This window comes from Mirounga leonina, unplaced genomic scaffold (genome assembly GCF_011800145.1).
Source record: "Mirounga leonina isolate KUSES-001 unplaced genomic scaffold, KU_Mleo_1.0 Mir_418, whole genome shotgun sequence".
NCBI lineage: Eukaryota > Metazoa > Chordata > Mammalia > Carnivora > Phocidae > Mirounga > Mirounga leonina.
In genome coordinates, this window is record NW_023270739.1 from 15,650,611 (window position 1) to 15,722,699 (window position 72,089).

Genomic DNA, 72,089 nt, shown 5'->3' on the forward strand with positions numbered 1-72,089 from the left:
CTGGCATATAGTTGCTCATAATATGTTCTTATAGCTGTTTGTATTTTGTTGGTGTTGGTTGTGATCTCTCCTCTTTCATTCATGATTTTATTTATTTGGGTCATTTCTCTCTTCTTTTTGATAAGTCTGGCCAGGGGTTTATCAATCTTGTTAATTCTTTCAAAGAACCACCTCCTAGTTTCATTGATCTGTTCTACTGTTCTTTTGGTTTCTGTTTCATTGATTTCTGCTCTGATCTTTATTATTTCTCTTCTCCTGCTGGGTTTAGGCTTTATTTGCTGTTCTTTCTCCAGTCCCTTTAGGTGTAGGGTTAGGTTGTGTATTTGAGACCTTTCTTGTTTCTTGAGAAATGGTTGTATTGCTATGTACTTTCCTCTTAGGCCCACCTTTGCTGCATCCCAAAGATTTTGAACAGTTCTGTTTTCATTTTCATTTGTTTCCGTGAATTTTTTAAATTCTTTTTTAATTTCCTGGTTGGCCCATTCATTCTTTAGTAGGATGTTCTTTAGCCTCCATGTATTTGAGTTCTTTCCAACTTTCCTCTTGTGATGGAGTTCTAGCTTCAAAACACTGTGGTCCAAAAATATGCAGGCAATGATCCCAATCTTTTGGTACCAGTTGAGACCTGATTTGTGACCCAGGATGTGATCTATTCTGGAGAAGTTTCCATAGGCACTAGAGAAGAATGTGTATTCTGTTGCTTTTTGAACTTATTATCTCTTATCTCCTAAATTCTTCTTGATTTTTTGTAAACCTTAGGGGAAGATGAAGTCTTTCTTGGCTAGTTTATAATTCTCCTTTACTTAATTTAATGTCCTTAGTAGCGTCATATGATTTCTACATAGTAATCTCAGATAAAGAAATTATGGTTCAGAGGGGCCATTTATCTGAGATCACAGAGTAAATAAGTAGGAAGTTAGAGGCAACTGAGTTAGAGTTATCTTGGGCAACCCAATCTCCTAACCTCAAATCCAATGCTTTTCCACCCCTCTATCCCAAATTTTCCAATATTCTTATTTCACAGGTGGAGAAATGAGGTAATGGAGTAGATCCAATTCTGCAGGTCTTTATCAAGAACATGATACTATATTCAGGGTCAATTTGTAATAGCAAACAATTAGAAATCATCTGAAGAACGAGTCAAATACAGCTCAAATACAATCTGCTGAATTTTTTTTTGTGTGTGTGAATTATGACAGTGTAACTATGATTGTGATTCTGTAGCCCCCAGTGCAGTTTCTTCCAACCCCTCCCAAGGCACTTCTTACTCCACCTTTCTTCTCTCAACAGAACATCATGGAATTTGAATTTATCTAACATTAGAGTTTAGAATTAAAGGAAGGAGAAATCAAGAAAACAGTTTTCAGTGACAAAAGAATGCTGAAAAGGAGAACATCTTTCCTGTGTACCTTGTGATGGGCCAGTTGCACAGCTTTCCTGGTGAAATATCTGTTTTTGGAACATACCCTCCTACAACAATGACTGGCTTTCTCATCTTCTATTCAAAATTCATTTACTTATCATTTTTATATGACTATGGCCGCTTGGGAGGGGGGGCGGTCTAAGGCAGTTCTCTCTTTATCTTTGTACTCTCTCTGTGTTGTCCACATTGTGCTTTGAAAAATTAGATTCCTGTTGTAGTGAATGGCCATCAATTCCAGAGGAGTTTTCATAGTTTCCCAATCATAAAACATAATAACTTTACTATGCAAACATCTTTACAAAGACATAATGTCACGATGACCAGATCCACCCCCGCTACTTTCCCCATCTTTACATGGTTAAAGATAATAGTATCAGTTAAAAAAAAAAAAGTGAGTCATCCAGGAGACCACAGCAGTTCTGATGAAGGCTACAAGATAGAAGGGGGATTCCCACATCATAGTTAAGAGTTTGGGGTTTTTTGTCTCTCTCTAGGACCCACCCACCACTAGCCTAACTTACTCCTTCTGTCCCCCCCACGCACCAGATGCTGCAGCTGCACTGGGCAACTTAATGAATGATTCCCATGCTTTCTGCTTACTTTCTTGACTCCTTTGATCCTACTGAATCTTCCTCTGAAATACCTATTCACTGAGCAAAATCTTACCAGTTGTGATGCTCAATCTCAATTTCATCTCCTCTTCTAAGTCTTTCTTAAAACTTTCATAGAAAGAAGTAATCATTTCCTCCTTTATAATCTTGTTCTCATGGTTCACACAATTAGTAGAGACATTTGTGCACTATACTTGTTTTTTTCTTTTTTTTTTCCATCCCTCACCCTAGTCAGTAAACTCTGAGAACGGGCACAATGATGTGTATATTTTGGTAGCTTGAGCATCTAGCATAGCTAACATTTTCTGTAAAGGCCACATAGTAAATATTTTATGTTCTATGGCCATATGATCTCTCTTACAACTACTCAGCTCTGCTGTTACAGTGAAAAAGCTGCCAGTACATAAAAAAACAGGCATGATACACAATATCTTGTGGCAACCTGGAAAATCAACCCAACCCATATTCATCCTTCTTTAGAATTGTGAGTTGTAAATCAGATTATCTCATCCAAACTGGGGCTGATAAAAAAATTAATTTGAAAGGGGTATTCTGTTAGGGTAGCAATTCCAAGACAGATGATTTGACATTTGCAAGGATACTGTGAAGACCAGCATCCATTCCTGCTTGATTTGAAAGATGGTTGTGACCCCCTGACACTGGGTAATATGGGGCAAAATTCCCAAATACAGTGGGGTGGAAGCCATGGCTGGGAAACCAGCTCCCACATCATGGAATAACTAATGATAATGACAATGATGATAATAACAGTAGCAATAATGATTACAATGATAGCAAACTGTTCCTGAGGGCTTAGTATGAGCCAGCCACTATTCTAAGCACTTCACATGCATTATTCATTGAATCTTCACAAGAATCCTTTGTAAAAGGTATTACTTTTTATCTCCATTTTACAGATGAAACTGAGGCTCAGAGAGGTTAAGTCACTTATTCAGGGTAATACAGTTAGCAAGTGGTGACACTGGCGATCTAAAATTGAAGGGCCATGCATGCAACACACTGTGGTGCTTAAATGCAGGTCAATGGCCTAGATGTACAAGAATCATCTACGGAAATAGACTTCTAGATACCACCCTTTGAAATGCTGAGTCAGAATGACCAAGGAAATCTTTCTCCCTCCCTCCCTCTTTTTTTTTTAAATAGCTGCCCTTGTGATTCAGATGTAGCTGCAGTGAATGGAATGGTGGTTCCCAAAAAGATATGCCCATGTTCTAGTCCCCCAAAACTGTTGGTATTACCTATTTGGGAAAAGAGTTTTTTTAGATGTATGAAGTTAAGAATTTTGAGATAAGGAGGGCCCTATATTATCAAGTGGGCCCTAAATCCTACTTCAAGTGTCCTTAAAAGAGGCACATGGAAGAGACAGAGAAGAAGAGATAGCAGTGTGACCATGAGGCAGAGATTTGACTGATACAGCCATAAGTCAAGAAATACTGACAAGCACCAGAATCTGGAAGAGGCAAATAATGGATTTTTTCCCTAGAGCCTCCATGCGTGTGGCCTGCCAACATCTTGATTTTAGACTTAGATATTTCAGCACTATGAGAGAACAAATCTCTCTTATAAGCTACCCAGTTTGTGGCATATCATTATTGCAGCCTTAGGAAACTAATTCAGAGCCATTCCCACTTCCACTCCTTAATTCCTGAACCCATGTATGAGGACAGTGGGGAAGATAACACATGTAATGGTTTCCGATTTGAAGTGTATATCACATCGTGTAAAACAGAACCCCATCCTTTCAGGGGTTGTCTCTCAGCTGGGTGCTGTAACTGAGTCTTCAGTAAGCCAAAGACCTTTCAATTATACCAGCTGGTTCCAGATGATGGAAGTATGAAAGAAGACCAGTTAATTTCATGGGCCGAATCCATTGCTGCATAATTTCCTTGGTGTGAAATGAGCTTCTTCATCAGACACCATACTACACAGGATACCATGATGGTGGTAGATGAGACATTCTGTTAGTCCATGATTAGTGGTGGTGGTAGAAGGCATGGAAAGTAGAAGGGCATAGAAAGCAAATCCATACACAGAGTATATGTTTATTCCAGTGAAGGTGAATCTCTGCCTTTGCATGAGAGGAGAAGTTTAGTGGAAGAAATCCAGAAGAAGTAGCTGTGTCTAGTTCTGTCTTACAAAGCAGCTGGTCAGTGGTCTCAGCCAGTGTGGCTAAGGAGCTTATTCTCCAGGATTGGGCCCCCTTCTTTTATGTGGTATTGCTGTATTGTTTGCTTCTTGTCTTGGGGTCCTTATAATAGTTCCATATTGATACTGTAATAATTAACACAAATTTATTGGCTTAAAAACACAAATTTATTATTGTACAGGTTTGTAAGAAGTTGAGAATCAGTTTCACTGGGTAAAGGTAAGGTTTCAACCTCTCTCCACCTTATTTCTCCCTACTTTCTTTCACATACCCTTTGCCTCAATATGTAGTCCAGCCCCTTTACAATTTGTCACACTATGCTCTTTTATGAAGACCATCCCTTGTGCTCATATTCCATGTGTCCCAATCCTTCATCCACCTTAATGCCCAATTCAAATGCTACAACCCCCCAGCTGAAAAGAATCTTTCACTCCTTCCAGCTGCCATTTAAGTCCGCTCTAGGTCTTGGACTCTAAATCTCTTGAGGACAGGAATTATATTTTGTTCATATCTTTGTGTCCAAAGCAGGACTGACATGGATGGTTGTGCAGGTTGTACATTGTGGCCTTTTTACATGGGAAGCACTTGATCATAACTCCTAATGAATGAATGAGTTCTTTGATATTGGCATTATGCTCAATTTCTTTTCTTTTTTTTTTTAGGATTTTATTTATTTATTTGACACAGAGAGAGAGGGCACAAGCAAGGGGAGCAGCAGAGGGAGAGGGAGAAGCAGGCTCCCCACTGAGCAGAGAGCCTGACATGGGGCTTGAACCCAAGATCATGACCCGAGCCCAAGGCAGACACTTAAATGACTGAGCCACCCAGGCACCCCTATGCTCAGTTTCTAATATAATGAACTCATATCTTAAGATGCTGAAAAGTTTGAAGTCAGAACTTAAGGAGGAATATAAAAGAGAGACAGCGCTAAATAAGACTTAAATCCTTCATCAGATGGACTCTGGGGTCTGGACTCCCTTTTAAAAGAGAATCTGCCTGGGTGGCTCAGTCAGCTAAGCATCTGCCTTTGGCTCAGGTCATGATCCTTGGACCCTGGGATTAAGACCTTCATAGGCTCCCTGCTCAGCGGGGAGACTGCTTGATTCTCCCTCTTCTTCTGCCTGCTGCTCCCCCTGTTTGCGCTCTCTCTCAAATAAATAAATAAAATCTTAAATAAATGAATAAATAAATAAGAATCTGATGAGAGGAGCACACCTCCAACATTCACACACACACACACACACACATACACACACGACACACAGTTTCTCCTTAACCTTGCCTTCGAGGACTACTGTGTAGGATCATGATAGTCATGCATTGTTTATGTGTCTGTGACAGACCTGGGACTGGCCCCTTGGTTATGCCTTTCCCTACTCCATCCCATCCCATCCCCCTGCCAGGCAGGATCCCTTTACGTGAGTACATCTTATTATTCAGTTCCTGTAGCCAGCACCAGGGAAACTGCTACTAGAAATGACATCCAGTGCCAACAACACGATTTCTTTTCATGAGAACCTACCTGGCATTGTGAAGAAAGAATTAGAATATATTGTAATAACAATAACGCTTCATTGCCAAGAGATCAGATTCTCAATAGATGGACTGTTTAGCTGGATAGCTGCCTTGAAACATAGCTTGCTTATTCAACAGAACTTTGTCCCTGAATAGGTATCACACTCAGCAGACAGGGAAAACCTAGGTAGATAACAAGCTAATGCTTTCCAAATGAAACCAGGCCCCGGCCACTCTTGTTACCACTTACGTAGCCAACTGAGATGAGTAAACAAACCAAGAAGTCCTGATAGGTATAGGTGTCAATTCATATCCAGATGGCCTGAGCAGTTAGTTCCCCATCTCACTGTTCTCTTACTGACCTCAGTGCCAGAATTATGAACACATCTTCCCATGCAGACAAGTTACACAGAACCCAGGATGAGAGGCAATATTGCTTAGCATCATGGATTACCAGGGGTTGTAGGTTACAGACTTGGGTTTGAATTCTGATATGCTGCTCACAGAGAAAGTTCATTTCACTTATTCCCACTCTGCCATTTGGGAATGTGCAGTCATATGATGGGAGGGACTGAGCCAAATTTTCCTTTGTACACTGTAGAGAGTAATGGTTACAAGTAGTGATTCTGGAGCCAGACAGGCCCAAGCTCCAGCCCAAGCCCTGTCACTTTCTACTTAACTTCTTTAGGCTTCAGTTTTCCCATCTGTAAAATGGGACTGCTTATCATGGCACTGAATTCAGAGGGTCGAATATGATTTTGGTAAAATATTTAGTACAGAATAAGTCCTCAATAAGTAATAGCTACTATTAAGGAGGAAAGAAAAATGACATGCAATGTTGCCAAATTAGAGCCCATGTTGATTTTCTTTTACCCTTCCCGAGTAGCTTTTTTTTTAATATTAAAAGATAAATAGATCCTGTCTTTCTAAAAATTCCTATTCGGCTCACATGGTTTGAGTACCTACTATGGGTCTAATCAAGTAACACACTTAACACATGGAAGCTCTTTTATCCTTCCTATGGTTATATATTGGTGAGGCAGATATTATTATCCCCACTTTATAGTTGGATAAATTGAGGCTCAGGGGGTCTAGTTGACTTGCCAAATTCATTAAGTAGATATATCTGAACGTGGGAGTCTAATTCTGAAGTTTCCTTAGTCTAAGACAAATTTATGCCCTAATAGCCAAACGGGAACCAAAATATCAACTTTATCAATGACCTAATAAAGTAAAAATTGAGATTATCTAGTAAATGGCATCGGAGAACACAAAATGAGACTTCCTACTTTATTTCTTAATACAGACCTGGGAGGCCTGTAGCAAGAAGTGAGTCCTCAGATAGCCCTTAAGTCTACATAACAAGCCGGTCACTAGCCCACCTTGCCTCCCAGCTGACCACAGGAGACAGCAGCCAAAAGAGGCTGGTGAAATTCCCCAGCCATGCCTCCCCACCCCCCCAGAGATAGGAAATAAGGGTCAAAGGTTGAGAGTGCTTGATGCAACAAGAGTAGGATGAGGCATGATCAAGGACCTTTGACAGTGACTCTACCCATTAGTAAAAACAAGATGGCCTAGTTTCTCTTCAACAAGATTTGCCACTCCTCCCCAAAGGATGAGGGGGTGTAAGAATAAGCAAGTGCAGAAAACAATTGAAGAGTTCAGCCAAGACTCATCATTTTTGTGGAAACCTTTTGAAGAAGTAAGGGAAGGTAAATAAAGGCTCTTTCCTAATGATTCCACTTCCAAAGCTCATTTCATGCCATCACATCTGCCTATTATAGGAATGTATTCTTTTCAACAGATACGCCACTTCCTTATTGCAATTTATACAGTTGTCAGTGCAGCTGTCAAAGAAAATAAAGCCTTCTCTTGGTCAATCTGCCCCATGGGAATGCCATCAGAATCTTGAGGAAACCTCTAAAGAGAAGAAAGGGAAATGTTGATTTAGAAACACACTAAATAGTGTTTTTATACCCCTGCATTCACCAGATGGGAGCCCTTTTATCATTTTTTTTCCAATTTTTTATTTAAATTCAATTTAGTTAACATATAGTGTATTATTAGTTTCAAGGGTAGAATTTAGTGATTCATCAGTTGCATATAACACCCAGTGCTCATTACATCAAGTGCTTTCCTTAATGCCCATCACCCAATTAGCCCATCCCCCACCCACCTTCCCTCCAGCAACCCTCTGTTTGTTTCCTATGGTTAAGAGTTTCTTATGGTTTGCCTCCCTCTCTGTTTTTGTCTCATTTTATTTTTCCTCCCCTTCCCCTAGGTTCATTTGTTTTGTCTCTTAAATTCCATGTATGAGTGAAATCATATGGTATTTGTCTTTCTCTGACTGACTTATTTTGCTTAGCATAATACCATCTAGTTCCATCCACATCATTGCAAATGGCAAGATTTCATTCTTTTAATGGCTAAGTAATATTCCATTATAAATATATTAGGAGCTAGGTTATCTTAAAAATGGGAAGCTAGATTCCTCACTTCAAATTATGAGCCTTTCAGTATTGTGGCTAAAAGTATTGATGTCATTGTTAAAGAGATCTGAGTTTGAATTCTGATTCTAATGCTTAGATGTGCAGAATCATTCTTTTTGACTGGCTAGTATCTGAAATCCCTTCCGATGTTTGGAAAATGCCCTTCCATATATGAGTTTTCATGGGAGGTAAGGCCCACCTCCCAGTATGGAAGCCAGATCCCATCTCTCCAACCTTCCTTACAACTGCACTATGAGCAGAAGTTCTGGGATTTGTGTCATCTTCAATTTCTTTCAGCAATATCTTACAGTTTTCAGTATATAGATCTTTCACTTCCTTGGTTAAATTCATTCCTGTGTTGTATTGTTTATTGCTATTTTAAATTGGATTGTTTTCTTTATTTCTTTTTCAGATAATTCATTGTCAGTGTATAGAAATGTAACTGATTTTTTAAAGATTTATTTATTTTTTAGAGAGAGCAGGGAGGGGGCAGAGGGTGAGGGGGAGAGAATCTCAAGCAAACTCCACGCTGAGCACAGAGCCCAACACAGGGCTCAATCTCATGACCCAAGATCACGACCTGGGCCAAAACCAAGAGTTGGATGCTTAACCGACTGCACCATCCCAGCACCCCAAAATGCAACTGACTTTTGTCTGTTGATTTTGAATCCTGAAATTTTACTAAACTTTATTAATTCTATCAGTTTTATAGGGGAGTCTTTAGGATTTTCTACATTTAAGATCATGTCATCTGCAAAAACAATTTTATATCTTCCTTTCTCATTTGGATGCTTCTTATTTCTTTTTCTTGCCTTATTACTCTGGCTAAGACTTCCAGTACTATGTTGAATAGGAATGCTGAAAGTGGGCACCTTTGTCTTGTTCTTAACCTCAGAGGAAAAGCTTTCAGCTATTCACCATTGGGTATGATGTTTGCTATGGATTGTGATATGTGGTTTTATTATGTTGAGATAGGTTCCTTCTACACCCAAGTTGTTGAAAGCTTTTATCTTGAAAGTATGTTCAATATTGTCAAATGCTTTTTCTGTATCTATTGAGATCATCATATGATTTTTATCTTTCATTCTATTAATGCAATGTATCCCATTTATTGATTTGTGTATGTTGAACCATTCTTGCATCCCAGGGATGAATACCCCTTGATCATGGTATATGATCTTCTTAAAGTACTACTGAATTCTGTTTGCTAGTATTTGAGATTTTTTTGCATCTGTATTCATCAGGGATATTAGCCTGAAGTTTTCTTATGTTGTCCTTATTTGACTTTGGGAGAAAGGTAAGGTGGACCTTGTAAAATGAGTTTGGGAGCATTCTCTCCTATTCAGTTTTTGGAAGAGTTTGAGAAGGATTGACATTAATTCTTTAAATGTTTGGTAGACTTCACCAGTGAAACCATCCAGTCCTGGGCTTTTTTGGGGGGGAGGTTTTTGATTACTGATTCAATTTCTTTACTCATTATGGTCTGTTCAGATTTTCTAATTTTTCATGATTCAGTTTTGGTAAGTTGTATATTTGTTGTAATTTATCCATTTGCTACAGGTTGTCCAGTTTGTTGGCATATCATCAGGGAAATATAAATCAAAACCACACTGAGTTATAACCTCACACTTGTTAGAATGATTGCTATCAAAAGGACAAAAGATAACAGATGCTAGTGAGGATGTGAAGAGTGAAATTTATACAATGTTGGTGTGGATGTAAATTGATGCAGCCACCGTGGAAACAGTATGGATGTTCCTCAAAAAACTAAAAATAGAAACACCACATGATCCAGGAATTCCACCACTAGGTATGTATCTGAAGGAAATGAAATCACAATCTCAAAGAAATATCTGCACACCTATGTTCATTGCAGTATTAGTTACAACAGCCAAGACATGGAAACAACCTAAGTGCCCATTGACAAATGAATGGATAAAGAATATGTAATGTATATGTATATATATAAATATTATATGTTATATATAACATATGTAATATTACATATATTTTTATTATATGTTGTATATAACACACACACACATATGACTAGTATTTAGCCATAACAAAAAGGAAATCCTGCCATTTATGACAACATGGATGGACTTTAAGGGCACTATTTTCCATGAAATAAGTCATAGAAGGACAAATACTGTATTATCTTGCTTATATGTGGAGTCTAAAAAAACTGAACTTATAAAAACAGAGGAGAGATTGGTGGCTGCCAGGGATGGTGCATCAGGAGGGGAGTGGGGATAAGAAATAAGTGAAGATGGTCAAAGAGTACAAACTTCCAGTTTTAAGAATAATTTCTAGGAATGTAATGTATAGCATGGTGACTATAGTTAACACTTGATTGTATATTTGAAAGTTGCTAAGGGAGTAAATCTTAAAAGTTCTCACAACATACACAAGAACTGTGAGGTGATGGATGTATTAACTAACATTATTGTGGTAATCATTTTGCACTGTATACATATATCAAATCATTATTTTATACACCTTACACTTATACTATGTTATATGAAAACTGTATCTGGAGGGGGGGAAAGACGGTGAAGGAGTAGGGGACCCTATTTCAACTGGTCCCCGGAATTGAGCTGGATATCTACCAGACCACTCTGACTACCCACGAAACCAGCCTGAGATGTAAGATGATCTGGATCTCTACAAACAGAATATCGCAGGTGGTTGGTTTTGAGATACGAAACAGGGAGCCGTGATTCTGCGGGCAGATATCGGAGGATAAATGGCAGTGGGAGGGTGCCTGGCCGTGGGGATCCTACACCGCCGGTGAGTGACAGCCTCGCACGCTGCGGACGGGGCACAGACTTGCAGACCAGTAACGGCGGGGAAAGGACTTTAGGGCAGCCCCCGGGGTGGAAACCCGGAGCAGCGGGGTTGTGCAGGAGTGAACTGGGAGCTGCTGGTGGTTTTAGAAGCACAAAGGGCAGAGACGCGCTGTGCCCCGACCTGGAGGCAGGACCGGAGCGCTGCGGAGGGGCGCACAACCCAGGACGCTGCAGTTTATAGCAGCACGGACAGAAACGGAGATGGTGTGGCCTGGAGAGCTCACTGAAGAACAGACTGCGATCTCTCTGCTCTGAGGCAGAGGGTTGGAAATGGTCTCTTCTGCTCTGACTCGCGGAATAGACGTGGAAAGCCACCAGGGAAAGCCGCCAGAGAACAAAAGCCCCAAAAACTGATTCCCGCTGAGCCCATCCCCCGCCACAGGGGGGCAGGGCAACTCCAGCGAACAGGGTTGCCTGAGTAACAGCGCGGCAGGCCCCTCCCGCAGAAAACAGGCTGGAAAAACAAGAGGCCAGCAACCCTAAGGTCCCAAGAAAACAGTGCATCTTGCTTCGGTTCTGGTCAATAATTTGGACTCTATACATTCCCTCAAACACCCATCAACAGAATGACTAGGAGGAGGAGCCCCCAAAATAGAAAAGACTCAGAGATTATGACTTACGCTGCAGATTTACAAATGGATGCAGATATAACCAAGATGTCAGAGATGGAATTGAAGCTAGCAATTGTGAAGACAATGGCTAGAATGGAGAAATCAATTAATGGCAACATAGAGTCTCTAAGGGCAGAAATAAAAGGTGAATTGGCAGAACTTAAAAATGCTATCAATGAGATCCAATCCAATCTAGATAATCTAACAGCTAGGGTAACTGAGGCAGAAGAGCGAATAAGCGACCTGGAAGACAATATAATAGATAAAAAGGGAAAAGAGGAGGCCAGGGAAAAACAACTCAGAATCCATGAAAATAGAATCAGAGAAAGAAGTGACACCATGAAGCGTTCCAATGTCAGAATAATTGGAATCCCAGAGGGAGTGGAGAGAGAGAGAGGACTAGAAGATGTATTTGAGCAAATCGTAGCTGAGAACTTCCCTAATCTGGGGAATGAAACAAACATTTGAGTCCTAGAGGCAGAGGGGACCCCTCCTAAGAGCAAGGAAAACAGGCCAACACGCCAGCATGTAATAATAAAACTTGCAAATCTTAGAACCAAGGAAACCATCTTAAGGGCAGTTAGGGGAAAGAGATTCCTTACGTACAGAGGGAGGAACATCAGAATAACATCAGACCTATCCACAGAGGCCTGGCAAGCCAGAAAGGCCTGGCAAGACATATTCAGGATACTAAATGAGAAGAACATGCAGCCAAGAATACTTTATCTGGCAAGGCTTTCATTTAGAATGGATGGAGAGATGCAGAGCTTCCACGACTGGCAGAAACTGAAAGAATATGTGACCACTAAGCCGGCCCTAGAAGAAATATTAAGGGGGCTTCTATAAAAGGAGAAAGACCCTAAGAGTGATCTACAACAGAAATTTACAGGGACAATCTATAAAAACAATGTCTTCACAGGCAACATGATGACAATTAATTCATATCTTTCAATAATCACTCTCAACGTGAATGGCCTAAACGCTCCCATAAAACGGCACAGGGTTGCAGATTGGATAAAAAGACAAGACCCATCCATATGCTGTCTACAAGAGACTCATTTTGAACCTAAAGATACATCCAGACTGAAAGTGAAGGGATGGAGATCCATCTTCCATGCCAGGGGACCTCAAAAGAAAGCTGGGGTAGCAATTCTTGTATCAGACAAATTAGATTTTAAACTAAAGTCTGTAATAAGAGACACAGAAGGACACTTTATCATTCTTAAAGGGTCTATCCAACAAGAAGATCTAACTGCTCAAGAATGTTTGGGTCAACCAGGAAATCAAAGAAGAACTTAAACAATTCATGGAAATCAATGAGAACGAAAACACATCGGTCCAAAACCTATGGGATACTGCAAAGGCGGTCCTAAGGGGGAAATACATAGCCATCCAAGCTTCACTCAAAAAAAATAGAAAAATCCTGAATTCACCAACTAACTCTACACCTTAAAGAACTTGAGAAAAAGCAACAAACGTTAGCTAAGCCACGCATTAGAAGAGAAATAATTAAAATTAGAGCAGAAATCAATGAATTAGAAACCAGAAACACAGTAGATCAGATCAACGAAACTAGAAGTTGGTTCTTTGAAAAAATTAATAAGATCAGTAAACCACTGGCCAGACTTATCCAAAAGAAAAGAGAAAGGACCCAAATTAATAAAATTATGAATGAAAGGGGAGAGATCACGACTAACACCAAGGAAATAGAAACAATTATTAGAAATTATTATCAACAACTATATGCCAATAAACTGAGCAATCTGGATGAAATGGAGGCCTTCCTGGAAACCTATAAGCTGCCAAGACTGAAACAGGAAGAAATTGACAACCTGAATAGGCCAATCACCAGTAATGAGATTGAAGCAGTGATCAAAAACCTCCCAAAAAACAAGAGTCCAGGGCCTGATGGATTCCCTGGGGAATTCTACCAAACATTCAAAGAAGAACTAATACCTATTCTACTGAAGCTGTTTCAAAAAATAGAAACAGAAAGAAAACTTCCAAACTCATTCTGAGGCCAGCATTACCTTAATCCCCAAACCAGGTAAAGACCCCATCAAAAAGGAGAATTTCAGACCGATATCCCTGATGAATATGGATTCCAAAATCCTCAACAAAATCCTAGCTAATAAGATCCAACAATACATTAAAAGAATCATCCACCACGACCAAGTGGGATTTATCCCCAGGATGCAAGGGTGGTAAAACATTCACAAATCAATCAATGTGATAGAACACATTAATAAGAGGAGGCAGAAGAACCATATGGTCCTCTCAATTGATGCAGAAAAAGCATTTGACAAAATACAACATCCTTTCCTGGTTAAAACTCTCCAGAGTATAGGGATAGAGGGAACATTCCTCAAGTTCATAAAAACCATCTATGAAAAACCCATAGCAAATATCATCCTCAATGGGGAAAACCTTTCCCTTAAGATCAGGAACACATCAAGGATGCCCACTCTTGCCACTATTGTTCAACATAGTACTAGAAGTCCTAGCAACAGCAATCAGACAACAAAAAGAAATAAAAGGTATTCAAATTGGCAAAGAAGTCGTCAAACTCTCTCTCTTCGCAGATGACATGATACTTTATGTGGAAAACCCAAAAGACTCTACCCCCAAATTACTAGAACTCATATAGCAATTCAGTAATGTGGCAGGATACAAAATCAATGCACAGAAATCAATTGCTTTCTTATACACTAACAACACAACTGTAGAAAGAGAAATTAGAGAAACGATTCCATTTACAATAGCACCAAAAACCATAAGATACCTCAGAATAAACCTAACCAAAGAGGTAAAGGATCTATACTCTAGGAACTACAGAACACTCATGAAAGAAATTGAAGAAGACAGAAAAAGATGGAAAAATATTCCATGCTCATGGATCGGAAGAATAAACATTGTTAAAATGTCTATGCTACTCAGAGCAATCTATACCTTCAATGCCATCCCGATCAAAATTCCAATGACATTTTTCAAAGTGCTGGAACAAACAATCCTAAAATTTTTATGGAATCAGAAAAGACCCTGAATCACCAAGGAAATGTTGAAAAATAAAAACAAAGCTGGGGGCATCACGTTGCCCGATTTCAAGCTATATTACAAAGCTGTGATCATCAAGACAGCATGGTACTGGTACAAAACAGACATATAGACCAATGGAACAGAATAGAGAACCCAGACATGGACCCTCAACTCTATGGTCAAATAATCTTCAACAAAGCAGGAAAAAACATGCAATGGAAAAAAGACAGTCTCTTCAATAAATGGTGCTGGGGAAATTGGACAGCCACATGCACAAGAATGATACTTGACCATTCTCTAACACCATTCACAAAGATAAACTCAAAGTGGATGAAAGACCTCAATGTGAGACAGGAATCCATCAAAATCCTAGAGGAGAACATAAGCAGTAACCTCTTTGACATCGGCCACAGCAACTTCTTTCAACATACATCTCCAAAAGCTAGTGAAACAAAAGCAAAAATGAACTTTTGGGACTTCATCAAGATAAAAAGCTTCTGCACAGCAAAGGAAACAGTCAACAAAACAAAGAGGCAACCCACAGAATGGGAGAAGATATTTGCAAATGCCACTACAGATAAAGGGCTGGTATCCAAGATCTATAAAGAACTTCTCAAACTCAACACCCAAAAAACAAATAATCAAGTCAAAAAGTGGGCAGAAGATATGAAAAGACACTTCTCTGAAGAAGACATACAAATGGCTAACAGACACATGAAAAAATGTTCATCATGATTAGCCATCAGGGAAATTAAAATCAAAACCACATTGAGATACCACCTTACACCAGTTGGAATGGCAAAAATGGACAGGGAAAGAAACAACAAATGTTGGAGAGGTTGTGGAGAAAGGGGAACCCTCTTACACTGTTGGTGGGAATGCAAGTTGGTACAGCCACTTTGGAAAACAGTGTGGAGATCCCTCAAAACTTTAAAAATAGAGCTACCCTATGACCCAGCAATTGCACTCCTGGGTATTTGCCCCAAAGACACATATGTAGTGAAAAGAAGGGCCATATGCACCCTAATGTTCATAGCAGCAATGTCCGCAATAGCCAAACTGTGGAAAGAGCCGAGATGCCCTTCAACAGATGAATGGATAAAGAAGATGTGGTCCATATATACAATGGAATATTATCAGCTATCAGAAAAGATGAATACCCAACTTTTACATCAACATGGATGGGACTGGAGGAGATTATGCTAAGTGAAATAAGTCAAGCAGAGAAAGTCAATTATCATATGGTTTCACTTATTTGTGGAACATAAGGAATAGCATGGAGGACATTAGGAGAAGGAAGGGAAAAATGGGGGGCTGGAATTGGAGGGAGAGATGAACCATGAGAGACTATGGACTCTGAGAAACAAACAGGGCTTTAGAGAGGAGGGGGGAGGGGGGATTGATTAGCCCAGTGATGGGTATTAAGGAGGGCACGTACTGCATGGAGCACTGGGTGTTATACGAAAACAATGGATTGTGGATCACCACATCAAAAACCAATGACGTATTGTATGGTGACTAACATAACATAATAAAATTAAAAAAAAAAGAAAACTGTATCTCAGTCATGCTGGAAAAAAATAAAATAAGTAAAAAAATTTAAAATAATAATAATAAAAAGGACAAATGGTTATTTTCTAGTATCATATGGAGTGATCCTTGTGTTTTATAAGTTTTAGGGAAAGAAATTAAAAGACTTCTTTCACTACTACTATGTCCTGGGAATATACCTCTTACCAGTAGTTTATAAATATATTTTTTTCACTTTCCATTCATTTTTATAAAGTATTCATATTTATAGAAAGATTTTCATATAGGTAAAAATAGAATATCATTTCAAAATGCTTTCTTTCTTATAAAAAGAGACAAAAAAACAGACTCTTAAATAGAGAACACACTGGTGGTTACCAGAGGGAAGGTAGGTGGAGAAATGGGTGAAATAAATAAAAATTAAGAGTACACTGGGTGATAGACACTGGGGAGGGTATGTGCTCTGGTAAGCGCTGTGAATTGTGCAAGACTGTTGAATCTCAGATCTGTACCTCTGAAACAAATAATGCAATATATGTTTAGGAAAAAAAAAAGAAGAAGATAGCAGGAGGGGAAGAATGAAGGGGGGGAAATCGGAGGGGTAGATGAACCATGAGAGACGATGGACTCTGAAAAACAAACTGAAGGTTCTAGAGGGGAGGAGGGTGGGAGGATGGGTTAGCCTGGTGATGGGTATTGAGGAGGGCACATTCTGCATGGAGCACTGGGTGTTATGCACAAACAATGAATCATGGAACACTACATCTAAAACTAATGATGTAATGTATGGGGATTAACATAACAATAAAAAAATTTTAAAAAATTAAGAGTACATTTATCTTGATGAGCACTGAGAAATGCATAAAACCGTTGAATTATTATATTGTACACCTGAAGTTAATATAGCACTATATGTTAATTATACTTGAGAAATAATAAAAATGTTTAAAAATAAAAAATAGAATGTTTTCTTTCCCCTGCAAGCAACAGAAAACAGCAGCCTCAACACATAGGCATTGTTTCTTTCACATATCAAGAGGTCTGTCTAGGGTGATGGAGTTGTCCAACTACACTGTTGTGGATTTGGCCTCTTTTTATCCTTCTGCTGCACTTTCCTTAAAGTGATGGTATCATGCTTGTTGCTTCAGGATCACAAGTTTGCTGCTGTACCAAGAGGAATAAAATCGATTTCCATTTCGATTGGTAAGTAGAAACTAGGAAGAACTAAATTCCCAAGAGCCATGCTTTTTGGGTATAGTCCTTTGAAATAACTTTTCCTGATATTCCATCCAGTACTTTCCTCCCAGAGCTCATGGAGTCACACAGGCATACCTAATCAAATCTCTGAAAGCTTCTAGGAGAAAGCAAGTTGCAGATGGGGTTGTGTCCAGCAACACTACAGGGTCTGCCATCCATAATAATAAAATCAAAACTGAGCTACATGAATGTTGAAATATGCCATAAAAAAGAAGGTTTGGAACCTGCATTTATAACAAAGAAAGCTGAAGACAATGTGTGAGGAAAAACAACAACAATAATAACATAATGTAGCTAGCAATGATTAATATTTATTTGGGACTTACTATACACTGAGCACTGTTCAAAATACTTATATACACTACTCCATTTAATGCCTGCAACAACCTTATGAGGTAAGTGCTATTATTATTCCCGCTTACTTATGGGGAAACCAAGGCACAAAGAAATCCTACAATTTGAAGGAGGTCCCTCTGTGAATAAGTGCTCAAGCTGCAACTGAAACACAGTGAGCAAAAACTCTAACCCAGGTTTACTAAGAAATAAGAAAGGGATCTTTTGCTTCCTTTGTCTTGTCTTTATAAGATTTTTCTTAGGAAGTCAGCAAATGTTTAGCCAATGTGAGACTGAGACTTAAATTTCTGACTCTCATGACCAAAAATATCAGAACAAGAATATCAGTCAGTGCATTATTTAGCATAGGACGCATCTGATTTGGCATTGATTATCCTAAATGATGGCTCAGGGGAGTGAAACTTGCCTTGACGATAAAATTACTACTGCTACAATGTTAGCACTATTCTAGGTATAGGCCTTCTATACCTATAGATAAGAGGACACTTTACAACATAGCAGATACAGCAAAGGAAGGGATCCCATCTATGAAAGTGGCCTGGAGTGTAGGCATCATCTCTTCACTACCAGAAGAAACAATCCACATGTGCTAAGGAACCATAACTCCCAACAAACACCACCAGCAACAAAAAATCCAGATATAAGCTCACCTCTCATTGGTTTAAAGGAGTGTTTGTCAACCGTTTTTTCATTATTGATTCCTAGGGAACCTGTGCAAATATTTTTTTCCTAATTGCTATTAGGGAATAACACTATGACACTTAAATACCACAAATATACTATGTATCTGTTAAGGTAGTATGGCCCTTAGGAGAACTAAAAAATCTAAATTTTTTCAGCCCCCAAGAACCAATTTTTATCCCCTTGGCATGATACTGCTCTTGTTTAAAGTGCTTGAATTATGACTTTAAAACTCTTTCTCAGAAATGGAGCTGGCTCATGGTCTCACTAAAATTTTAACAATGGACAAATTACCTTAAAACACTTCAATTGTAGCCTTCCTACTCTTGATGTAGTAGTCATTATTGCTGTCTATACTTTTGTAGGACATAGGAAGACTGCACACATACTCCCATGTACCTGTGTGGTTTGAGGAGGGCCACATGTCAGCCCAAGAGTTGTAAGTGCAAGGATCACATATCACTTCCAAATCAGAGTGTTCTATTGCTATTTGGAAACTTAGAGCTCTTATTACCTCTATGCAGTGATAAGCAACATTCAAGATGGTAACTGCTTTGCCAGCCTGGGTTCCAAAGTGAAAAGGTATGGAGCAGAGCTCCCAGCTGACCTGCAATGCATAAGAAATAAACACTAATATGTGACCGTTGTTTGTTATTACAGCACAACCCAACCTACCCTGACTGATACACTGGGTCATTCACTTACACATTTAAATGAATGAGAACCCACTATGTGCCAATGTCCTAGGCATTCATGGCATAGCAATAAACTAGACAGTTTTTGCTTTCATGGAACTTATATTCTAATGGGGAAATCTAGTGAGATCAAATTCAGCAACTCTTCAGCCCAGAAAGGAAGACATATACTCTAGAAGAAAATTAACCCTTCTCCTTGAAGACAAGGCTAAATTTAGGAAATTCCATCCTGTAATACACTCTCAACAGTCTTTTCTGAAATGAAGATAAGTCTGGAGAGCATTGGTTCCTCTGCTCCTCCCCCAGGACAAAAAAGGGATGTTAAAATCCTATTTTAATTTTGGATTTTGAAGTTCAGTGATTTGGGAAGGTTACAGAAGGGAATCGTTGGAGAAAGAGCAGGGTTTAGGAAAGTGTGAAGGTGGAGTTTTCTAGATTGCAGAAAATAACAGGCACAGAGATGTCAAAGTGCAGCTATTTCTCACTCAAACCAAATGGACCATGGAAGGACCAAGATATAGGATGAATTAATTCACCAAAACATCAACTTGAGCTCTTGAAAAAAGTAATTTTATTTTGTCTAAGACCTTATATTATTCACAGAGAGATGTTCATTTCCCACAGGACGAAGCCCATTCTTCCTTGAGAGGAATCCTGGACAGATACACAAATAATTAAACTGAAATAGACCATTTTAGCCCCCACTACAGTTCAAACACCCCAGCCATCAAAGCTGGCCAGCCAAAACCAGCTGCTTAGGATCATCCTTTGAGGTTCAATGAACTAGGGCTTTGTTAGACCAGGAGTGAGAAAGGATTTCAAAGACAAGGGCCCTCCTTGGGAAATGATTTCCTGATGACCTCGTCGAATTACATGCTTTTTCTCATAATACAGTTAGCCCCCTAATCCTTATTCCCTCCACTGTGAATCTCTCCTAAGCTCCTCAGATGGGTTAGAATAAAATAATGGGAAGAATGGTCACATCTCCCCAACTCATGGTAAAATTTCCCTGATTAACCTCACACTCCATAATATAAAATGAACAGGAGACAAGTTTTCCTCTGTTTCTGACTGCAAGTTCTGGACAACTTGGGTTTGGGTCTTTATATAATGGTTCACTTTCAAAAATTAAAAGATATTAAGGTTTAAGTCTTGCAATTACCTCATTTTCAGATACCAACCTCACTGCCACTGTCTACTTTAATAGCTTCACTTACAACTATTTCTGAAGATTTTTAATACTTCAGTAATTCTGGATTTTTCGGCTAGAAACAAACACACATTTTTGAGTTTTATATCAGATACTGCTTTTTTTCTTTAAAGTTAAGATAAAATTTTTAAAAGGATATGTACCATAAATTCAGGTGTTCAACTTCGAGCTAGGATGATTATTATTGTTCAGAAATTTATCAAAGGGCTTTTTACCTAAGGAGTTAATATTACAATACCAGAAGAAAAAAAAATAGGAGTAAATGAATATGAATCAGTTCGTAGAAGCAAACACACACCCTGAGACTCAAATATCAATTATATCAAAGTGTTCATAATAACCTGTTGTTGAAAAAAAATGCTGGCCTAGAAAACAGGATTGGGAGGGGCGCCTGGGTGGCTCAGTTGGTTAAGCGACTGCCTTCGGCTCAGGTCATGATCCTGGAGTCCCGGGATCGAGTCCCGCATCAGGCTCCCTGCTCAGTGAGGAGCCTGCTTCTGCCTCTCTCTCTGCCTGCCTCTCTGCCCACTTGTGCTTTTTCTGTGTGTCAAATAAATAAATAAAATCTTTAAAAAAAAAAAAAGAAAGAAAACAGGATTGGGAGAGAATTCTGTTTTCTGCCATTAGCTGGTTAAATGGTCTCAGGGAAATAACTTTTGCACGGTCTTCCAGGCATCATAAAAAGTGTTTTTTATGAATTAACTCATTTATTCTTCGTGTCATAACCTTTGTGACAAGTATTATTATAATTATCCCCATTTATGAGATAAGGCATCTGGCGCAAAGAAAAGTTAAGTAACTTTCCCAAGTTCACAAGTTTCCAAAGCAGGTCGTTGCCCTTAACTCTTTCATTTCTGTATGTTCTTGAAATTCTCAAAAATATTATTTTTTGAAGACTTCATTCTAAAACCTTAAATAAAATCTTAGGTTTGGGTTAAAATTTTAAAAGAGAAGATGAAAAATGAAGAAGGGAGAAAACCTCACTATTTCTTGAGCATTTGGTCACAAGGGGATCACTTTTAGGTTTATGTAAGGTCTTACTTAACTGATTGTCCTTAAGGGGACTGGGCATCATCAATCTGCTGGAAGAAGCTTGAAAAGATGGAACCCAACAAGAATTTAACATAAAATGTTTATTCATTCAGTTGTATTGTGTTTTCAAATAGCCCCGTTAAACCAAGAATGACCTTGGACCCAACACATCTCACTTTCATTTTAAAACTTAAAAACCAGAGGCATTATATCATGGTGACTCAGCTCAAGGACTCTGGAGGCAAATACCTAGTTTAAAACCTGTCTCTGGATGGAGTGTGGGGATGTTATTTAACCTCTCTAAACCTCAATAGCTTGTGTGAAATGGGGACATTAGCATGTTCCTCTCAAGGTTGTTTTGAGCAGAGCAATGCACAGGATACCTTTTAGGCACACAATATTTAAGTGATGGCTATTATTCTAATTATTTTATAACTGTGAAAACCCATTTAGAGGCTCTAAAATCATAAACTTCTAACTCCCCTGAAGCAAATTCATTAACTCTGCATACAGGAAAATTAAGTATGTAAGAACCATTTTTGAGCATTTTCCCTAACCCAGACACTATTCTAAGCACTTTAAAAGTATTACCTCAGATAATCTTCCTTCCAGCCCCACCAGGTGGGTACTGTTGTTATACCTATTTTATAGAAAAAGAAATTGAGGCACAAAGAGATTAAGAAATCTACCTAAGGTCACAAAAACAGTAATTAATTAAGCTAGGGGTCAAATCTAAGCCCTTGGTCCACAGCCCTTCTCTGTTCTGCTCTGCTCTGAACACCCAATGCCTTCTTTGTGCCTCCCCCGCAACCTGACCCCCATTCAGGACTTTTGCATAACCTGCCTCTTCTGCCTGGAACACATCTATACTGGCTCTGAATTCCCCTTCACTTGGATAATTCTACTCTTACCCACTCCCCAGGACTCAGCTGTCTCCTCTTCCCCACCAGGTGCTCAGCAGCCCTTTTATTCCTCTCCTAATGTTCATCTCTGAAGTCTAGCAGTCACTTTCCAATGTAACTGCTGTGCTGCTTGCCATGGTCTCCTGCAGGGCTGTGATCTCCACAAGGGCTGGAGCTGGGCCTTAGTTTTCTTGGCATTTAGTATCATAATACCTAGGAGCACAGGGTAGGTGCTTAATAAACATGGCTGATACAAAATTCATTCATTCATCTCTTTACTGAGCATCTACTAGGCACCTAGCCTTGTTCTAGGTCCAGGGAATATACTAGTAAACAAAACATAACAGACGGAATAGTAAAAAAGGCTTTTAGAGAAGTGGTAGACTTTGTATTTTATAACCTCCCCCCACGGCCTCCACACACACACATGCACACACACACAATGGATTTTAAAGCCAGATTACTTGGGCTCAAATCCAAGCTCTGCTTGAGAAAGTTATTTAGCTTCTGTGTGGCGCAGTTTCCTCATATATACATAAATGACTCTCATGGGGTTACTCTGAGGATTAAAAGACTAATTTCATGTAAAGTGTGTAGAACAATCCTGGCCCTTAGTAAGCTCTCAGAAGGTTGCTTTTGTTATGGTTAACCGTCATAAACTTATGTTTCAGGGATAGGGTAGGGGAGAACAGATACTTCCCATCCCCAGCTAACAATATAATGGGATAAGAAGATATTTGGTTAAATGATATAAAGTTGTAATTTTTGTAGGTCAAAAATGGTTAAAAAGAGGCAAATTTATGTGATACAAATTAAAATGCTCACAGAACATAAAGAAGAGAGAAATTAATTTTGCTTGGAGAAGTAAAGAAGTTGAACCTCGATGGAGCCCCTCAGGGTGGGTAAACAGTAACTGAAGAGAGAGAAGGAGAGGTGATAGTCAAAGGAGAGAAACAGGAGGAGCAAAAACAGTGGACATGAGAAAGCATGACCAATAGATTATTTTTTTTTTAATTTTTATTTATTTAATTAATTTTATTTGTTTGTTTGTTTGTTTGTTTGTTTGTTTATTATGTTAAGTTAGCCAATAGATTCTTATGATTGGAATTCAGAATCCATTGTAGGGATGCCGGAATTGAGACTAGCAGGAACTTAATTATGGTTACCATACTTAGCTTGTTCACATTCTGGCCTCAACGTTATAAGAGATATTAGTGAGTTTTAAAGAGTTAAGAAGGCATTGTGGCATAAGAAAAAGAGTATACATAAATTTTTGTGCCAGATAGACCTGGTTTGAATCCCAACCCCACCATTTACTGAATGAATGAGCTTGGCCAAACCACTTAACTTCCATGAGCCTCAATTTCCTTGTTTGTAAAATGGGTTCAATGGAACTTACCCTGCAAGATGGTTGGAAAGATTACAGATGATGTATATAAAGCACTGAATGGATTATCTGACACATTAATAGTTTTCAATTAGGAATGACCCTTATTAGCAGTATTAATAGTATTCATGTCTAATAGAAATAGATTCACTGGCAACCTGCATGGACTAATAGGACTAATTACAGTGGTCCAGGCAATTAAAAGTAATTATTACAATTCCTCAACCAGAAGACTTTTAAAAAGCCAGGAATTATTGTTCTAAGAAGATGCCTAATCCAAAAGTTAACAACATTAACTAATATTTGCATTAGCAAATTTCCATATGTGAAGCACTCTCTTAAGCATTTACTCATCTGCTAATCTCAGCGGCCTCATGAGAGTTGATATTACTGTCTCCATTTGAGGAGAAATAAACTTCAGAGAAGTCCTTGCTCAAGGTCCCATGATGACAAGTGGCAGAGTAGGGAAGCTCAGTATAATTGAAAATGTAGACTGTGTCTTTGTCTATTCCTTATAAGACTGAACACAGAATTTGTTTTGAAGGTTTAAGAAGTTGTAACCTGATGGTCTCGGTTAAAAATGATAATGTGGACGATTATACAATCATAAAATATTGTGTGGGGTCCATCAACAATCCTCCCTTCTAGTCTTCTCATTTTACAAAAGAGAAAATTGAGAGAAAAGCATTTAAATGACTCTTCTGGAGTCACTTTGAAAATTCATGGCTGTGCTTCTAGTTAGAGATGGCAGATTTAACATATGCTTTACATTACACTCCATCTCCAAAACCCACAAAAAAGACAGTAAAGAGATTGATTTTAAAGACATTAACCCATAAGGACAAAGAGAGTAAGAAAGAAAACAACAACAACAACATTTCAGAAGACAGAAAGCAGATGGCGGAGTGGTAACTGGCTTAGCAGAATTATGAAGCTGAAATTTAAGTTGACAGTGGAAGAAGCCCAGAAGCAACCTGATTTGTCCTGCAAAACCCCAAGAAGTCTCAGAAATTGGCAGCAAGAAGCACCTCTGAAAGTGGGGATGCAGCTGAAGATGACAGGATTTTCTAGTAGTCTGAGAAGTAGCCCCCCCAACTCCTGACAGAAGACTGAAGACTTATTCTCCAGAGAGGCTGTATCAGAAAGATACTAGACAGAGGGAATGACAGCCATTACTGAAGGCAGAGATACTATATTGAAAACAGGGAGATTCATTGAAAGTATGCATTCTAAATGATGAGAATAACAACCTCCTGTCCCATCTCAGCTTCCAGAACACTGACAACCATGCTTTTAGTCCTTAGGCTGAAGATGGAATGATTCTGGTCTGGGGACTCTCACCAGCCCAATAGTAAAGACCCAAAGATACTAATGCTCAGGCATCCTCTAATGAAATGGCTCAACCATATCATCTCAGTGACACCCAGGAGTCAATAATTCCATCCATACACACAGATTTTTCTTCAGCTACTTTATACTCCTCTTTTAAGATAGCCAGATTTAGAAAATACAAATATAATATTTGGGACATATTTATACTAAAAATGTATTCATTATTTCATAAAACTCAAATTTAACTGAGTGGTAACTTATCTGGTAACCTTATCCTCTCTTACATAAGAATGGACATCCAAGTATAACCAAACATTTGAGGAAAGCCTCAACATGAAACAGTGACTAAGATGGACATCCAAGAATCACCAAACATTTAAGGAAAGCCTCAACATGAAAGACAGTGACTAAAACGTTAATGGGAAAAAAGGAACATAGATTAAAGACCAAAGAATGCAAAGAAAAAAAAAACCTTCAAAAATAGTGCCATTTGTTGTCTCAGGAAGTTAAGAAAGGATAGTGTACCTTTGAAATAAGATCAGTTTGTTTTAAAAACAAATAGTCAAAGAACACTAAAAAGCTATCATTAATGTGATGATAGCAGAAATGAAAAACTAAATAGAAGAGTCTGAACCGAAAGCAGAATTGTAGAAAAATAAAACAATGGGAATGGACAATAAGAAATGATCAAAGAAATAATTCAAGAAAATTTCCCAGAACTGGAGTATGCATTTCCAGAAGGAAAATACCCTCTGAACACAAAGAATGACAAAATGCCCTCAGTAGGGGAAAAGTAAAAAAGGAAAGAAGGAAGGAAGGAGAGAAGGAAGGAAGAAAGAACTTGAACAGAGATATACGTCTATTTAATTCCAGGACACCAGGATGAAAGATGCCTGTTTATCAATTTAAGCAATTTGTTTATAGTTGCTTTAGTCTGGAATTAATATAGTAGTTTAGTAAACCCACCAAACTTTAAGAAATGAGGTCTTGGCACTCCTGTCTGACTCAATCAGAAGAGCATGCGACTCTTGATTTGGGATAGTGGGTTTGAGCCCCATGTTGGGTGTAGAGATTACTTAAATAAATAAATGAACTTTAAAAAAGTGTTTCTAAACTAAAAAAAAATGAGGTCTTATACTAATAATGGTATACATGAATATGCACAAGGTAGTGAAAAGAACTAAATCAGAGGCACACGTTCTAGTCTTGCATCTGTCCTGTATGACTTTAGATACATCAATTCACGTCTCTGGACTGCAGTTTTATCATTTGCAAATAGTTTAGATATAAAATTCTATAATTCTATTTAATTATGTAGTCATGAAATATATGACATTAACATGATTGAGTACATAATTAAAATAATTTTAAAAGTCCATATCCCAATAATACTTGTAAAGTACACCAACCTCTTCTTTCTCAAACTGCACTTCCTCTTTTTTTCTTAGATATTATGTATTATTTTATTTTTAGATGATAATGAATTCACATTTCTCTAACACTCCTCAAGATTCATTCATCCAGACATTCTCAAAATTCTAAATGATGCTATTTATAGGTGTGAGGTATATATTAGTGAATTATACAGTCATGGTACCTGTGCTCATGAAGCTTTCATTCTAGTGGGGAAGACAGGAAAAAAAAATAATAATAAATAATTTCTGTATGGGATAAATGAAGGGAAATAAGCTTCTCTGAAAGAAGATATTGAAGGGAACCATTTTTAGAGTTGGTGACTGGCAAAGGAATTTCTGAGAAAGTTGCTTTCAAATGAGGATAAATAAAAGGTAGGTGAAGAGTAGAGAACAAGCTTACCAGAAAGAGGAGGAAATACATATGAAGATCTTGAGGGAGAAATCACACTTTCAAGGAAATGGAAGTTTGGCCAGTATGGAAGCATGGGATTCTCCAGCAGGAGAATAGTGTGAGATGAAGTTGGTAAAGATGCAGAGTCTAGATTATGCTGGGTCTTTGAATCCATGAAATATGGTTGGATTTTTTTCCAAGGGCAAGGAATAGAGATTGAATTATTTTAAACATTAAAGTGACTTCATCTAATTTACAACACATGATCCTTCTTGCTGTTATTTTATCTTTTTTTATCTTGGATACTATGCTTGGAGATAAGCAGTGAGGATATACACTTCTTTATTAAGAAAACGAAGGACAAGGAGGTTAGATGGCTGCCTTGTGAACAGGCCTAATGGTTAGTATGTAGCACCAGAGCAAGATCCTGGGTTTTCCAAGTCTAGTTTCCTTAGTACATTGCCTGACACATAATAAGAACTCAATAAATACTTGTTCAATGAATGCACATCACATTAAGACACTCTAGCTACTGAGATCCATGGGTCTTTTGGTAAAGACAAATGTGTTAAATCAGCCACCAGAGGGAGTGTATACTTTCCCCATGTAATAGAAACATTGACCTTGGCAAAGACAACTGGCTGAAAAAAAATCTTTAACTGAACAAAGTGCTTTCTCCAGTTTATACCAAAAAAGATTTCATGAAATAGAATTGGCAACATCACAACAGACCCTTTGTTATGCATCTGAGCCGGCCATCTGTCCGTGAGGCTCAGCTATGGACAGGCTCCTGACTTAGAGTTCTCCTGACTTTGTAAAAAAAAAAGTTCCTCCAAAGTAAAGTGTAATGAAATGGAAGTAGCAATATTTCCTGACACAATTCAAACTGTACATGCTGAACAAAAGACTTCTTATTTTTTTCTACCCAACTCTGCTGTTTTGAATTTCCTTGAACTTGCTTCAAAATAAAGTTTGGGAAGAAGAAAACTTTGCCTGTGGCACAGAAATGGTCTAAGATGGCTAGAGGAGTCTACCTGTTGAAGAGGGCTCCAATTGCCCCAAGGGAGATAGGACTGCTCGTTTCCACTCTGCAGCTGGGGAAAAATATACAAGTGCATCTGGAAACGCACACACACACACACACATACACATACACACTGTAAAAAACAATGCTTTTAAAAAAGACCTGGATCCCATGTGCCAACTACTTTTTATTCTCATTTAACAAAGCTTGAATTTTGTCAACAACCACTCGTTTGACAACATCTTGCATGGTTAGTTCTCAGCTAATACATGGCTCTAGACACAGGTTTGGTCTACACATGTCAGCTTTCACCTGAATTGAGGGATCAAGGAAAGTTTCCAAGAGTTTCTTAGAAGTAAATCAACTGTCTATAATCAATTGATGAGAATTGGTCTTTCACTATGTGCTCAGAGCTGGATTTAATCCTGTGGGAGAAATAAACAAGGTACTGACACATGGTCCCTGCACACAATAACCAATTCTTTTTTTTTTTTTTGTTAGTTATTAAGGGTATTTTCCAGTTATTTAATTTTTTTTTTAAATTTGGGGAGCCAATATCCAGGTAGTTGACTCAGTTTAATTTTTTCCCCGGGATGTATAGGGTCATGAAGTAATATGCAAAGACCAGTAGATCTAAATTATTTAAATAGGAATTTACAATCACTCTAAAAATGTTGGTAAGAGTAGTAATCTTTGAGCAGAAATGAGTTTGTTGTGAAAATGCTTATGTGAGATATTTCTAGTATTTTCCAGTTATTAATTAAAATAAAAAATAAATGGCAGAAAAATTTAAAAATCTTTCCAAAACAAAACACAAGAAATTAATTATAAAGTTTCTAAGAATATAATGATTTTTTTAATTCAACATTCAACAAATATACATTGGGCCAACTATGTAGAAGGTACTAGCCCAGGTGCTGTAAAAGATTCTAAAGATGTCTATGATATACTCTTTCCCCACAAAGATCTTACAAACTGGAGAGGAGAGAAGTAGTGAGGCCAAGCTCTCAAAATAGGCATTCTTAAGCTGACAAAGGTCAGGGACACAAGGAAGCTCAAACTAAGTTGTGCAGGGATTCAGAGAAGGGATAGGTTCTATAGCATTTGAGCAAAAGTACTTATGGGGGTATTAAGCAAAAGAAAGAGTAGGGACAAAAAGACAGAATTTGGAAAGCATTGGGCATAACTAGGAAATGCCATCTCATTTGACTAGAAAATAGGTTAATTATAGGACATTAGTGAGAATTAGACTTGAAAAGATCTTTTAGGATCAACATATGGAAAGCCTTGAATAGCATTTTTGGGTCCAAATTTAATTGAGCAGAGAGGTGAAATGAAAGATTCATTGGAAGTGGGCTTCAGGAAGATTGACATATGTAAGACAAATAAAAAAAGAACACAAAGTCAAGGACATAACCACCCAAGAGACTATCGCAGGAGTCCTGACATGAGGAAGAGAATGAATAAATTTGGGTGATAACAATTGCAACAGACAGGAAGGAGAGGGGCCAAGACACAATTCAGGAAACAACAGAACATAAAAAGTGAGTTAAATAAATGGGGTGAGGCAGAGCAAAGAGTCAAATATTTTTAGTTTGCATGATGAAGGTAATATTTGCACTATTTACAAAAATAAAGAAGGCAGAAAAAGTTGAGTAGGTTTTGAGGAGAACAGGATGGTTTGGGTACTGAAAACTCTGTTCTGAGATGCCGACAGGACACATAAAAGGAGACATCCAGCAGATTCTTAGAATTATGGGTCTGGAACCCAGGAGGCAAGCGAGTTTTCTGGAGGAAAGGATTTGGGAATTGGTTCTACAGAGGTTAAGGGTCAATCACTGAGTCCATGGCAGTGGGTGACCCTGCTGAGAGAGAGAAGGGGTGGGGCGGGGTGGGGCGGGGAGGGGAGGGGAGAGGGGAAGGGAAGGGGTGTGGTGCAAAAGAATGGGAGTAGAGGCTAGGAATGCTGGGCATGTTTTTCTTTCTCAGCCAAAGAGAAACCATTTAGGAAACTTGAGAAAAACTTCGTTGCTGCAAGAGTAGGACTACCGCCACAGTGTACAGGGAATGTTTTAAGAAGAAAGGGGATGTCAACAGGGTCATATGCCCTGGAGGGGGGAAGGGTGAGGGTGAGACGGAGAAAGAAAAAAAGAAAAAGAGCTGACTTTGATGATTTGAGAGTCAAAGGTGAAATAGTTACTTCACCAATTCTTGTAAGGCTTTTAAAAACATCCCTCTAGCAGAAGTCAGCTTGCAAGGGTATAAGGAATGAAAGGCACTGAGAATGTGGAGCCAGCCAGTGGAGACACTAGTTCAACAATGCCGGTGAGGACAGAGAGGAGAAAGAGGTGTTTGTGATGATTTGACATGCTGGGAAGGACTTTCTTACAAAGTGGGGAAAGAAACTGTTAGAAAGGATGAAGTGGCCCCCAAATGAAGAGATTAACCAAGAGATAAGATCACGGGGGGGTGGGTATTTATATTTGATCATCAGCCCCAGGTTGGGGGCATTAGGTTTGGTGAGGAGGACAAACCCTTCCTCTGAGGGCAAAGGAAAAGAAGAGAGAGTGCTATCAACAACGGGACAAAAGAACAAAGCTTGGAGGTGGAGCGCAGTGGTGAGTGGGGAACACAGGTCTTCTCAATTCAGTGGGTGAACCTGGGGTTTTTTTTGAGTCAAGTGAGGAGGGTGGGTCTGAGGATTGAGAATCATAGAGAAGTTTCAATGCAGCCCCTAGGGTGGGGCCAGGGGGCACAGTGGGAGTAACAAGTGGGGAGTTAAAAGACTGCTAAGCAGCAACAGATTTTTTTTTCCTCTCTCTGAGCTCCTCTTGTGTGCTTTGACTTTCAGACCTGTGACTGCCTACCCCTTGCCTCCAAAGCCACAGGGTTGGAACTCATAGCTTGGTAATTTCGGGCAGTGAAACCATGCCACCTGAGACTCCTGCAAAAGGCTTTTCTAGATGCCTCCTGCCAGAAAAGAGAGGCCAAGGAACAAGGCAAAGAAGTATCACTGAAAAACAGGATTGCACACCGGCCATCTTTTTACCCCTCAGTGAGCTAACACGTCAGAATCGAGGAAATGCCAGACCTCCTTTCTTGGGAAGTGTGAGGTGTATATCAAAATACGTAAATCCTAAAAAGCTCATTGTGAAGAGCAGAGTCCTAATAATTTGTATTTTGATCACTTTTAAATATTTGTAAAGTGAGTGCTTCCAAGGATAAAGTAAATAGTCTCATTTTGTGGGGCATTTGATTAAACTCCAAACATATCAATGTTCTGGGGTGTGCCTGGTGACTCTGATAGCTTTTGGCAGGTCTGCCAAGAAAGTGCAAATCTGAGGGGAGCCCCAGGGAAACAAGGAAACTATTCTCCCAGGAGCAGGTTGCAGGGCTGTGCAAGAAATGCTCAGATTCTTGTCTCCCCCATGAAGAGGAGATTAGAATGGAATAAATTAGCAATGTGGGCAAGAGCTGTTACTATATAACAATAACACTTTGTGCTCCATTCAAGGGACTCCAAGTCCTTTGACAGGACTCTTTGGACTCAAGAAGGCACTTGCTAAGCACATCCCAGGTCCAGAGAGAAGTGTGTCTCCCATAATATTTTCATTCTCTGCTTTTTTTCCAACCAACTTCTTGCCTTCTTTCCTTTCTGTTCACTTCTGCCCACCCTTTATAACTATGATATCTGCTTTTGTCTGGAGGAAGCAAAACTTACTGAGTATCCACTTGTAGTAGTAATAGAGACATTCATTTATTGAGATCATTGTGTGATCATCACAAAAACTGTATGATATCCAAGTGATGGTCAAAAATATTTACCAATAGGTTTCACACAGCTGCCAACCAATCAGAAGTGATTTGGAAGTTGCACTGGAGCCAACATCAGAGGTACCCACTGTGCCAAGCATTACCTCCTAGCTGCTGGAGTGTGGAAACGTCCAAGCATCCCAGAACTGGGTGGGGGCTGAATGCACATATTAGCAGAGATGGGGGACACTTGAGTGGCAAAACTTATACCAACTGGTGCAGAAGTATGTCAATGTTTAGACAATTAGTACTGTTGAATCTTAGCCCCAACTTATCTCCATAGGACAGATAGAAATGGAACCACAGAGGTTTTAAATACCTCACCCAAGGCTGTCCATTGAGTATAAGGATTGGGACCCAGTGACCCTACTGCAAGGCCTTTTCCACCCCTCTTGTTGGCTCCCTGCCTACTTTCCTTAGTCTGTCACTGTGTGCTTAGATATGAGAGTACATAGTATTCTGGAGAGGGCATGCGAGGGCACCTAAGGACTCCCAGGAAACCTCTAAACCTGCATCTGTTAACTCTCTGTTCATCCCATTAAAAGTTTTCTCAGTAGTGTCAAGGTCAGAAGGGGAGGGAGTGAGAAAAAAATTGACTGAAAAGAGAGGCTGTTATTTCCTCTTTTCCCCACAGAGAGCAAGAACCTTGTTTATTTTATTCCTTGGGATACCAACAGAACCCAACATGTGGTTGACACCCAATACAACTTTGTTGAATGAATGAATGAATGAATGACTTCTTCCCTTTCTACAACACTTTATATTCTTTCTCTTAAGATTTTATGTATTTATTTGAGAAAGAGAGAGGGTGTGAGTGAAAGAGAGAGAAAGAGAGCACAAGCTGGGGGGAGAGGCAGAGGGAGAGGGTGAAGCAGACTCCCCGCTCAGTAGGGAGCCTGAGCGGGGCTAGATCCCAGGACCCCAAGATCATGACCTGAGCGGAAGGCAGACGCTTAGCTGACTGAGCCACCCAGGTGCCCCATATAGCACTTTATATTCTTGTAAAGTGCCTTTACACCTGATCTCACTGGACCCTTAGAAAGTTCAGCGGAATTATAGAGTAAATATTGTGATTTCCACAGATGAAGAAGCTAAGATGCAGAGGGCTGAAGTGGTCTGCCCATATCACAAAACTAACTAAGGTGGAGCCAGGCTTGGGCCCTGCCAACTCCTGGTCTGGGGCTCTTTCTCCCGCATTGTGGGCTTTGCTGAATATGAATAGAAGTTAACATAATTGGAAAAACAAAAGAACTTATAATTTACAACCCATCATATATTTGGTGATACCAGGAAGGAGCAATGGGTCTTGTTCCCTTTCCTGCTTACCCAATGCACACTCCAATCCACCATATCACCAGACCCAAGGAAGCTCCCTCACTCTTTCTAGGGCTCAGCCACATCAACTGCATGTAGCACCTAGCTTTATCTTTTTGTGTTTTTCTTAAGTGAATTTCCCCAGGAAATTATATTTGTGACCTATAACAGCTGGCACAGCCTCCCTTCCTCAGTAAGTTCAAATATGACGTTTAATGGACAGAAAAGACTAATGTCCATCTAACTATGGAGAATGCCTGCTCTTATAATTCCCTCTCCGAGGCCTCCAGAAGGTGAGGGAACTGGATGACTTTGGGCAGTTGCTATCTTCTTTTTCCTCTTTACCTATTACAAAAGCTCCCCAAGTTTGGTTCCTGGACCAGAAGCATCAGGATCACCTGAGAACTTCTTAGAAATGACAAATTCTCAAGTCCCAGACCTACTGAAATCAGAGGCTCTGAAGTGAGGTTCAGGGATTTATGTTTTAATAGCCCTCCAGGTGATTCTGGTGCATGCAAAAGTTTGAGGGCTACTATCCTATTAAATCCTATTTTTTTTTCTACCTGAGGCAGGGAGTCACCTCCTGTTCCCATGGGGTTCTCTGGGGATTGCTTGACTCACTGTTTTCTAATCCCTTCTTTCTCCACATGCAAACCTGTAGTATAGTCTTGTTAATGACAATATTAATTTAATTCCCTGGAGAAAGGGCTGGACTAGATGATCCACTGGGATTTTTTTCAAATTGAGAACCTCTGATTCTTCAAGGGAACCACAGCTAAGCAGATAGCCTTCAAGAAGGCAGAGGAGGACTCCTGCCTACTAATCTTCCTCTTGCTGTGGGCTCAGGACTGGAGTGAAGTGAGGACATAGGCCAGTTGCCAGCTCTTAGTTATAGCCCCAGGAGATCTTTGATGTTCTCCTCTTGCAGTCTGGGGTCCCTGTTTTCAAGAATTTATCAGAATGACCCAGACTTAGCAAACTTGCTCTATGTACCTTGGACAAAATAACCGCTGAGTCAATTCTATGAGGAGTCTTGGATTGTCAGACTAAAAACTTGTTTATAGTTGATTTCCTCTGGCAAACTGCTATCAGATGCAAAAACTGGTGTCATTGGTTTGGAGTATAGTTGATTATTCTCAGCATTTGCATTACGTAGGTAGTCAATGCAAGAGCATTTAGCAAATATAAAAAAGAAATAGTCCAGTTCCGCCTCCACATCTCACTCACTCCCACCCTTCCCTTCTTTCCAAATACCCATCCCTGAAAAGACAACCTGAGGACTCAAAACGAGGATAATTTATCCACATTCTGGAAATTCTGAAATATTTAAGAAAGAAAGAACCTAATACCTATTCATTCGCTGGGTTCTGATATGCTTTCCCTTTTTAAGCCTCTACGATCTACTTCTCATTGATTCATCTTGCCAACCAGAAAATTACTTGACTCCTAAACTTTGTAAATTTCCCTTCCTCCCTCTTCTGGGTTCTTCAAGTTATGAAAGCACAATTAGTGAATGGAGAGATGGTCAAATTGGATAAGACCAAAATATTACAATCTCCATTGAAGGCAACAGGTGAAGGTCCTAGAATTGGATTCATGAGACTCTGGTTCCAACCAGGGTTTTCCCACTGGTGACTTGAGAGAGTGATTTGAGTGGCAGATCACTGCTCCACTTTGGGCCACTGCAAAAACAAAGGGACTGAGCAAAAACAGATCTCTAGTCTGTTTTCCAACTTTCTGATACTGACAGTAGGCACATACGATATAGGTACATCCTATTTAGGGGTTTTATTGTCCTTGTCTGGTAACCCAGGCTTGGGGGCAGCAGATAGACTTTAATTTGTTTGCCAATTTGATCAATTGGTATCAACTGTCTGGAATGTGGGAAAGGTTGTCATGATTGACTGAAAGGTCAGCCCTGGGTGTGAATGGAAGAAATGGGAGAACCAGGTGTTTATATTCGCAGTGCTTTGTTTCTTTCATAGCTCTTTTACAACTAGCAGTCATTTTATGTATGTGTCTGTTTAAGTGTATCTGAGCTGCCTAAATATAAATACCATCATATCATAAAGTTTAGTGCCTGACACAGAGCCTATTACCTGATAGGTGCTCATTAATATTTTTTGAATGGTTGAATGAGACTAAATAACTTAAGGGCATGTCCAGAACAATAGAGCAGCAGCAGGAAAGGACTTCACCAGCACTGGGCATGTAGAGAGAAGAGCCCCATTCCATGTATACTCTAAGAGTCCTTACTAACTCTGATTTTTATTTTCTCTAAGACTGAACATCAATTTTCAACTTTGTGGAGAAGAGGATAGAGGTGGTGGAAGGAGGAATTTTACTGGGATTCAATGAGGACTTCTTTTGGATATTGTTTCCTTTTTGGATGTTTTCATTGAGAGTTTGAATAGGTAGCAGTTAGGTTGAGAAAAGATTCAAAAGGGAGTGTAGCTACTCTGTATTGCTCTGATTTTCCAACTACCAGGTGAGTTTTCCTTGAGTTTTGAAGACCTCACTCTGCTCCCCTTTACTCTTCGTTTATGTTGGAGGGTGCATATTATTATAGTTGGGTATTCGACTTTACTGAAGGCTGGGAGAAAGGGAGGCTTTCTTGGTAAGCTTGGCCCTGTGGCTTGGCAGTCACACAATAAAATGACTTTATCCCCAAACCAGATGTTCAAGTTGTTTTAATAATATCTTATGATCCCTCCTCTAAATAAAACAAAAACTCACTCTATCAGTATATTCTCCAGGATTAGAAGTTCGATCTCTGCTCTTTGGTTTTACTCACCAGAAGGTAGCACCAAGACAAAATTGGAATAAATCCCTGGCAAAACTCAGACTTGGTTTGGGATAATTTGCTCTGGATTCTGTGTAAAATTACCTGAGCTTATCAAGATAACTCCCTAAATGCCTTGTAAAGTTTCTAGGTAGACACTGGTCTCTGTTACCAGAAATAGTATTAGGACATAGAGCAAATCCTTCTAGAGTGGGACTGATTCTCATTATCCGTGCACAATCAATTTACCTGGAACCTTAATTCCAAGTAAGCTTTTCCAGTGTATGTGAAGTTGGATTCAATGGTTGTTGGGGACTCCAACTCAATGATTCTGAGACTGTTTAAAAAATAACTCACTGACTTGTCCAGACTTTCCAAATTTGCATTTAATTGGCTCACCGTCATCAGGGACTATTGACTCAGGGTTTAACCCTTAGGAGTCAAAGGATGATCCACTTGAACCTTTTGTAGGATTATGGGTTTTCTCTGAGATTCAGGGATTCTTCTGTTCAGTTTTATGTTTTCATATAGCACCCTTTCCCTTTCTACCATAGCAATATCCCAAATTGTGCTTGGACAATTCTAATTAATGTCTACAACCCCCACAGTAAACTTCAAGCCTCCTATAAACAGGAACCATGTATGTTTTCTCACCTCAGCCCCAGAAGAATGCTTAACACAGACAGGTCCTCCCTCAATAAATATCTATTGAAAGAATTAACAAATCAGTGGATGCAATAAGCATTGCTAACAAGTATAGCAATAAGCATTCTTATGGAAATGCTCTTGAAAAGTTGGAAGTAAATTGCATTTTTTTCTTAATTAATTAAACAAATATTTCTTGAGCAACAGGTTCTAGGCACTGAGAGATGAAAATTTTTGTCCTTAAAGAATTTACAGGCTCAGGGGGGAAGCAAACAAGAAATTAGACAATTATAATTGATGCCATATGAAAAAGAAGAGCAGTAGGTTTTGTAGAAATACAGAAAGCAAAATCTGGCTCAGTCTGGAAAAGATAAAATTCTCAGAGGGGGTGATACACAGTCTTGAAGATTTGGTGAGGGCAATCAGTTCAAGAAATGCCTCTAGCAACAGATCCTCAACACAAGAGGTGACACGTCTTTATTCCTTCTTGTACATACTTCCTATAGGATCAGTAGGCAAATAGGGGAGACAATATAGCAAAGAAGTTAAGAGCCCAGTCCCTGGTAAGAATCTTGCTTCAATCTCACTCATAAGCTATGTGACCTTGAGCAATTTACTTAAGCTTTTTATGTTTCAGGTTCTTTATTTTAGAATGAGAACAATAGTAGTATTAACCTCATGGGATTTCATGAGGAATAAATGAAACAAAACATGCAAAGCACTCAGTGTAAACCTTGACACATGGATGAACTCCATCAATATTGGTTATTATTATCATTGCCATTGCTGATGAGTACTTCATGGATGTGGCACATGTTGAGGGCTTGGTTTTGAAATAATAAGAGAGAGAACAATGAGTTAGAAAAGGACCACACTAATTAAAAAAATAACTATATCAACTGTGTCTAAATAATGACCACCAGTTTTAGCCCACCCACCAATCTTCCATGGGATAGTTCTGATATCACTGATTATCTGAATAACAAAATAGAAAATCCATGGATCTCAATATATCACTTTCAAACCTGCCTCCTCAGTTCCCGAACAGATTAAGAAATTAAATCCACAACAGCATCATATTTATAAATATGTGAAGAGCAATCTACCTGTCCAAGTTAAATATTAATTTCAAACCCATTTAATCAACCTTTACTGAGCACCTTTCATATGCATGAGCATCGAGGATGACTGTGAAATGATCCCTATTTGCAGAACTCAGAGCCTTGTGAAGCAGATGAGTATATACACAGAAAATTAGAATATAACAAATGTATTAAGTGCCAGAGGGGAAGTCTGCATAAAGGGTTACGCAGAGAAGAGAAGAGAGCAGTACCTTCACCCAGGAGTCAGGAAAGTCTCCACAGAAGAGAAGTAGGAAAAAGTCGAGCAATATGAGAAAGGCAAAACCTCTCCGATTCACTTTGATATATCGACCAGGCTTAGGAAAGTACTTTGTCTTAGAGATGCTCAATAAATAGCTATCACACTGCTGAATGGATGAATAAAGAGGTTAATTTTCCCTACTACCCCATTCTTTTCTACCCCCTCCTCCCAACATTTCCCACATGCTCTCTTCAAGCCCAGGGGGAACCTCCATTTCATTACTCATCCCTTTCACTGCCTGGTCTTTTGTAAACCTCTCAAAGGCCTCCTCTAGTATTGCTCAACAAACACAGGTGTCCTGGGTGAAGCATGCAGCATTTAAGTCATGAGGAAAGCCTGACACAAATGAGCATTTCCCACTAATTTTTCACTGGAGAATGTGAAGTGCCGAATCAAGGGAGGACAGTGTGTGCTGTGTGGTCATTGTAATAAGCATGCCATGTCCCACCTGGCCTTTTCCCCTGAACTCTCCTGAAGAGACAAGTGTCAGGTCTGCTAAGTTTCATACATGTCTACATACACAGACAGAAAACACAGGCTCCCCCTGGCGCCAAGAGGGCTGAACCCAGAACACCCTGTGCCCACTCACTACCTCATCAGAAAAATAGGAAACCCTAAAGGAATCTAGGAAATGAGACCCCCCCAAACCATCCCATGGCTGCAAGCAATGTAATGTTTCACTCAGGGCCAAGTCCTGTGTTCTGTACAATCCGTCCTTCCACTCTGCAACAGCCCCACCCCCTCTTCATCCTTTCCGCACCCAGATTTTATTCTCAGCACTAGACAGCCAACAGTCTAAAAGGTCTTCCAAGCAAAATTACATTTCTTTCTCTTTTCATCCCCAGAGCAGGGTGTATCCAAACCAGGTGGCAACTTCGCTCCTCATAAATCAATTGTTTAATTGACAGAAGAGGAGATTTGTTTAGAGGCTCCCAAAACTCAAAATTCATATGACCCATCTTCCCCAAATGCCCAGAAGACCTTGATGTCTATTATTTTTCCAGGAACTTTGCAACTTCCACAGTCTGGAGAAGGGTCAAGTGCCTGCATTCCAATTTTCTCCCCATTTTTCTGGTCTGAGAAGACAAGAATATCATCTGGGATTTATGGAAAACTATATATAACCTGTGTGGCCTCTTTGCATGAGGATGAGATGGAATGCTTGGATGAATAATTTTTTCTTATCCATAGATTGCCCACAACACTATGCAGAGAACTCTTCAAGTTTTGAACTAAAAAATTAAAACCTCCAAATATTTAAGGAAGCATTTTAGAAAGTTCGGCGGCGGTGCGGGGGGGTTGGTTGGGGGGGGTTGCGGCGCCTGGGTGGCTCAGATGGTTGAGCATCTGCCTTTGGCTCAGGTCATGATCCCTGACCTGAGTCCTGGGATTGAGCCCCACATTGGGCTCCTGGCTCGGTGGGGAGTCTGCTTCTCCCTCTCCCTCTGCCTCTCCCCCTGCTTATGCTCGCTCTATCTGTCTCAAATGAATAAATCAAATCTTTTTTTTTTTTTAAAGTAAGTTCTGGGAGAATAAAGAGTGCTAAGATTATAGGGGAAAAGAAATGGAGAGAGGAAGAGAATTGAAGCAGAAGGAAAAAGAAGAGGACAAGAACAATAATGAGAGGAGGCTTATATCCAGAAGCTTCTTCCTTTAAGCAGAACTTCCATTTAGATGCAATTCTAAATTCCCAGAGAGGGGTAGTCAAAGTCTGTGCACTGATTTATGTAGGGTGTTTTAGAATATCATGGAATGAGCAGCCAAGAAGTGAGAGGCAACATGTTCCCAGACGAGCTCTGCTATTTTTAATCAGAGAATGTGGATCATTGTCTCAGTTCTGCTAATAAAAGCAAGTGATCTTGGGCACATCTTCACCTGGCTAGCCTCAGCTGCACATCTTATATCCTCACCCAAGTCCAACCACATCTCACCACCCTCCCTATTACTACTATTGTCCTTACACCATAGTCTTCCTCCTGGGGAATTGTAACAACATCAGAAAGATCTGAAAAAACTATCAGCCTTGAATACCCAGTTGTGGACACATATTAGAATCACCTGGGCAGCTTTTAAAAATACCAAGCCTAGGCCAGCCTGTTAAATGGTTAAAAGGATGTCTATGGCGGGTGGCCCTGGGCAGTATTTTTTAAAAGCCCTCCAGATGATTCTAATGAGTCTGCCTGGACTGAGAATCACTGTTCTAGCCTAGTCTCTGGGAAATTATTTATTTATGTATTCAAAAGACATTCCTGAGTGCCTACAGGGTATCTGGAGCTGTACTGGGTATTTAGTAGTGAACATAAAATCCTAAGCTCTTTTACATTCAAATGGGGAGAGGAAGACAATAGATAAACAAATAAATCACATAGTTCCAGATAGTGATATGTGCTGTAAAGAATATAAGATATGATGTAATAGAAAGTAACTGGAGGGGTACCTGCATAGTCAGAAAAGATTGCTCTAGAATATGATTTTGGAACTATGAAAAGGATCCTATCAGAGGATTAGGAAAAGAGCATTCCCAGGCAGATAAATAGCAAGTGCAAGGGCCCTGGGGTACTTGGCGAAGATACTGAAAGGCCAGCACTGTGGGAGCAAGGAACTTCAGTAAAACAGGATGGTGATATCTGCCCCCAAATTATCACACTGCTATGTTGCAAAGATATGTGAGGTGTCAGGAAGCACCTGAGAAAGAAAAGCCCAACAAAAATACAAGGGTGTGCTGTTTCATTGTTATCACACTTTTCTAATGTAACTCAATGACCCAGATACCAGATGACAGCCCCATAACATTTATTTACTGACTCAGCTGTGGAACCCCATCATTTCACTGTGATGCAATTGTAGAATCCAGGCCTGGACTTTTCTGGGAAGTCCTGGATAGATTCTGTAGAGATACAGCTATGTTACAGAAATCTGTGATGAAATGCTGAGACAGGTTTCCCTTTATTAGGCTCAACTCTCCTGATGCAAGAGACAAAGTTCAAAGTAAAAATTAAAAGTTCTTAAAATGTGCCACAGGAGGATGGGTTACCATGCTGCTAAATTGGGTAATGGGCTACCCAGATGGCCTCCTCCTTGGGCAACCTGACAGCTTGCCTTTTGCAACATTCCATACCTCCACCCAGAGATGGGAATACAGAAATTCTAATCACATTACCACTTTCTACCATACCTGAGAAAGGTACTTTGGTAAAAGGATAGTCTTTTTTTTTTTTTTTGGTTAAAATTTGTTTCATTAATGTTTTTAATCATCTTTAATCTTGTAACACACACTTGCATTTTCCTTAAATAGAGAAGGCAGAAGTGTTTTTGAATATGACCCCTGATCTCCAGATGTAGCTAGTATTAACAGACAGTTGCTGTGCATTAATGTACCTACATATGTGCCTGTGTCATGGAAGATGTGCAGAATCTTTTTCTTTTTACATAAATGGCATCATAGTGAATGTCTCCAAAGGGATCTGCACAAGGATACTTACTGTGAACATTCACTGTCAGTAGGGGAATAGTTGAATGTGTTGTGATATATTCAGATTTGGGCATTCTATATAGCTCTTTAGAAGAATAATGCAACTCTAATGAACAGTTAAAGCTTCAAGAACCACCGCTAAATTTCCTTAACCTTTTTTGGACTTGATTTCATTGTTCCTTCAGTCATGTCTCAGGAGTCAGGGAGGTTTAGCCAGTTACACACAGAAAGGTAAGGCATCTGGAGGAGACAAGAGGAGCAGGCCCCATACCTTCCAAGAGAGATGAGATGGGGAGACACAGTGAGAGAGAAGGTTCAGTTTGGTAAGCCAAGCATAGCCAAGGGTATACAGCAATCTTGTCATAGGCCAGGCAATTTAGTAGCAATTGGGAGAGAGCAAAAGAAGGTGAGTTCCAGGAGGTGGATGAAGCTCAGAAATAGATAATTCAAAACAGATGCCACTTTAACATGCTCAGCTGTGGACGGTCCTATTAGCGGTAGCTGGGTTCTGGGGACTAGGCTGAAATTCAAGGTCAGGACTGTCAGTCCTCAGAGGGGAGCAAGGAAGAATAAGGTAGGGTCACTCTTCATTATTCTGTGTGTGTATGTGTGTATCACCAAACATCTCCTATGTGTTAAGCACTATTCTAGGTGCTACAGATACAGCTCTTGATAAGCTCAATTCCTGCCATTATATAAATACACAATCTATTTTCAAAGAGTGATAAATATATAAGGACTTAGGGTCAAGTGCAGACTACATGAGATGGAGTCAGGGCAGGCCTTTCTGAGGAATAGACATTGCAATAGACAACTGAGTGAAGCAAGGAATAGAGCCAGATAAATCTAAGAAGATACATGGTATGTTTAAATGGATACTCAAAGGGAATTGGAAGGAGATAGATACTTCAATCCACCTTGCTTCATTCATTCATTCATTCATTCATTCTTTCATTCATCTGTCAAGTATTTGTTGAGGACCCACTGTGTAAAGCACTCTGATAGGCCTCAGGGACACAATAATAAACAAGGTAGACAGGGTCCTGCCCTCATGGAGTTTATATTCTATTAGGGAGAGAAAGAAATAGGCATAAGAAATGTCATGTGCAAATCCAAAGATATGAAAGAGCATAAGTGTTGAGTGTTTGAGGAACTGAAAGAAGGCTACTGTAGTTGGGGTCAACTGGGATGGGTCTGGGAGAGTGACACTGGAGATCAGAGAGGTTGATAAGAGCAGGGTCTTATAGGATCTTATAAATCAGGGAAAGACTTTGTATAAATTCAAATTTTAATTGGAAAACATTGAAGACTTAAAGCAGGAAATGGAGCAAGGGGATGACATGGTCTGGTTCATATTTTAACGCCTATTAAATACAGAGAATGGATTGGAGAGAGGCAATGTGGCATCAGGGATATGAGTTGGGATGTTGTTGGAATAACCTGGGCTATAGTGATGGCAGTGGAGACAATAAGAATATTTAAGAGATATCTCAGACATGGAATCCATAGCCTTGGGGATAGATTGGGATCAAGGATGAAAGAGAGGCAAAAAGACAGGTTGACTCCTAGGTAGGTATCTGACAGAGGTGGATGCTTATTCCACATCTGAAATGGACAAGGCTGTGGGAGACTCAATTGATTTACACACATCTCTCCTGCCTCTCTGAACTACATACCCCTTTAGATGGTGCCTTTTCAATAACTAATAAGCTACCCAGTAACATACTACAGTCCTTCCAGATATTTTTAAGTTAATTTTATTCTTTATTAGTAATATATTACATGGTTCAAAAAATTAAATGATACAAGTCTTACAGAATAAGGTATACACTAAGAAGTCTAGCTACTAGCTACTAGCCTTCCTCATGCAACAAGCTCAGTGGCTTAAAACAACAGTTTATTTAGCTTGTGATTCTGTAGTGGGCTGAATAAGTTTTCTAGTCTGGGTGATCTTGATGGAACTCTGCTGACTATACTCCATGCTTCTGGGGTTAGTTGACCACTTGGCTGGAGGCTGGTGATCTAGGATTGGTGCGATAATTATACAGTGTTCACTTAGCTTACCTGCAAGTACATTTCCCTTCCCTATATAATTCTGGATTAAGGTAGACAACACAAGATACTTGCATGATGTTTAGAGGGTAGAAGGAAGTGACTGACATTATGCTTGGAATGTTGGTTTAGGGCCCCAGGTACCACTGTAGCTCCTGCACTTTGTTGTTGACCAACTAACTGGGTCACCCTTTGCCATGGGGCATTGGCAAGATCCACACTCCTTCAGCTCCTATGGATTTCCTCCTGCTTTCCTGAGTCCTGAACCAGGCATATGTACTTATCCACAGCAAAGAAATTTGATGCAATTGGAGACAGGCACAGGTTCCAGTTTGTCCTCAATCTCTTGCTTTGTATTCACCTTTTCTTTTTGACTACCTGCTCTGCTGACATTCGGTGACTTCAGGAACAGCATCAGATAAAAAAGCAGAAGCCTTCCATAGATTTCTTTAGCAGCTCTCCTTTGTGGTCTCTGGCTAACGTCTTTTAATTGTGCAAGGTCTAATCCTTCTAATACAGCCTTTATTCCATATCACTCTGCAGTTGATAAGCTGTTGACTAGGTTATGGGGGTGGGAAGTGGGTAGGCAGTTGGATCATGTGTCTCTCATCATCTTTTCGGCTAGCCTGAGCTTCTTCACATGGCGCTCAGAGGGCTCCAAGAGCAGCAAGACAAGGCAATTCCCCAATTCTGCTTGCCTCACATTGGCCAAAGAAAATTACATGGTCAAGCCAGAGACAGTGTGGCAAGACACTATCCAAAAAGAGTGGAGAAAGAGAAGTGTGAGCCAGTGAATTTATTACAGCAAACAAGTCACATCACTTGTGTTTCTTTCTTCTGTATCCCTCCAGCATTTCCTCATGGGAACACAAGCAAATATAAATACGTAGTTTACCTTCTTCTCCCTAGAAAGTACTTTCCTCTTTCTCATGTAAAAGACAGTACACCATATGTACTGCTCAGACATTTCCTTTTTTCAACAACATATCTTAGCAATATATAGTGTTCTATTTTTTATATAGCTGCATAGTATTTCTTTGTTTGAATGTATTAGAGTTTACTTAATTAGTACCTCATATGTGGACACTTTTGCTACTTCAACAATGCTGTAAAGAATCAATTTTTACCAGGCGCCTGGGTGGCTCAGTTGGTTAAGCGACTGCCTTCGGCTCAGGTCATGATCCTGGAGTCCCTGGATCGAGTCCCGCATTGGGCTCCCTGCTCGTCAGGGAGTCTGCTTCTCCCTCTGACCCTCCCAACCCTCCCCCCTCTCATGTGCTCTCTCTCTCAGTCTCTCTCTCTCAAATAAATAAATAAAATCTTAAAAAAAATCAATTTGTACCTTGGTCATTTTTATTCATGCTGTCAACCTTTTAGTTTAGCATATTTTATAGTTTCCTCCAGTGATTACCTTACAAGCTGATATTTTTCCCTGCATTTGTCATATTGGTGTCATACAGTCTGAGCATCCAACTTATCTCTTGATGGGAAGGCATTGGGAAAGTCATCTATGTATCCTTAGTGGAGTCATTCTCAAACTTTAATGTACAAAACATTCACTAGGGAGTGGGGCTAAATAAACATTCAGATTCCCAGGTCTCAGTCTCCAGATCCTCTGAGAAGTAGTTCCAGAGTGGAGCTTGAAATCTGTATTTTTAAATAAGCACCTCAGATCATTAGGAAGCAGAGGACCTGCTACACACTCAGAAGCAGGTTTTCAAATACTGGTTACCTGTATTTGGCTCACAAGAGGATGATACATTCTCAGGAAAACACAACCCGCAATTTAAGGCAAATGTTACATTTGTTGATTCAATTCATCTTCTCTTGATATTGCCCACCCCCCTACCCCACTGCATATTATGGGATAAAAGGTGTTATGGTGATGGGATAAAGGTGCAGAATTAGAAGGTAGTGGTGAAAGATTGCTTAATTTGGACAGAAGCCCAGCCTATGTACAAGTAGACTCTGAGATGCCAAGAGGCAGCTTGAGTTCAATGGAGTTTTCAGATTCAAGCCAGACTGAGTTCTCTCCTTGCTGTGTTCCAGGAAAACAACACTCCAGGAAAACAACACGGTTGGCAGAGCAGCGTAGATGCCAGTAGTGGTAACAGAGCCTGAGAACAGGCACTAAGAAGAATTCCCAATACCAAGTGCACAGAGAGAAATGAGATTCTGGAATGTGGGTAGGCTCTAAGATGTTAATCAACCAAGGGCTTTAAGATGGAGTCAGACAGGCTTCTGACTACAGCCACATTACCTGAACTTTTGTTTTATTAATCCAGTATCCACTATAAAATAATTACTGATGAAGTTCCTTTCTTATGCACTCTTGTAGAGCAATGCTCCTTTCCTTCAAAATACTTACCTCACGTCTTTTTAGTGTGGTTAATTGATTAGCATTTGTTTCTACACAGAAAAGGCCAAAAGCTCCACAAAAGCAGGAGTCTGACTGAATTTTGCCTCTGCTGCTTACCAGATTAACTCATTGGAGTTACAATGATAGGATACAAAGCAAAGGTCGTATCTAGATGTGAATGTGTCACACTACGCCTGGGTAAAAAGAGACCAGGTTTGAACGATACGGAACCAGAAACAAGTTTGTTGAAAACTTTTCTAATTGTTACACATATAAGACTATAAGCAGAGGATTCATTCATTTCTCATAGAATCCTACTTACAATAAATGCTACATGCATCTATTATTTTTCTTTTTTTAATTGGAAAAAAAAGGAAATGGAATTTATCATAAAATATCTATGTAGGGCACAAATCTACATTGGTACTATAAAGTTTGATCAACAAAAATACAATATTTTTTATTCTCTTTGCAGAAAATATTTAAGGAGCAATTAAAGAATATTCAAACAAAAATTTTATTTAGAAAATATATCAATGTGCCAGACAGCTAACAAAAATGTTATTTTATGATATATGTGTGTTATTTGTCAGCTTTTAAAAATCTGTAATTTATTGTGATTTCTTTTCCTATAATCACAATTTTATTTTTCTGAATGAGGGTCCCCTCAAATCAGGATCTGCCTATGGGCACTCCCATGATTTTTCTGTACACATTTAGGTAACAAACAGTTGTACAATTACTTTATTTTTAAAAAATTTTTTAAAGATTTTATTTATTTATTTGACAGAGAGTGAGAGAGAGAGACAGCAAGAGCAGGAACACAAGCAGGGAGAGTGGGAGAGGGAGGCTTCCCGACAAGCAGGGAGCCCAATGCAGGGTTGGATCCCAGGACCCTGGAACTATGACCCAAGCGGAAGGCAGACGCTCAATGACTGAGCCACCCAGGCACCCCATGTACAATTACTTTAAATTGAGATCATAGTCTCAATTTATAAAGTTTAATGAGATTCTAAAATGTTAAAAAAAATCCCAAATTGATTTCAAGTTAATTATTCTTTCCTTCTTACTTAGGGTGTATTTCAGGTTGGAAAACTGCAGTCAGGAAGGGGAAGGTTGGTGGATTTCTTCTATATTTTCCTATCCTATCTTCTCTTCTCTCTCCATCCACTCCCTCCTGGCCAGAAGTTTCTGATCTCTCAGAGGTCAGAAGGGAGTGGTAAAGAAAGTTCTTAATGGAGCCACATCATCTGGTTTCCTGTTCTCTGAGCCTGGCAGATTCTGTCTCAGTAGGGGTATTTTGATAGGCTCTCAGGCAGTTCTCCACTGGGTTCCTCTCTGCAGATCCCTTCATCCAGAAAGATGCAAAACATGTCTCTTTTGAGTGGTTGCTATTGATTCCTTCCTTACCAAAGGTGTTCACCTCCAGATTCTTGTTGCTGGATCCTTCTGTACCTCAAGAAATAACCCATCTCTCTTTCTCTCTCTCTCTCTCTCTCTCGATTGGTCCACATTTGATCCTTAAAGAAATCTTGCATCCGTTGCTCCAACATGTCCTGACTCCAGTGCTAAAACATTGGACAACCCTCTTTGTCTTATAGATTTCCCAGGTAAGGGGTCAGATTACTCCTAACTGCATAGTGGTTTCCTCAAAATCTCTTCTCACTAGACTAGAGGTGATGTATAGTAAGTAGATCACCTGCTACCTCTCCCTTTTTATGGTCTTGACCTGGCTTAGGGGTCAAAAACTCATCTACCTGTTCCTCAGGATCATTTCCATTGATCAATATGCAGTTAGCAAGTTGCTACTTCGTTTTGGAATTTCCAGTCAATTATATTTTGGGGCCTAGTCATAAGTTCAATTTTAACATCCTGTTATAGACTTAATTGCCTTTGCTTCATTTCATGGTATGCAGCTCCTCTGTTTTTTGGACCACAAAATTCATTATTTGGAAATAAGGCATGGTCTTTTTTAAACGTTAGATATTGTATGTTCAAATTAGCTCACTCTTTTGCTCTCACATTTGCTCATTTTTAATTACTTTGGAAGGAATCAAATTGTGCCAAAATATTTTTGCCCAATGTATGGGCCTATATACATACAAAATTAATTAATTAATTCCTTCAACAACAAGTATATATTGAGTCTTTTGTACAAAGCACTCTACTAGGCACAAAAAATCAATACAATACAAAACAGGTGAAAGGAGATTGTTCTACACCTTCTCAACCATCTTTTTTTGTCTAAACCTTTCCCAAAATCCAGAGAAGCTAGAGCCAGACTGGTAGGAAGATGTTGCTAATGACACATCAATGCTTTCCTTCAATACAGTATTAAACTATCAGTAGATTAGAACTGCGAATCTCTCTCCTTCATGTTCCCAAAAGAGAGTTACCCTCTTAGAAGCTTTTGTTCATCATCTCACAGGTGCTGGATTCCAATGTGGTGGCCTTTCTTCCTAGGAGTGCACTATACATCCAGTGTGAATTTCCATCATTCCCTGGCACTGGAATTTTCTCCTTGATATCCCACTTAGACTCTAATTTCAAAAAAAATTTTTTTTATTAAATTAGGTCCCTTAGGCTGCATGATTTGATAGAATTCTTCACAGGTCCAATTGCTAATACAAGTTGGTGATGAATTCTCAAGTCTTAGAAAAAGAACTTTTTCTATCTTGGGGCTGGGTTTGGCAAGGATCCTTTTCAAGAACCTTGAAAGAAGACAGAATCCTTTTCTTGAAGTGTTAACTTTCTCAATCAAGACAGGCTCTGTTGAGAGTTGGATCTCTCCCCGGTGCTCTTTGCTTTAGATGGGGGGTGGAGGGGTAAATTGCTTTCCTGGAACCCAGGAGAATAAGGAGTGACCTTACATGTCTCCTCCCAGAGACTTCTGGGAAGAAGTTGCAGCTGCCATTTTAGTTTTCCTACAGACAGTATCCTGTGTCTTTTTTCTTTTTCTTTTTCTTTTTTTTTTTTTATGGCTTCAAGGAGTAAAATCAAATATATCTTCTTTATGACCATGCCAGGTTCTGCATTTTGCTAAGCACTAAAGGTTTTTTTAGGTCTTAAAACAAGTGTCAGGGGTTTAAATTCTATAAAAAAGAAAGAACTGGATGTTCCGAAGGCAGACCACATGGTCGCCACTTAAAAGTACAAGTTTATAGCATATGGCTGAAACTTTCTAGTAATGCTGAAATGATTTTGTATAAGTGTACTGTTTCCAAATATTTTTCAGGATTCATTTGGGAATGATTAAGCTAATGTTACATCTTTTCAGTGTTATGAAAAAGATGATTTTCAATCGGAGAGAGATTTCAGCAGATCACTAAGGAAATAAAACCGACCTGGTCCTTTTCTCCTGGTATGTGGAGGAAATGGGCTTTTGTTATTAGGGCACCTCAGGACACTCTGGGTGTCTGCTATGTATCCAAAAGAATGAAGAGCATGCACCTCTGGAACTCCCTGGAGAGTTTAGAACTGACTTTCAGTTAAAGCAGGGTATTGCTATCATGCCCATGACAACCTTGGAACTCTCAGAAGGCATGCCACCAATTTGCTCTGCAGTCCCAGCAAGGATATGCTTCATTGCTTTATGCAAATATACAAATGAAATGAAAAGGACTGGTCAGAACCATTTGGGAATAGGTCAAGAGAGGAATCTGCAAGGAATAGCTAGCCAAGAGCTGAATGGGTGTTGTGAGGACAGTGTGCCTATTGGGGGGACCCCTGCATGCATTTGGACAACCCCATGCTGACAGGGAGGTCTCCTGAATGTTTTATGTACTGGCTACAGTCCCGTGAATGCTGGCCTGAAATCACTGATACGTGGTGGAGAGAGACACAGCTTACCCAAGGTAAATCCAAGAGAGGAAAAAGCAAAGCATATGTAGATAAAAAATAATTTATAAGTCTCTAGGTTAGTGCCCTCATCGGTTCAAGGAGGGAAGGAGGCAGGGCTGGAGAGGAAGGTCCAGGATTGCTAGAAGACATTTGTAGACTAGTCTTATTGACTATATTAATACAATTCCAACCTAATATGGTCGTATAAATCTTAAGGACATGCTACTTTATGGATTCATTTAAAGTGTGTGTGTGTGTGTCTACGTAAAGAGATTTATTTATTTAAAGATTTTTTTGTAATCTCTATACCAACGTAGGGCTTGAACTCACAACCCTGAGATCAAGAATAACATGCTCCACTGACTGAAAGAGCCAGGCACCTCTAAAGAGATTTATTAAAAGAAATTGGCTCACACTATTACAGAGGCAGGCAAATCCCAAGATCTGCAGGGTAAGCCGGCAACCAGGAGACCCAAGAGCCAATGTTTCCATTTGTGTCTAAAGGCAGGAAGAAAGCCAATGTTTTAGTCTGAGGGTAATCAGTCAGGAAGAATTCTCTCTTACTCAGAGGACCAGCATTTTTGTTCTATTCAGGCCCTCAACTAATTGGACGAGGCCCACACACATTAGAGAGGGTGTTTTACTCAGCCTACCAATTTAGATATTAATGTCACCTTAAAACACCCTCACAGAAACAATCAAAAGAATGTTTAACAAAATATCTGGGCACCCTATGGTCCAGTCAAGTTGACACAAAATTAAATAACACAACTCCACCCCTTATCAATTTGGCACCCACATGCATCTCCTTAAACTATACTTAATCTCCACATGAAGACAATAATAAGGTCATAATTCTACTTAACATGATACAACTATCCTGCCTATAACCAAAAATGCACTAACCCCTTCCCCAGAAGAGAAAGTAGAATACTTGAGTGGTATTTACTCTTCTCCTTGGTATCCCATTACTCAAATACTATGAGGTAAAGTTAACAATACTTAAATACCACAATATAAAATCAATATATCTTATGTTACAGATAAAGGGATTAGAGAGAAATAAAATAAATATATTTAAATATAAATATACAAATATACGCACACATAAGCATATTTATAACAAAATAAGGAAAAAATATTGATGACAATCACAGTCCTCATTTCTGTAACTGGTTACATGGTTGTAATTTGTATTTATAACTACCTTCATCCACCGTCCATTCTGTATTTTCTTTGCCTTCAGCAAGTATCTCAGCTGGAAGTGGTTCTTTATCTGGCAAGGTGACCCAAAGTTTCATTCATGAAGAGTTTGGGCCATCCGTAGTCTTACTTGGACTGGGTTGTTGTAGTTTTCCATTGACCTTAATCACAGGGCATAGTAATACTAAGAGATGCTCTGTATTCCAAATATACTCTTATTTACCTTTTTAGTGGACTAGTAATCCAATTTCCCCTTGGTAATTGAGATCTATCACCAAATCAGCACAGTAACTCCCTTCTTAGTCTGTTGATTCAGAAGCATGAGTAGTACAAGGTGGCAAGGCAGCAGTTTTAATTTCCAGTTCAATGAAATCATTGTTGTCTCTCCTGAGGGAGTCATTCCTCCCTTTGGAGCTAAGGCTTCTAGGCCAGCAGAGCATAAGGTCACAGGAATAGGAAGCAAAAATTTTCCTAGTGGGTCACTAGGGGTAATAGTGCCACTCCTATTTCTACCCCTTAACTGCTAGACCCGTGATTCCTAGCTATATCAGAGAAATCGCACCATATATTAGATGCTGATTCAGAGCACATATGGCCTTCTAAAGAACCTTGCCTCAGCTCTGCAAGGCATTCCCACCTAGATTGCACTGTGACTGAGTCTTCAAAGGACATTTCACCATTCTCTCAAGACAGTTGCTTCAGGATGGTGGGAACATGGTAAGACCAGTGAATTCTATGAGCATGGGTCCATTGCTGCACTTCTCTTGCTGTGAAGTGAGTTCCTTGACCAGAAGTGCTGCTGTGTGCAATATCATAATGGTAGATGAGGCATTGTATGAGTCCACAGATGGTGGTTTTAGCAAAAGCATTGCATGCAGGGAGGGCAAATTTATATCCAGACTGTCTATTCCAGTATGAACAAAATGTTTCCCCTTTCATGATGGAAGGGGCCAGACAGCTGGCTGATGATCTTGGGGAACAGTGCCATATCGGGTACTCAGTGTAGGTCTGTGCTGTGGATACATGGGCATTTAGCAGCAGCTGTAGCCAGATTGAGCTTGCTGAGTTTCAGTAGTGTATGTTGTTGAGCCCATGCATAACCACCATCCCTACCACCATGGTCACTTTGTTCATGAGCCTATTGGGCAATGACAGGGTGGCTGGGGAAAGAGGCTGACTGGTATATACAGAATAGATAATTCTATCCACATTGTTAAAATCCTCCTCTGCTGAGATCACCTTTTGGTGAGCCTTACACGTACACAAATTTCTTCACGCTCTTACCCATTCAGAGAAGTCTATTCACTTACCTCTTCCCCACATTTCCTTGTCATTAGTTTTCTAATCATATTCCTTCCAAGTCCTTCATCATCCAGCCAAACCATTGGCCACAGACCATAAATCAGTGTATAATCAATCACATGTCTGGCGATTTCTCTTTCCAAGTAAAGTGATCAACCAGGTGCACTGCTCGGAGTTCTTCCCACTGTTAGGATTTCTCTCCACCACTGTCCTTCAGGGATGTCCCAGAAAGGGACTATAGTGTTGCAGCTGTCCACTTTCTGGTGGTGCCTGATATAATGCAGAACTACCTGTAAGCAAAGCCTGAGTCTTCTCTGCCAACTGATGGTAGAGGACTCTTCTGGAGTAACAGTGCAGGCTGAGAGAGAAAAGGTATTATAGTAGGAGTAAAGACTATGGGCATTTGGGCCACTTTGTCATATAACTCACTTGTGTCTTTATGGCCTACTTGGTCCTGATCACATAAATAACCACTTGCATCTGTTGATGAAGTGCTCTGTGCACACCCATGGGTCAGATAACACCCAGTTCATGACTGGCATCCCAGGTCACATGGTAATGTTTTAGTCTATAGTTAAGTGTCCAGTCTCTACAAAGGTAGCAGGCCAAGAACTGTTTCTGAAAAGGAAAGTAGTTATCCACAGAAATGGCAGTATTGTGCAGCAATTCACCTACAGAGACCTGCAAAAGGCTCCAAACAGCATCCCTATCTGCCACTGACACTCAAGCACCACTGGATCAGCTGGATTAGGTGGCCCAAGTGGCAGAGCAGCATGTACAGCCACCTGGACCCATTGCAGAGTCTTTTTTTGTTCTGGGCCCACTCAAAATTAACAACTTTTCAGGTCATTTAGTAAATGGGCTGGAGTAATGCACTCAAATGAGGAATATGTTGCCTCCAAAATCTAAAAAGGGCCACTTATCTTCTACCTTAGAAAATATATTCTGACATGCTTCATACCACTGGGGTCCTAGAAACCTCACTGTGGTAAAAGAACCTAAATTTTAGTTGGATTTATTTGCCATATTCTGACATGTAAACATCTTATCAATCAGTGTAGAGTAGTTGCTATTTCTTTCCCACTAGGTCCAATCAGCATAGTGTCATCAATGTAATGGACCAGTATATCTTATAGAAGGGAAAGGTGATCTAGATTCCTGAAAACTAAAGTATGATGTAGGGTTGAAGAGTTGACATACTTCTGAGATAAGACAATGAAAATGTATTGCTGGTCTTGCCAGCTGAAAGCGAATTGCTTCTGGTGGGCCTATGGACAGGGATGAACAAAAAGGCATTTTCCAGATCAATAGCTGCATACCAGGTACCAGGGGATGTGTTAATTTGCTCAAGTAATAACAACACATTTGATATAGCAGTTGTAATGGGAGTCATCACCTGGTTAGGCTTGTAATAGTCCACTGTCATTCTTCAAGGTCCATCTGTCTTCTGTGTAGGCCAAATAGGCAAGGTGAGTGGGGATGTGGTAGGATCACCATTTCTCCATCTTTTAAGTCCTCATTGGTGGCACTAATCCCTGAAATCCCTCCAAGAATGCTGTATTTCTTTTGGTTTACTATTTTTCTAGGAAGAGGCAGTACTAGTAGCTGTCATTTGGCCTTTTCCATGATAATGGCCTCACTCCACAGGTCAAGGACCAATGTGGGGATTCTGCCATCTGCTGAGTATGTGTATTCTTATCATGCATTTCAGATCTGGGGAAATAACCACAAGGTGGGTTCAGGGACCCACTGTGCATACTGCTAGATAAAACTGAGCTAAAGTCTCATCAACTTGATCTCCATAAACCCCTACTCTGACCATACCATAGTGATATTTTGGGGCTCCTAAAATCAGTGTCAGTTCAGAGCCAATGTCCGACAGTCCACAAAAGTTCTGATTATTTATTTTCCCCAATGCACAGTTTTCCTGGAAAAAAAGGCTGTAGACCTCTCTGGGGGAAGATTAGGAGGAAGATTAACAGCATGAATTTTTGACAGTGTATTGGTCATCAATGGGACCCAGCCTCCCCCTTCATTCAAGGGGTTCTATAAACTGACTCAAGTTTTGGGATTGACTGAGGGGCTGTGAGTCTGTTTCATGATTCAAGTTAGGCTTTTGTTCACTTAACAAAGACATTGTCTTATTCTTGGTGAAACTGAAAGGTCTCATTTTTGTATTATAAATCTTAGCATCTGTCTTCCCACGAGTTGTGTTTGCTTTTAGTGTCTGGTGAGCCTACCAGATTTCCTAGTATCACAGGAGCTGGCATTTATTCTGTGCCTGCTATTGACAGGCACTATTCTGAGTGTTTTTCCTATTATTTATTCCTTACCCACCTCTTATTAGTAGGTAGTGTTGTCTATTATATTCATTTTGCAGATGAAGTAATTGTGACACACAAAAGTGAAGAAGTTGCCCAAGGTTGCATGGGCAATAAGTAATATAACTGTTGTGTGAACCCATGGGGTCTACCCCAGAGCCCATGCTTTTTTTTTTTTTATGTTAATCACCATACATTACATCATTAGTTTTTGATGAGGTGTTCCATGATTCATTGTTTGCATATAACACCCAGTGCTCCATGCAGAACATGCCCTCTTTAATACCCATCACCAGGACAACCCATCCTCCCACCCCCTCCCCTCTAGAACCCTCAGCTTGTTTTTCAGAGTCCATAGTCACTCATGGTTCGTCTCTCCCTCCGATTTCCCCCCTTCATTCTTCCCCTCCTATCCTCTTCTTCTTCTTCTTCTTTTTTAAACATATAATGTATTATTTGCTTCAGAGATACAGATCTGTGATTCAACAGTCTTGCACACTTCACAGTGCTCACCATAACACATACCCTCCCCAATGTCTATCACCCAGCCACCCCATGGCTCCCACCCCCCACCACTCCAGCAACCCTCAGTTTGTTTCCTGAGATTAAGAATTCCTCATATCATTGAGGTCATATGATACATGTCTTTCTCTGATTGGCTTATTTCACTCACCATAATACCCTCTAGTTCCATCCACGTCATTGCAAAAGGCAAGATTTCATTCTTTTTGATGGCTGCATAATATTCCATTGTATATATATACCACATCTTCTTTATCCATTCATCTGTCAATGGACATCTTGGCTCTCTTGACAGTTTGGCTATTGCGGACATTGCTGCTATAAACATCAGGGTGCACGTACCCCTTCGGATCCCTACATTTGTATCTTTGGGGTAAATGCCCAGTAGTGCAATTGCTGGGTCGTATGGTAGCTTTATTTTCAAATTTTTGAGGACCCTCCATACTGTTTTCCAGAGTGGCTGCACCAGCTTGCATTCCCACCAACAGTGTAGGAGGGTTCCCCTTTCTCTGCATCCCCACCAACATCTGTCGTTTCCTGACTTGTTAATTTTAGCCATTCTGACTGGTGTGGTTTTGATTTGGATTCCCTGATGCTGAGCAATGTTGAGCACTTTTTCATGTGTCTGCTGGCCATCTGGAAGTCTTCTTTGGAAAAATGTCTGTTCATGTCTTCTGCCCATTTCTTGATTGGATCATTTGTTCTTTGGGTGTTGAGTTTAAGAAGTTATTTATAGATTTTGGATACTAGCCCTTTATCTGATATGTCATTTGCAAATATCTTCTCCCATTCTGTTGGGTGTCTTTTGGTTTTGTTGACTGTTTCTTTTGCTGTGCAAAAGCTTTTTATCTTGATGAGGTCCCAATAATTCATTTTTGCCCTTGCTTCCCTTGCCTTTGGCAATGTTTCTAGGAAGAAGTTGCTGCAGTTGAGGTCGAAGAGGTTGCTGCCTGTGTTCTCCTTTAGGATGTTGATGGACTCCTGTCTCACATTTAGGTCTTTCAACCATTTGGAGTCTATTTTTGTGTGTGGTGTAAGGAAATGGTCCAGTTTCGTTCTTCTGCATGTCCAATTTTCCCAACACCATTTGTTGAAGAGACTGTCTTTTCTCCATTGGACATTCTTTCCTGCTTTGTCGAAGATTAGTTGACCATAGAGTTGAGGGTCCATTTCTGGGCTCTCTGTTCTGTTCCATTGATCTATGTGTCTGTTTTTGTGCCAGTACCATACTGTCTTGATGATTACAGCTTTGTAATAGAGCTTGAAGTCCAGAATTGTGATGCCACCAGCTTTGCTTTTCTTTTTCAACGTTCCTCCGGCTATTTGAGGTGTTTTCTGGTTCCATACAAATTTTAGGATTATTTGTTCCATTTCTTTGAAAAAAGTTGATGGTATTTTGATAGGGATTGCATTAAATGTGTCAATTGCTCTAGGTAGCATAGCATTTTAACAATATTTGTTCTTCCAATCCATGAGCATGGAATCTTTTTCCATTTCTTTATGTTTTCCTCAATTTCTTTCATGAGTATTTTATAGTTTTCTGAGTACAGATTCTTTGCCTCTTTGGTTAGATTTATTCCTAGATATCTTATGGTTTTGGGTGCAATTGTAAATGGGATCGACTCCTTAATTTCTCTTTCTTCTGTCTTGTTGTTGGTGTATAGGAATGCCACTGATTTCTGTGGATTGATTTTATATCTTGCCACTTGACTGAATTCCTGTATGAGTTCTAGCAGTTTTGGGGTGGAGTCTTTTAGGTTTTCCACATAAAGTGTCATATCATCTGCAAAGAGCGAGAGTTTGACTTCTTCTTTGCCAATTTAGATGCCTTTATTTCTTTTTGTTGTCTGATTGCTGTGGCTAGGACTTCTGGTACTATGTTGAATAGCAGTGGTGATAGTGGACATCCCTGCCTTGTTCTTGACCTTAGGGGAAAAGCTCTCAGTTTTTCCCCATTGAGAATGATATTCGCTGTAGGTTTTTCATAGATGGCTTTTATGATATTGAGGTATGTACCCTCTATGCCTATACTCTGAAGAGTTTTAATCAAGAAAGGGTGCTGTACTTTGTCAAATGCTTTTTCTGCATCTATTGAGAGGATCATATGGTTCTTGTTCTTTCTTTTATTAATGTATTATATCACATTGATTGATTTGCGGATGTTGAACTAACCTTGCAGCCCAGGGATAAATCTCACTTGGTCATGGTGAATAATCCTTTTAATGTACTGTTGGATCCTATTGGCTAGTATTTTGGTGAGAATTTTTGCATCCATGTTCATCAAGGATATTGGTCTGTAATTCTCTTTTTTGTTGGGGTCTTTGTCTGGTTTGGGGATCAAGGTAATGCTGGCCTCATAAAACGAGTTTGGAAGTTTTCCTTCCATTTCTATTTTTTGGAACAGTTTCAGAAGAATAGTTATTAATTCTTCTTTAAATGTTTGGTAGAATTCCCCTGGGAAGCCATCTGGCCCTGGGCTTTTAGAACCCATGCTTTTTTACCCAGCCTTTTTATGCTGGGCAGGAAAGAGGATGGAGAGAGACTTAGGAGTTTGTAGTTCCTAGGATCTTTTCTCTTTTTTTCTGGATAGTGTCATAGAGGCCATCTATTATAAGGCAAGTTGGCTGTTTTAAATTGTGGTGCAGTTGCTTATCTGTATCTGCCCCCAACCTACTCCATGTCCAAAGGAGGAAGGTCCCTCTTTCTAACCAAGACTAATTCCTCTCTCCTTAACTAAATCCCATTACCTTGTTCCATAAAAAAACCAAACCAAAACAAAACAAAAAAAACCCTCCTGCCTATATTTTTACTCTTTCTGTCTCTCCAAATTATTTTCCCTTCCACAGGTCTGTTGTACCTTTGGAAACAAAATAAAACAAAAAACATAACATCAAAAACTTTCCTCAAGCCTATGTATGTCTCTGAGTTCAGTTCTACTGCTTTTTCCTTTCCCCTTTGCCAATTGAATATCCATAAATAAGGGTCCACACTTGCTGTCATCACTTTATAACCTCCCATTTCCTCTGTAACCCAGGTAAAGCCCCTACTTTACTACCAAAATACCCCTGCTCCCATCATCTTAGTTCCTGATCCAGTGGTCTTTATTCACGTGGCATTATTGAGGGTGTCCTCATTCTTGAAACCCTCCTTTCCTTTGGTCTATGGCACCTCTTTTTCCTCGTTTTTCCCTTATCGCTGCCTGATGCTTAAATCTTGGTGTTTCCTGGGTTTTTGTTCACAGGCTTCTTCTCTTTCCGCTCTCCATGGTAAGCCTTGGTAATGTTCCCTCATCTCCTTGCCTGCAAATCACTTCCTTTCCATTGGTTGGGATGCCCAAATCAGTAACCTCTTAGGAGAACCTCTTAGCTCTTCCTTCTTTTTTGAATCCAACTTGTATATAAACTTTACTTCTTGAAAGTATATCAAGCCCATTTTTTCTCCATCCCACTGCTCTGCCTTAGGCATCTCTCCTCTCTCATTCTCTACGCCACTACAATGATCTTCCATGTCTACCTGTCTCTCTCTTATTTTATCAAATCTGTCCTCTGGAGAGACCACTCTAAAATACATTTTGTCACTTTCCTGCTTTCAACACCAGTGACTCACCTATTACCTACAGGATAAAATCCAAACTCTTTAGCAGGGCATGGAAAATCATTAATGATCTATCTTCTGACATCTTGCCAAATCATGTCCTACCAACATCTGCCATCCCAAACTGTTTTCAATTCCTGGAATATACCATGCTATCTTATTTCTCTGTCTGCTTCATACACACTAGTTCCTCTGTCTGAAATTCCATCATGCATTAATTTGAACATCCTTCAAACCATAGCTCAAAAAACACCCCCCTAATGATTCTTCCATGGCTCCCTCAAGCTGATTCAGGCCTTCCTTCTTCCATGCCTCCATTTCTTTCATAGTGATTTGTACACTTGTAAGTTATAAGGGCTCTACAAGGCTCTCACTTGTTGATTCAACAAACATTTTTCAAGCTAGTCACTGTTCAAAGCACTGGGGCACAGCAATGGAACAATCATATGAATCCTGTCCTCAGAGTGCTTACATTCTAGTGGGCTGGGTGGATTTACTTTTTAACAACTGTTTCCTGGATGAGTGGCCAAACATTTCCACAATTTCACTTTTAAAGCCTTCTACCAGGAAATGTTATTAGATCTCAGTAATCCATCTAAGCACTTCTGTCTCCCTCAATCACAGGAGAAAGCCCTATGGAATCCTCAAGAAGATTTTTTAAGTCTCCTGGCCTAGTCAGGAACCTTAGATACTTAATGATGTCACTGAAGGTGATAAGGAGTGGTGATCCTGGTGATGAAACTAACCAAATAGTTGTGAATTTCATAATAGGAACTCAAAGCCACTCTGTCTGAGAGAGACCTACAGTTTCAAATTGCTCCAGAAAAGGTGAGGTGAAAGCAAGGACAAGGTGGATGACCCAGGTGATAAAACTGGCCAGGGGCAAAAAAATTAATAAAAAATAATGTGCAGCATGCAGGTATAAGTGATACAGAATGGTCTGTCCAGTTGTAATATGACCTGCTACAAGGCTTATATCCAGGCCTTAAAGAACATGGTAAATCAAATAGTCAAAGAAAGACTTTAAAAAATAATCTTGGAGATATCTGACTGACTCAGTTGGTAGACCATGTGACTCTTAATCTCAGGGTTGTGATTTCAAGTCCCACATTGGGTGTAGAGATCACTTAAAATCTTTTTTAGAAAAAGTTTTAAAACATAATCTTGATCAAGTTACTATTGTGTGTCTACTATGACCCACTGTAGCTCTGATGTTCTGAAGACAGGAAGAGATGTTCCTGCATTGTGCTTGCCCAACAGGAGCCAGTGGGCCTCAATTAGCAAAAACAAAGATCCCAACACAAACAATTTAGAACTTACATTCGAGCTGGAGTGTGATACCTGTGCCCTCCCTTGTCATTGGAATATGGAGTAGAGATTATTGTACTCATTTTATGCGTGAGGAACTTGGATTTAAACCCAGGTTGGCCTGGCTCTTAACACAATGCACATGCTGAGTCATCAATAATGTCTGGACAACTTGAAGTGTTGGGCATTTCCAGATTTGAGAGCATGGGGGTCCATCTTCTCTGAGCAGGAATTTGAGCCTTTTTTTTCCCCAAAGGGAATTGATCAGACAACTGCAAATTTCTGGAGATTAATCCATGACCAGAGTCTCTTGTTTGTTTAATTCACCTAATGTGCATTCAGTTGTGTTATAAAGGATTTGAATATGCAATGGCTTTTGAAAACAATAGTAATAAGAAAAAGTTCTCCAACCCACACTTATACTTGGCAACCTGAGCCCTGGCCTGAGGCAGGACGTGAGAAAAAAATGTAATTAGCATCCACTTAGCCATAGACTCTCAGGCCACAATTTCTTACCCTGGTATTAATCAATGCACATTTAGCCCTAGCCAATGTACACAACCCCAAGGCTCACAGTTTCTCCATCTTCTCCACCCGCCCCCTGGCTTAGACACACAATAGAGCTAAAAAAAGCTTTCAGGTAGAGCCTTGGTCCCATTAGCTCACTCCATGGCAAAGGCAGAGGAAAGTGTTTGGGATGGCAGGTTTTCCAACCCTTGGGGAATCCAAATCCAGACAGACACCCAGAAAGCAGCCAAGCATTCTTTGGTGGGGAGGGTTCCAGCAGGCAACTTCTTAGCTTGGTAATTGCTCATGCACCACGCAGGGCTCCTCTGGCTGAGCTGGGACTCCCTAGCTACAGCTGTATTGCGATCTCCTCCAGTCTAGACAAAGCAGACAGTCCCTCCCTTGGTGCGCTCCAGGAACACCAGTACCCACAGACAGAGCCCAGGAACAGACAGAGGTCTTTAACTATTTCGTCCCTTTTTGTTCATAATGTTTCTTAATGCTTAAAATAAAGTGCCTGTGATTACAAAGAAAGCCAGTTATATCAAAAGAATCAAATATTTGAAGAATGAAATTTATCATGTAGTGATATATGTATTCAATATATGTGTTTAATAGTGAATTACAAAATAAGATCTCTCTCCCCCCTTTTATTTAAACCAGGATTAAGTTTCAAGATCAAGAAAATTAATCTCAATAAACATCACTACACTCAGCATTTTTTCTTGCAGTGGTAAAATTTAAAGCATTTCACTTTCCTAATGTTATGTCATTTTGTTCTTCATATTCATTAATTAATTTATTCATTCATTCTACTAAAAAATATGTCCTGAGCAAGGCAGTATGATCATTTCTGATCAGGGTTCAGAAAATGATGCCTGTTGGCTAAAACTGGCCATGCTTATTCATTTACATTTGGTCTATAACTGCTTTCACACTGTATTAGTAGTGTTTAATAATTGTGTTTGAGACTACAGGACTTTCCAAGTCAAACATATTTACTATCTAGCCCTTTACAGAAAACATTTGCCGACTCTTGAACTAGGCATAGCCCTTACCCTCAAGGATTTTTCACAGTCTACAGAAGAACAGTAAAAACAAATCAATTCTTTGTTATAAATACATCAACAAAAATATGTCTAAGGTGTAGAAATTCCCAAGAGAGAAATAAAGGGAGAGAAACATGGAAGATTTCCTCAAAGAGGTGACATCTGAGTTGGTTTTGAAAGAATAGAGATTTGCCATAAGACCAGCTTTCTAGGCAGAGGGTGGAGCATGTGCAAAGGCATGATTGCATAAACTAGCAATGTTTCTGGAATTTATAAGCACTTCACTATCACTGAAGTATAGAGTTCTAAAAGGTAGTGACAAAAGATGACTGCAGAACAAGGTAGGGATCAGACAAGAAAACACTTTATGTACCATATCAAGGAACTCAAATACTCTCCATAGGTATTGGCAGTGCTATGCAATAGAAATCTCTGTATGATCGAAATGTTCTATAGCTGTATTGCCAATAAGATACCCACCTGCCACATGCAACTGAGCACTTGAAATATGGCTACTACAATTGAGGCACTGAACTTTTAATTTTTTATTTTAATTGATTTAAATCTAAACAGCCACATCTGTATGTAGCTACCATATTGAACACCTCTAAATGATGGAAACTGAACTAATTTTCACACACTGATTTAGTGTGAAAGCAGTCACAGACCAAATGTAAATAAATGGGCATGACCAATCTCAGGCAGCAGGCATCATTTTCTGACCAATGGTCAGAAATAATCTTAATGCCTGGCTCAGTGCATGTTTTTCAGTAGCATGAATGAATAAATGGATGAATGAGAATGGAAGAACAAAATTATACATCATTAGGAGGGTGAAATACTTAAAACTTTGGGTTGCTTGAGTGGTGCCCGCAGTCTGTTAAGTGACGGACTGTTGGTTTGGTCTCAGGTCATGATCTCAACATTATGAGATGGAGTCCCATGTCAGTCTCCATGCTCAGCACAGAGTCTCCTTAAAATTCTTAAAATTCTCTCTCCCTACCCCCAACCTTTCACTCTCTCAAAAAAAAAAAAAAAAGCAAATACTTAAAATTTTACCACCATGAGCAATAATGCTGGGTATAATTATGTTTTTTGAGATTATTTTTCATGATTTTGAATTTAGTCCTGGTTTAAAAAAAAGGGGGGGAGGGAGATCTTGTTGTTAATCCACTATTAAAATCTACTATTTAAATAGAAAAATAGGCCATTAAATCTCCCCTTTAGCAAGATTATTCTTTTTTTAAATTTTTTATTGTTATGTTAATCACCATACATTACATCATTAGTTTTTGATGTAGTGTTCCATGATTCATTGTTTGTGCATAACACCCAGTAGCAAGATTATTCTGGTTGTGGATGAATTGAAGGAAAGGAAGACAGGAAGACCATTTAGATACTAATCAGTAGTTCTGAAAAAAGAAGATAAAGTTCTGATCTTAGGCAGTAGTGGTTGGAATAGAAAAGAGGATTAGTTTTGAAGTATATTAAGAAAGAATTGACAGGTCTTGGTGATCAATTAAATATAGGCAATAGAGCATGAAAGAGTTGCTAAAAATGCCCCTTTGGTTCCTGAGTGGTGCCTGGACAGGGAGGTAGATGCTGAGATGGGTGAGAAGGATGGAGAGACATCATGGTGGGGGGAAGTGTAGGTAAGGAGGATGATAAATTGAACCTTAAGTTGCCTGGGTAGCTAAGTCTAGTGAGAGGTCTGGGTTGAAGATACAGATGAAGCACATTAATTGGAGAATAGTATCATGTGAGCCAAAAAAAAACTAACTTCCAGTTCTAGTTCTCTTATCACCTAGCTGGATGCTTTGGGATGTCATTTCTTTCTGGCCTCAGTTTCATTATCTGTACAATGGGAGGGTGTCAGACCAGAAGAGTTGAGCAATTTTTTTCTCTAAAGGGACAGAGAGTCAATATTTCAGGTTTTGAAGGTCATACACAGTCCCTGTTGCATATTCTCCTCCTAGTATATGCATATTCAGCTTTTTAGGCACTGCCAAACAATTTTACAAAGATGTTATGCCAATTTATAATGCCCCAAGCAATATACAAAAGATCTAGCTGTTCCATATTGTCACAACACTTGATAATTTCAGTCTTTCAAATTTTAGCCATTCTGGCAGATGTATAGGAATATATCAATGTAGATTTATCTGCATCTCACTGAAGAATGAGACTGACCATCTTTTTATATATTCATTTTCATTCCCTCTTGTACATTTTTCTAGTGGAGGCCTGCTATAGAAGCTCTTATCATAGTCTACAAACACTTTATCCTATATATGTATATTGCAAATTTCTTCTCCCACTCTTCGGCGTGTCTTCTCATTCTCTTAGTTATCTTTTGATGATAGAAATTCCTTATTTTAATGTAGTCCAATTTACTAACCTTTTCCTTTGTGGCTAGCACTTTTGGTGTTCTATTTAAGAAATGTTCACCTTTTTCAAATGTCATAAAAATATACTTCTATGTTACCTTCTAGTAATTTCATTATTTCATTCTTCATAGTTAGATATGCATTGTGCCTGGAATTGATATTTGTGTACAGTATGAGGTGGGGGACTCAAGATCTAGTTTTTCCATATGGATAACCAATTGACCCAGTGACATTTATTGAAAATATTCTTTTCTGCACTGCATGCAGTATTACATTTGTTTTAGGTTGTGGCAAATGTGTGTGGGAACGTTTTCTGGAGTCTCCATCTTGTTCCATTTTTCTAGATATCCACCCATAAATATAATATATCCCTCTACTTAAATCTGCTTTAATTTCCCTTTAAAAATTTCATAATTTTCAGGGTGCCTGGGTGGCTCATTCAGTTAAGCATCTGACTTCGGCTCAGGTCAAGATCTTAGGGTTCTGACATGGAGCCCAGTGTTGGGCTCTGTGCCCAGTGCTGGGCTCAGTGCCCAGCAGGGAATCTGCTTGTTCCTCTGCCCCTCCCCTGACCTATGTGCTCTCTCAAATAAATGAATAAAATCTTTTTTAAAATGTTTGTAATTGCTCTGAAGAGATTTTACATATATTTTGTTAGATTTAGTCTAAATATTTGATGTCATTTGATGCTATTGCAATGGCATACTTTTTTTATTTTTTAGCAGGTTATTTCTGAAATATAGAAATATAATTAAGGCTTATATATTGACCTTGTATTTCATGATGTATTGAATTCACCTACTAATTCTAATCCTAGTGATTTTTTAAAGCAGGTTTTTATCTTCTCCACAATTTCATAACTACAATATATTAAGAAAGAGAAATTTTTCTCTGACTAACTAAAATATGAACAAATTCCTGATTTTAATTTTCTTCCTGCTGTCATCAGCACAAGGGTTTGGCATTCGAATGAACCACAACTGGATTTCAAGGACTCACCCAGCCCTGAGATGTTCTCAATGCCACTTCCTTAGTGTCAGCAATTGTGACAGCTACTGTAATAATAAAACAGCTCTAATCCAACCTTAGTGTGACTAATTACTAATAAATATGCCTATGCCTGCAAGTATACTTAATTTTGAGGAAAAGCTGCTTTGTATAATCACAATATTTAATGATCAATAAAGCAAAACATGGGATTTTTTTAGTTTGGTTTGGTTTTCCTTTTTTTAGTTTCTTAAGGAATTTCCTCAGTGGAGAGCATCATCAAGTAAATGGCAATGACTACTAGTGAAATTCTATTTAGCTGGTGTGGTCCATTAGACACTGTGATCATAAATGCAGGCAGTAAGATCAAAGAGGCCTTAGAGATAATCCATTCTAATACACTTCTTGTTTACAAATGAGGAAATAAACCCAAATAGCCTGAACTGCAAGTCATGTAGCTCAAATTTTAGTTCAGTGTCTTTCCATTAAACCACACTGTCTCCCAGTATGGGGAGATCCATGATATACAATGGTGGGAGCAGGGCAAGGAGACTAACTAGGTATTTCCTACATGCCAGGCAATTGTCAAGGCATTTTTCACGCATTTTTCATTTAATCCTCTCAGAAAATTATAAGGTAGGCCTTACCATTCTCCTTTTATAGATGAAGCAATGAGTCTCAGCAATGTGAAGTGGTTTGCACAAGAGCACATGTCCAGAGAACCACAACTCTAACATAGAAATGCTTAATTCCAACTCTTGGAATCTTTATACTGTTTGGAAATGGAGATGTGGGAGTTTTACACTATAAAAGGTTTCATTTTTTAAATACTGTCAAGAATGACCAGCATTGGTCCAGTGTGTCATTTAAAACCTTTATTTCCTTGTTGATCTTTTGCTTAGGTGATCTGTCCATTTCAGCGAGGGGGTATTAAAGTCCCCTACTATTATTGTATTATTGCCTATGTGTTTCTTTGATTTTGTTATTAGTTGACTTATATAATTGGCTGCTCCCATGTTAGGGGCATAGATATTTAAAATTATTAGATCTTCTTTTGGGATAGACCCTTTAAGTATGATATAGTGTCCTTCCTCATCTCATGTTATAGTCTTTGGTTTAAAATCTAATTTGTCTGATATAAGGATTGCCATCCCAGCTTTCTTTTGATGTCCATTAGCATGGTACATGGTTTTCCACCCCCTCACTTTCAATCTGGAGGTGTCTTTGGGTCTAAAATGAGTCTCTTGGAGACAGCATATTGATGGGTCTTGTTTTTTTTTATCCAATTTGATACCCTGTGGCTTTTGATTGGGGCATTTGGCTCATTTACATTCAGGGTAACTATTGAAAGATATGAATTTAGTGTCATTGTACTACCTGTAAGGTGACTGTTACTGTATATTGTCTGTGTTCCTTTATGGTCTATGTTACTTTTAGGCTCTCTCTTTGCTTAGAGGACCCCTTTCAATATTTCTTGTAGTGCTGGTTTGGTGTTTGCAAATTCATTTAGTTTTTGTTTGTCCTAGAAGATTTTTGTCTCCTTCTATTTTCAATGACAGCCTAGCTGGATATAGTATTCTTGGCTGCATATTTTTATCATTTAGTGCTCTGAATATATCATGCCAGTCCTTTCTGGCCTGCCAGGTCTCTGTGGATAGGTCTGCTGCCAATCTAATGTTTCTACTGTTGTAGGTTACAGACCCCTTCTCCCGAGCTGGTTTCAGGATTTTCTCGTTGTCTCTGACACTTGGAGTTTTACTATTAGATGTCGGGGTTTTGACCAACTTTTATTGGTTTTGAGGGGAGTTCTCTGTGCCTCCTGGATTTTGATGCCTGTTTCCTTCCTCAATTAGGGAAGTTCTTCACTATAATTTGCTCCAATATGCCTTCTGCCCCTCTCGCTCTTTCTTCTCCTATAGCAGCAATGTCCACAATAGTCAAACTATAGAAAGAGCCTAGATGTCCATCAACAGATGAATGGATAAAGAAGATGTGGTGTATATATATACAATGGAATATTATGCAGCCATCAAAAAAATGAGATCTTGCCATTTGCAACAACAACTAGAGGGTATTATGCTAAGCGACATAAGTCAATCAGAGAAAGACAATTATCATATAATCTCACTGATATGGGGAATTTGAGAAACAAGACAGATGATCATAGGGGAAGGGTGGGGAAAAATGAAACAAGATGAAACCAGAGAGGTAGACAAACCATAAGAGACTCTTAATTTCAGGAAACAAACTGAGGGTTGCTGGAGTGGAGGGGAGTGGGAGGGATGGGGTGGCTGGGTGATGGACATTGGGGAGGGTGTGTGCTATGGTGAGCACTGTGAATTGCGTAAGACTGATGAATCACAGACCTGTACCCCTGAAACAAATAATACATTATATGTTAATAAAAAAAAGAGTAATGCCAAATTTTACAATGGGATATGATCATTTGCACCACTAAATCTCATTTGAACTATTATTTCAATCCAACCACCTCAAATAGCCTGCAGTTTTGGCAGTTTTTTTTTTTTTTAATAAATTTGGGTTCTTTTCCTGCTTTATCATCAGCTTTAGTTTACTGTGGGGAAAAAAAAATCAAGATTGAAAAAACTGTTATTATGAAGGAATAACAGACTTCTTCCAGTAGAATCAATAGCTATAAAAATTACTCTTCCACTACTAATTTTTAAAATAAATAATGAATTATAAGATAGTTTCATTTTGAAGTCTTCGGATTGCTCAATAGAAGTATTTACAGCTCATGTATTTTTCAAATATGGCATTTGTTGAATTTCACCACCATTGAGATTTTATCATTATGATGCTATCAAAATGTTGTTTGTAGCTTTCTAGTTCTTTTCTATTAAAAAAAAGATTTAACAAATTTCAATAAAATTGGCTAAAAAGGAAAGAAAAAGAAGAAAGAAAGAAAGAAAGAAAGAAAGAAAGAAAGAAAGAAAGAAAGAAAGAAAGAAAGAAAAAGAATGACCAGAATTATAAGCCATGACATTGGCCAGCATTCCTATTTCCAAAAAGTGACTCGGTTGGAGACTGAGAATTCTGGGTTTGAGTCTTACCCACCTCCATCACCACACTACCTATTCACCTGAGAGTCCACAGCAGCATCGCTGGAATATGTGGCAGGACTCCAAAATGACTGATAGCAACAGGACAGCAGCTAGTAGATGTGTGTGTTCTGCTTTGATTATTTATAGATTTATAGTTATGCCATAAACAGAGATTTTAAATTCACCTTGGATCCCATAGACAAAATTATATCTTTATTTAAAAATTTTTTTATTTGAGCATAGTTGACACACAATGTTTATTTTAGGTGTACAATGCAGTGCTTTGTTATGCCATGCTCACAAGTGTAATTACCATCTGTCACCGTACAATACCATTGACTATATTCCTTATTCTGTACCTTTTATTCCCATGATTTGTTGATTTTGTAACTGGAAGTCTGTATTTTCCTCTTCACTCATCCTCATCCCCATCCCTCTTGAAACCATCAGTTTGTTCTCTGTGTTTATAGGTCTGGTTCTGCTTCTTATTTGTTTGTTTGTTTATTCCTTTGTTTCGGTTTTTAGATTCTACATAGCGAAATCATATAGTATTTGTCTTTCGCAGTCTGACTTATTTCACTTAGCATGATACATTCTAGATCTATCAATGTTGTCACAAATGGCAAGATCTCACTCTTTTTTATGATGGTCTAATATTCCATTGCATATATATACCACATCTTCTTTACCCATTCCTCTATTGATGAACACTTAGGTTGCTTCCATATTATGGGTATTGTAAATAATGCAATAAACAGGGGTGCATATATCTTTTTGAATTAGTGTTTTCATATTCTTTAGGTAAATACCCAGCAGTGGAATTATTAGAATCATATAGTATTCCTATTTTTAGTTTTTTTAAGGCATCTCCATATTGTTTTCTGTGGTGATTGTACCAATTTACATTCCCATTAACAGTGTGTGAGAGGTCCTTATTCTCTACATCCTCACCAACACGTGTTATTTCTTGTCTTTTTCATTTTAGCCATTCTGATAGATGTATGGTGATATTTCATTATGGTTTTGATTTACATTTCTCTGATGATGAGTGATGTTGAGCATCTTTTCATGTGCCTGTTGGCCATCTGTATGTCTTCTTTCAGATTTACAAGCCATCCTGAGAAAGAAAAACAAGAAGGTAACACAACTCTAGATTTCAAGATATACTACAAAGCTCTACTCATCAAAATAGTATGGTACTGGTACAAAATAAAGACAGAGATCAATGGAAAAGAATTGAGAGCCCAGAAATAAACCCACACTCACATGGTCAATTAATCTATGACAGAGGAGGCAAGAATATGCAATGGGGAAAAGACAGTCTCTTTAATAAATGGTGCTAGGAAAACTGGACAGCTACATGCAAAATAATGAAACTGGGCCACTTTATGACACCATACACAAAAATAAACTCAAAATGGATCAAGGACCTAAATCTGAGGCCCAAAACCATATAAATCCTAAAAGAGAACATAAGCAGTAATTTATTTGATATCGGCCATAGCAACATTTTTCTAGACATGTCTCCTAAGGAGGGAAACAAAGTAAAAACAAATTATTGGGACTATATAAAAATAAAAACTTTGGCACAGCAAAGGAAACCATCAACAAAATAAAAAGGCAATGTACTGAATGGGAGAAGATATTTGCAAATGATGTATCTGATAAGGGGTTAATATCCAAAGTATATAAAGAACTTATACAACTGAACACCAAAAAAATAAACAATGTAATCAAAACTATATCTTTAGAAAACATACATACCCATCTACCTGCATAAATCACCTTCTCATTATGCATGAATTAAATTAATAGGTTAATAAAAAACTTCCCTCAATCTGGGACTATCTACAAAGCATGTGCATTAAAATCAGCTATAGGGATTATGTCTGTAGAATACTGAGCACAGTGTTCATTCATTCATTCATTCACACACTCACTTATGCATTTATTACTTTAAGACATTATTGAACACTTATTATGAATCAGTCCCACTGCTAAGTGTTGGGGGCAGTTCAGATGGATAAAACACAATCTATCTTTTGTAATGACTAGTAAATTTACATGGAGAGATGCAAGCAAACATATCACTAATTACAGCATAACTGATAGGTTCCCAAGAGAGGATTTGCAAAGGGCTACGGGGACACTAAGAAGGGATTGGTTCTATCTGATGGGAGGGAGAGGCAGTGTCAGGAAGAGATTCACTGAGAATGTAACCTTTAAATTCAGCCTCTAAGAGTGAAAACAATTTCATCTATTATCTTTTACCTGGAGACTGCCACCTGCCTTTTCAATGGCTTCCCTGACCTACCCCGAGACCTCATCTACATAGCATGTGTGATTCTGTAAAACAATTCAGACTGAGTCTTCTTGCTCAAGCTCTCCAACAGCTTCTCAGTGAAATTAGAGTAAAATCTAAAGTCCTTAGATAGCCTTCAAGGTCCTACATGACTTAGTTCTTAGCTATTTTTCTTCTCATTTTACTTGGGTCCCACCCACCTCCCCATTCCCCATTACTACTGTTCAGCTACTCTGGTTTTCTTTCTATTTATGTGTGAGTTCTTTCTGGAGATCATATTTATACTAAAATAAATCTTTAGGCCTTCAAAATACTTACTGTTGAAAAGGATACAACATCGTAACATTAAAAATCAAAGAATGCTTTCCTGCTTCTTATCTCAGGGCTCTTGTGCTTTCTGTTTCTTCTATTTGGACTACTCTGCCCCAAATCTCTGTAATGCCATGCCTTTCTCTTCATTAGGATCTCAATTACTGAGCAGTCTTCTCTAATCATCTTAGTGAAAATATGTCCTCCTGCAGTTACACCAGCATATACAGCCAAACTTCTTTCCACTTCATTACCTATTTTCTCTTCTTCAGTACCTTACTCAGTACCAGAATTATTTATTTGTATATAAATACCATAATTGTATTTATTTGTTTTCTACACCCGCTCATCTTTGCAATTAGAATGTAAGCTCTTTCAAGTTATGAGCTATGACTATTTCTCTTTGTTTTTCCCCAAGACCTAGAATAGTGTTTGGCAAATAATAAATGATCAACAATAAAAGATCAAGCAGAGAAGGGGAGAGTTTACAGAGTTCTTAAAGATGCTCATCTTATTATCTAATTATGTAATACATTTGTATGGTTGGTAGCAAAAGTTTTAAGTAACTAAGTGTTAAAAATATGCAAACTGTTGTGTAGTAACCCCTTGAGCCCTTCTTGTTTGAGATGACATCAGTCCACTGGAATGGTTGAGGGTACAGGGAACACATTTTCCCCTATGTGGATCAGTAAAAATCTCAAAGTAAATTTTGGTTTTTTGATTCTGTTTTCATTAAAATTCCTTGATTTTAACAGCCAATTGCCCCACCTTCCTGTGAAGCATTTTAGGACATGAGTATGATATATTTAGGGAACTGTCAAAATGTAAATTGTTTTTGTCATAGGTTTTTATCCATCAATCCCTATGAAGCAGTGAAAGTTGTGTTCATGGCATAAGTGTTAGAAACTCCAACCAATATTCTGCTGTGTGTCTTGTAAACTTTAAAAGTCCCTTTACCAGCTTTAAGTATGAACTTATGGTCTTATAACACTCCTATATGAGCCCCAAAGAAATCATAAACATGGAGAGCTTCCCCTCCATCTGCTGGATTATCACAGAGATTTCCCCTAGTACTGGTCCTTTTAACGTTCTCAGAGCTGTTTATTATTCCTTATGCCCCTATCCACAGTAGGAGAAGAGTGTGGTGATCTCCAACAGTTTGGGCAGCACATATCTCCAAACTTGGGGTAAAGGGGAACAATCTGAACAAGGATTTTCATTTGAAGAAATCTTTCCAATGTGTATTTACAGTCTTATTCACAGCATGGAAATGGAAAGGAATTAATAGATAAAGCCATTTATAAGACAATTAAATGAACTAAGCTATAGAAAGTTATCAGCAAAATCCTGATCATAGCAAGTGCTCAAAAAAATGGTAGCAATTAGCTATGATAGAATCTGTATTCTATCACTTAATCCATGGTATGAAAACCTGATTACATGTCTGTCTCCCATCAGACAAAACACTAGAGGTCAGGACATTGATTTCTGCAATCAGTGTCTGAAATATATTAGCCACTCAATTTATGCTTCCTGACCTAGATAGAGCACTGGCTTCTGGGTCCCACTTTATCACTGATTAGCTGTGAAACATTGGGTAATTTTGCATAGCTTTACCAGGTCTTACAGTCCTCATTTGTAAGAGGAAGAGATTGGATT

At 39.1% G+C, this 72,089-nt stretch overlaps 1 pseudogene; it reads right to left on the minus strand.

Annotated features, from left to right (window-relative positions):
- Positions 1-18,289: 18,289 nt before the first annotated feature.
- Positions 18,290-59,907, minus strand: LOC117998483 (annotated as a pseudogene).
- Between the last annotated feature and the right edge of the window lie 12,182 nt (positions 59,908-72,089).